The 63,213-nt window shown below is 37.0% G+C and overlaps 3 protein-coding genes and 1 pseudogene across 3 annotated transcripts; all 4 read left to right on the top strand.

The window, feature by feature from the left end:
- Positions 1-15,741: 15,741 nt before the first annotated feature.
- On the top strand, positions 15,742-17,651 carry LOC126591939 (UDP-glycosyltransferase 73C1-like). Its single transcript, XM_050257655.1, has one exon. It carries the CDS (start codon positions 15,779-15,781, stop codon positions 17,324-17,326), a length of 1,548 nt encoding a protein of 515 aa, XP_050113612.1. The 5' UTR covers positions 15,742-15,778; the 3' UTR covers positions 17,327-17,651.
- A 1,722-nt stretch (positions 17,652-19,373) lies between these two features.
- LOC126591940 (uncharacterized) lies at positions 19,374-20,429 on the top strand. The gene is made up of 2 exons (XM_050257658.1): positions 19,374-20,188; positions 20,343-20,429. Exons 1-2 carry the CDS (start codon positions 19,374-19,376, stop codon positions 20,359-20,361), a joined length of 834 nt encoding a protein of 277 aa, XP_050113615.1. The 3' UTR covers positions 20,362-20,429.
- A 1,967-nt stretch (positions 20,430-22,396) lies between these two features.
- On the top strand, positions 22,397-23,425 carry LOC126592182 (uncharacterized mitochondrial protein AtMg00810-like). Its single transcript, XM_050257914.1, has one exon. It carries the CDS (start codon positions 22,397-22,399, stop codon positions 23,423-23,425), a length of 1,029 nt encoding a protein of 342 aa, XP_050113871.1.
- Positions 23,426-41,370: 17,945 nt separating this feature from the next.
- LOC126592635 (UDP-glycosyltransferase 73D1-like) lies at positions 41,371-42,715 on the top strand (annotated as a pseudogene).
- The last annotated feature ends 20,498 nt before the right edge of the window (positions 42,716-63,213 follow it).

Below are 63,213 nucleotides of genomic sequence, written 5' to 3'. Positions count from 1 at the left end.
ATTATTTATACAATGTGTTAAGTAAACTGGTCTCTCATCAAATTGTGTTATTCTTACTGGTTTTGCTAATTTTTGTCTATATTTTTCTGGTACTAACTTTTCTCTTATGACACTTTTTGTACTCCATGTATCTATCATAGCTATCGTTTGTATCTTATGTTCTTTTGCTAATTCTATTTCGCAATTTATGGTAATTAAAGAACTATTTTTTGGTTTTTCTATAGTATGAACAATATTTCCTAATATTTCATTATTTTCTTATGATTTTGCTGAATTAACTTCTAATAACGTATTATTATAACATTTTTCACATAATATTGAATATGTATTATAGTATTTATTTGCAACTAATTTACTACACTTATGACATTTTTTTGGCCAATCTAAATTGATGTATTATATTCTTTTTCATGCTGTTCTTCTATGAATGCACACATATACTCTTCTAGATCACTATTTGTGCTACTCGAATCTTCTGAGTCTGAATCTATCATGCTAATACTCTCTATACTATAAATACTCTCATTATCACTTAAATTATCTAAACTGTATATTGACTGAATATCCTCATCTTCTTCTAACTTAAACAACTCCATCAAATGTACTTTTTCTTTCGACTGTTTACCTAATTTTGGACGTTTAGGTCTAATATGTCCAGCTTCTCCACATGAATAACATTTACAATTACTCTTATCTTTTGGTGCTTTATATTTTCTAATCCAAGATCTACCACTTCTTTTTCTAAATTGTTTTGGAATATATTTTCTTTTCCTATATGTTCTTGAAGGTCTTATGTTGAAATTCTTATGCTGTTTGTAGGGTTTATACGACTTATATTTCTTTCTGTATATTTTCTTATGTTTTTTCTTATGGCAACCATACTGTTGTGGTAAATCTATATTTTTACAACACATGTAAAATTGTTTCCTAATTTGTCTCTTAACTTTTATTTGACTACACTTGTCACATCTCGGGCCCGGGATTGTGACATCCCACATCGCGCAGGGGAGTGATCCTTAAATGTATATTCCCATCCCTACCTAGCACGAGGCTTTTTGGGAGCTCACTGGCTTCGGGTTCCATCAAAACTCTGAAGTTAAGCGAGAAGGAGGCCAGAGCACTCCCATGATGGGTGACCTACTAGGAAGTTGCTCGTGAGTTCCCAAAAACAAAACCGTGAGGGAATGGTAAGCCCAAAACGGACAATATCGTGCTACGGTGGTAGAGTGGGCCCGGGAAGTGATCTGCCCAGGGCGGGGATGTGACAAATGGTATCAGAGCCAATCCCTGGCCGTGGTGTGCCGACGAGGACGTCGAGCCCTTAAGGGGGGTGGATTGTGACATCCCATATCCCCCAGAGGAGTGATCCTTAAATGTATATTCCCATCCCTACCTAGCACGAGGCTTTTTGGGAGCTCATTGGCTTCGGGTTCCATCGGAACTCTGAAGTTAAGCGAGAAGGAGGCCAAAGCACTCCTAGGATGGGTGACCTACTGGGAAGTTGCTCGTGAGTTCCCAAAAACAAAACCGTGAGGGAATGGTAAGCCCAAAGCGGACAATATTGTGCTACGGTGGTAGAGTGGGCCCGGGAAGTGATCTGCCTCGGGCGGGGATGTGACAACACTCTTGTCTGAGTATATCATATACATATTGAATTCTAGGTCCTATAGCAATATCATTTTTCTTCGGATGCTTTTGCCATTCATTTCAAATCTTTTCATCTATTGGTCTTTTTATTTTTGTCATATAAGTATCTAATAAATTAATATCACTAATTCTACCTATTCTTCCTAAATATTTAAAGAAATATGTGGTATACTCAGCTATATATTGTAAATCGCAAATTTGTAATTGTTCTAAATTTCTGATTGCTCTTATTTGTTCTTGTTCGCTTTTGCCATCTAACCTATTATGATCTAAAAACTCTTGTTTAATCAAAGTAACAAAACCATCAATATTAAAATGTGTTTTAGCCGCTTGATGCTGTTTTGGATTTTGAACTTTCCATGACTGGAAATAATAAAAAACTAAACCATCAAAAGTATGCTCAAAGTAATCTAACATATTTTGTGAATTACTAAAATCTAACATTAATGATGCATGTACGCAGCCCTTTTCCCATCTCTCAATCGTTCTTTCCCACTCTTGTAGATCTACATTATCTAAATTTAATATATTACCAGCTATATTAATTTGTTCTAACTTTCTCAAATATGGAATCCTTTTTTTTCTAGGTTTTATCATACTTTCTTCCATATAGTCTACTTTTGCTTTTTCATTATATTGTTCATTTGTTGGTCTAAAAAATTGTTGATTAGTTCTACTTGTGTGTCCTGGATTTTCTACTCCTGATGTAGTACTTTCTTCTGCTGGATTACATTCTGCTTTTAATTATAATAAATTATTATATTCTTTTGATCTTATAATGTGTTCTACTCCTATTTCTAAGATTAAAATTTTCATTTCCTCATTTGAAATTTTATGTAGTCCTAAATCATATGTCTTATATTTTTCCAAATATTGTTCTTCATCTAAATTATCAATATCTTCTATTAGTTTATATACAATATGATCAAAATTTTGTTCAACTAAATTAATATCTAAATTATCAAAAGTCATACGTATGCTCTCATTTTCGATTTCACTCTTATCCTCTTCTATTTTTTCTAGTTGCTTATAATTACTAAACCTAATTGTTGCTTGACCTGTACTAATTTTATGTATTTGTACTTTATCTGGTTGTCTATTTTGTGCTACTTGTAAATTAGACAATGTCCACTGAGTTCCTTCTAAAAAGCTATTATCTACGGGTTTTGCTTCTATCATATTTACATTTTTACGGCCAAATGTTTGGACTAAATTTTGAAACTCTAAATTAAACTTATGATTATATCTATCAGACACTTTACCTATATACATTAAGCTAATACACAAATTTTTATACTCTCCTTTCATATTATAATTTTTTGTTCTTATGCTCACTTTAATATATTTACTAAATTCATTCATCGTCATAACATAATTTGGAATACAACCTATGACTGCTAAGTTTGAACTTAAGTCTACTTCAGCTGTTACTATTGCTGCTTGTTGGTGATTATCCCATCTATCATCATATATGTATACTACAGCTTTTGTACCTACTTGTGCTCTGGTTAATCATGCTATTCCAATTAATATTGTTCCTATATGAATCTGACTAAAATGTGATTTTCTCAAATGAGTAACTGCTTCTTTACTAATCAGATGAAGTGTGACTTCTTTATCAATACAGTTAACTTCATGTTGACTGATGATGCTTACAATTCTACTTCTGTTTTCAAATAAACCTAATTTATACAAGTTATACTTATTTTTCTGTGTTCTCTCAAAACCTCTTCGAATAAATTCTTGTGCTTCTTCTTCATTTGGATAAATATCTTCCGCTCTAACTATTTCTTTTCCTTTTTTCCTAAAGAGTTCCATTTTCGATTATCAAAAGGATTTAGCTTAGATCTTCTATTATTATTTGCACTCAAAGTTAAATTTTCTAATTTATCTAGCAAGGATGGTGGAAGTGATGAAGATGCATTATGTAAAACTTGGTTTGTTTTTGCTATTTGTTCCTTGATCTAATTTTTCAGCCAAACTTAAAACTAATTGAATGATCAAATTATTTTGCCTAATGGGAATATTACTATTGGATACTTGTGTTGAAAAATTTGTTAAACCTACTAGTTCTTTATCTAACTTACTAATTTCTTTCAAAGCTTGAATATATTTTCTGCTAGTTCTAGAATCTGTCATTAAACTAATAATTTATCTATTTTATTATGCAACTTATCTACTTGTTCACTTAACTCTTTTTATACTAATTGAATTTTTTTAACTTCTAATTTTAGCTGCTCAACTATTTCTAATGATCTAAGTTCTTCTTGCTATAAGATCAACAAACTCTTTTACCTCTCTTTTGCTCGGTAACCTTTGAATATTTTTATTATTATCTTCTAACTGAGATGTAATATAATCTAAATTTTGTCTAATTATTTTTATGGAATTTTTCTGAAAATGCTCTAACAACTGGTTTAACAAAAGATTATGCCTATTATTTTCTAATTTTATATTTTCTGCTTGACTAATAATAAGATCTACAATACTATTGGCTTGTGGGTTTTCTTCACTATGCAAAATATGATTGTGCTTTCTCAATGGAAAATAACAAACTAAACTATTTTGGTCTAGAGTTATTTTTCTTTTTTGAGGTTCACTAATTTCTAAATTCAGATAATCTATCATAAACTACAGTCTACATTTCTCTAGAGTTACGGTTAACTGGTTTCTTAAAAACTCTCTTTCTTCTCTCAAGGTCTCTAAAACTTGATTTGTTTTTCATTTTGCTTCTAAAACTTTATGCTGCATTTCTATGTTATTATATTTACGAATAAATAAAGGATGTTCAAGACAGCCAAGATAAAACTTTTGCTTCTTCAAAGTACTGATAATTCTTTTGGATATATATGCTAATCTTCTCTTTATGCTAGTTATAGTTGGATGTCTGGGACAATAAATACCTGGTAATTATGGTTGACAAGGTCTACAGGGACAATAATATCTGTTGTTCATACGTAATAAACAAATATGATATCAGTTGTATCAATGACTTCTATCCTCAAGGTACTTTACTATTATAATTATACTATTAAAATGCTAAACTAGGCTCTGATACCAAATGCGCAACACATGCTTGGTTAAACTGTCGGGTGACTATTATAACAACTAGACATAAAACCTTGCACATGGAACTCGACATGTTTTAGCATGACGGCCACTCACAGTACAAGCATAAGGCCTTAACGGCTGAACTCAGAGGTACGAAGAATTCAGAGGTACTCTGGTTAATATCCAGTTATTTGTGTGGTAAACATTCAACTATAATAGAGTGCTCGAACAAAGTATGATCGTCAGCTTAGCAGGTTAATAATATAACCACAATAGTGTTTCCCTGTTTTGGACTAGAAGTCTAATTAAACAAACACAGTACAGAAGGAAAAAAAAACTTACTTAAGACTTGGAGATTGCTTGAATATGTACACTTGAACTTTTATTGATATATGGAATGTTTACAAGAAAAATAATTACAAAGAAGTGTTTACAAGGATGCTATGAAGGCTACGAATGCTTGAGTGTATGAATGGTGTTTTTCAGATGTTGAGAGAAGTGAGATTTACAATGAATGAAACTCTACTTATATAGACTGAATCAAAATACAATGGTAATGGTATGGACATCTCCTTGGTACTTGTAATTTGTCACTTTGCCTCTATTGTTGCTGAAATTGTTAGCACTGTTTCTGAAATGTGATCATGTGATCTTGCTTGTCTCCTTTTGCATGTGAATTTGCTGCATGATTTGTCTCATAGAGCCTTTATTTTGGTCATCCATGTGATATTTCAGAAATGTTTGCATTGTTTGCATGTGATTTCTCAGAATTGTTTTTCTTCCTTATCCTCTTTCCCATGCCCAATTTGGGTATTATAAAAAGATTTTGTCCTTATAATTAAAGTGAAACTTTTGAAGGTGTTTTGGTTAGTTTTCCATTAAACTAAACCTCTTTCTTTTTACTGAACTGGTAAAATACATAAAATTTTTGTTTAATACAAGGTGCATTGGATTTTTCTTCGTGAGGATTTAAAATTATTCACGCACACACGTACATAAATAACAAAAATTATTATAATATAGTATAGCCACTTTCTTTTCGCTGAACTACTTGACAAAACGTAAAATCATAATGTCCAGTTCAATGAGCTAGAGTTCGAACCCGGATCCTCTTCGGATCCCTATAAATCTGAGCCTAAGGATCCAACAATTTGGATTGTTGAAATTTGATCCAACGGTTACAGATATTTTTAAAAGTTATAATAATTGTAGCCGTTTAATCAAATTTTAACGATCCGAATCGTTGAATCCTTGAACTCAAATTATTGGGATTTGGAGAGGATCCGGGTTCCTAGAGTTCAACGGAAATCAAAACTCTGTGTGTAGAAATGACAGTTGTAGAAACCCCGTTGGTTCGTAAAGGGTTGATATAAACCAAACCCAGTCTACGGTTGAGTGTCATTGCATATGTAATGTATATTATGCTTTAGAATATTTCAAAGTCAATGATAGCAAATAACAACACATCTATAAGATCCATCCGTATCTTACACATGATAGCAATTGACCAAGTCTTTCTTTCTATTGATTATTACTTTAGATGGAGAGAGGCATTTGTCTACTCATTTGCCTAATTGTTGGATCAAATTCTTTGTTCACAAAGTCAATCAAAATGAGTTTACCTACTCATTAATTTGTCTACGCTATTTGTGATATTTAGGATGGACAAAATACCAATGAGTTTGGGTAACCGCTGTTATCTGTCTATTTAAAGTTCACGATTACGGTTATGGGTAACTGTTTAGACGAACAAACAGTTATGGGTATAACCGTTTATCCGTGAAATTTAAATTAGCGGTTATGGTTATTGCCCGCGGTTATAACGGGTATCTATTTATCCATTTAATTTAATATATGTAAAATTAAAAAAAAAATTTAAACCCTAAATTTTCAATCTCTTCGGACTCAGAGTCTTAAACATCTCGTCCCCCGCTCATCTCTCCCTCCTCGCTGCCCTTTCTCTCTCATCTCCATCGCTTATCTATCTCTCCTCTTCAGACTCAGAATTGAGAGAATTCACTCTAGTGGGTTTCTACAGAGGTTGTGAGGCAATGAAAGTTTAGTTTTTTTATAGGGTAAAAGACTGTTTACTACCCTCATATTTTGTGGTTTTCAACATTTAATACATCAAGTTTTTTTCGTCTCATATTCATACCTAAAGTGTAAATTTTGGAACAGTCTCATACATCCGTTAGTCAAACTGTTAAGTCTCCTGTTAACTGTGATGTGGCACCCATGTGGACACTAACTGGGCGCCACGTGTCATCCACGTTTTTTTCTTTTTTCTTTTCTTCTTTCTTCTTCTTCCTTCTTCTTCCTTCTTCTGCAACCTTTTTTTTTCTTCCTCATTCTCCTTCTTCCTTCCTCCTTCTTCCTTCCCCTTCTTCTCATTCTTCCTTCCCCTTCTTCTCATTCTTCCTTCTTCTTCCTCTGAATCTGGGGAATTTTTTTTTTCTTTCTTCCTCCTTCTTCATTCCCCTTCTTCTTCTTCCTCCGAATCTGAGGAAGATGAAGGTTTTTTTTTTTTTTTTTTTTTTTTTTTTTTTGTCCTTCTTCTTCCTCATTCTTCCTTCCCCTTCTTCCTTTGAATCTGGGGAAGATGAAGGGTTTTTTTTTCTTACTCCTTCCTTCCTCCTTCTTCTCCTTCTTCTTCTTCTCCTTCTTCCTTCCCCTTTGTCTCCTTCTTCCTTCTTCCTTCTTCTTCATCTTCCTCAAAAAAAAAAAAAAACCTTCATCTTCCCAAAATTTTGAGGAAGAAGAAGGAAGAAGGAGAAGAAGGGGAAGGAAGAAGGAGGAAGAAAAAAAAAGGTTGCAATCGGAGGATGAAGAAGAAGGAGGAAGAAGGAAGAAGAAAGAAGAAAAAAAAAAAAAACTTCCCCAGATTCGGAGGAAGAAGAAGGAAGAAGGAGAAGAAGGGGAAGGAAGAAGCAGGAAGGAAGAAGGAGAAGGAAGAAGCAGGAAGGAAGAAGGAAGAAGAAGGAAGAAAAAAAAAACGTGGATGACACGTGGCGCCCAGTCATTGTCCACATGGGCGCCACGTCACAATTAACGGCAGATTTAACAGTTTGACTAACGGATGTATAAGACTGTCCCAAAATTTACACTTTAAGTATGAATCTGAGACGAAAAAAACTTGATGTACTAAATGTTGAAAACCACAAAACATGAGGGTAGTAAACAATCTTTTACCCTTTTTTATATTTGTTTGTCCATTGACTTGATCGGAACAATTGGATTGTATAAGTTAGGGCTTAGTGATTCAAACTGGAGTAACATCTTTGTTCGTTTGATTTGTTAGTTTACTGTTATTCATCTGAGGATCATATACTTAATGTCTAATCTCGTCTATGTTCTACAATGCAAAATTAGTAAGCAGGTGATGCGATGAAAGTTAAGCATTCAAATTAAACCCTCTTGTTGTCAAATTGTAGTATAAATGCAAGTAGGGATCGTTCTAAACCGGGGATTAGGAGGGCTTGCTAAAACCTCTAAACTTACTCAAAAACATAAAAACAAAGTTAAAAACGTTTGAATAGACTCAAGGGACTCAAAATAGATTCTAAAGACGCAAAACAACTTAAATACACTCAAAATTGCCTAAAAACACTTACTGGGCAGATTTGACTCTAACACAACTTTGGATGAATTTAGTGTTTTGGTTTGAATCAAAACACTCAAAAACACTAATGAAATAGAAATTTAACACTTTGAAGCAACAAAGTAAAAGGGGGATTTTGGTTCTGATGAATTCAAAACAAACAAACAACTTATAAAATTAGACAGATTGTAAAGCGAATTTAAGAAATGGATGGATTAGCTAGAGGTCCGTTCTTCACACATGACACACTTGTACATGAATTGATTTCCAATTGATTTTCAATAAACTATGATGCTCAACACCCCAGATTATCCGTGATGCACAAATTAACCCTCAGATTTTCCTTTACTCATTGAATTGGATGAATGCATGCGACAACCCAAATCATTCTCTAAAAGTCCCCTATATGAATGCATAATAGAGATACAATTAGAGATCATTACATTTAGTGAAAATCATAAGTGTTGACGAGGCAATTGTAACTATGAATGCATGATACATTTGCCAAGAATTCAATTAACACGATTCTGACAAGCAACCTTCACTACTCATGAATATAAACTTGTAACGATTAGGTGAAACTCATTTATATTCTAGCATCTAATTCATGCATGAAAACTAAGTATGCATCCTTAATAAACATAAAAGAATCAGTTATGAAGAAAATAGATAATTGAATTGCAATCACAACTTATCAAGTCACAATTGGAAGAAATCAATTCATATCTCAAGCATGTTCATGGCTTTAAACTTCCCCTTAACTAAATAGGGGTTTAGCCACTCATAATTGCAACAAAATTAGAAAATAACAAAGTAGACATTGAAAGCAAGAACAAAATACACCTAAAACGCTCTAAAGTTCCAAGCTTGAAATGCCAAGGACCTTTGTTTTCACCACCTTGTTGCAGCGCACGTGTCTAGGATTTGTATGGATATATGGATGGAATGGATCTCACGGCTAAGAGATGAAAGTGTATGGATTGGTGAGATGTAGTATGGCTAGATGAATGGATGGAGGTCACGGCAAGGAAAGGGATGAAAGTGTTTGTGAATGTAGCTTCTTGGATGGATGGATGGAATGGATCTCACGGCTTGGAAAATGGAAATGTATGGAGATGTGTTTGAATGTATGGATGAAATGGAATGGAGCTCACGGCAAGGGACTTGTGTTTGTGAATGAAGCTCTTTTGATGGATCAAGATTGTCCTTAGGAAGGGGAATGGTGGATGTATTTATAGGCTAAAGAGATGACCACTTCAATTCCTTGCATGTGCAGTTTGTATGGGTGTGTGATGTCCATGTTTCCCTTTACATTTGCACACACATGACCTCCATCATTTCAGCCACAAAACAAACACAGGACTTTCAAAGCACACTTGAATTTCTGCCTGTAAAAACTCCCTTCTTGCACTTCTACGATCTTGACTTGTCCGACCTCTTCTTTTTTTAACACCTCTTAAAATGTCTGGCCCCTCCGACTGTCATTTTGACTTGAACTTTGGTGAAGAGGCAGTTCCGCCTTCTTCGGGCAACATATGGCGCCCATCCTCCATATCCCCTACTGGTCCCCTTACCGTTGCGGATTCGGTGATGAAGAATGATATGACAGCTGCGGTGATGGCCAGGAACCTTGTCACTCCCAAAGATAACAGACTACTTGCCAAACGGTCTGATGAGTTGGCTGTTAAGGATTCTCTGGCTCTCAGTGTGCAGTGCGCAGGTTCCGTGTCTAATATGGCCCAACGCCTATTTGCCCGAACTCGTCAAGTTGAATCATTGGCGGCTGAAGTGATGAGTCTCAAGCAGGAGATTAGAGGGCTTAAGCATGAGAATAAATAGTTGCACATGCTCGCACATAACTATGCTACAAACATGAAGAAGAAGATTGACCAGATGCAGGAATCTGATGGTTAGATTTTACTTGATCATCGGAGGTTTGTGGATTTGTTCCAACAGCATTTGCCTTCGTCTTCTAGGGCTGTACCGCGTAATGAAGCTCCAAATGATCAACCTCCGATGCTTCCTCCTTCTGGGGCTCCGCCGACTATTGAGACTTCTCCTAAGCAGCCTTTATGAAGGCTCCCTCTTGTAGTTTTTTTTTGCTTAATGTTCCTTTTTTTTTCATGAAAATGAATGTAAAAATACCTTGCATATCTATCAGTGTTTAAAAAAATAAACCCACACAAAAAACAATTAAACAAGCAACAAATAAAAATGACAATCATGGCAAAATAAAACTGCAGAAAAGGGAATGTTTTTAGAAACGCAAAACTGATTGTGGAGCAATTCAAAAATCTTCCTTATTTGAATACATGGGTTGCCTCCCAAGAAGCGCTTGCTTTAACGTCTTCCAGCCGGACGAAACTTCCTTCTAAACTTGGATAGGGCCCATAGCATGGAATTGATCTTTGAATGGACGGTGATACTTGACGTGATCCGGCAATGGTTTAAATTCTAGTGTAGGTGCTTGAATCATCAAAATCAGCAAGTTAGTATATACTAAAATCGAAGTTGGAGAAGATGGCTTACTTGCTTGCTCCAACACAAACTCAATTACGAACACCAGATCTTTGAAGGTTGCAGAGATATGGGACTTGGCCAGATTTGGTGTTTTAAGAGTTATGACTTGTCCTGTGTCATAAAATCCAACTTCTTTGGGAATTTTCGTCTCAAGTGTATCTTCTTTGATGAATTCTAGACATTCCCCATTCGCTTATTGCTCTTGATTCTTTGGAAAGGTTTCGAAGATGCCTTTCTCACCTTTTTCTTCCTTGGATTGCATGATCCTACAAGGAATAAGGACATTTGGTGAAACGGGGTCAGGACAAATTGAATTTAGGCTTACCTTGGTTGTAGTGGATGGCATAGATGGCATATGGGGCTGCGGCAAGGGTGGTTCTTCCCTTGCCGTGGCCTTGTTATTCTCCTCTTCTTCGAGCAGTAACTGTTCATCCATGTTTTGGCTTGGTTTGGATGTCTTCGGTTCACCTCCAACCTCCATAGCACTTCCCAAAGTGATAGCATCATGGATTTCAAAATCTTTCTTCAAATTTTCAATAGTTGAGTTGGAGAGTTCACTTTGCTCTTGAATTTGTGCCATGAACTCCATAATCTGCCCAATTTGCTTCTCCAATTCTCCCGTCTTCTTGGCTTGATTTTACATCTCTTTGTTTCCATTTTCTACTTCCTGGTTCAAAGAGGTGAGTAACTTATTAAACATATCATTATCTAAAGACGTACCTGAATTGAATTAGGCAGATTGTTGTGGTGGCTGCATAGGTCTTGAATAGAATTCCTCTTTTTGCTGCCAATACCCATCTTGTTGGAATTGTTGAGGTTCTCCCCACATGTAATCTGAATAATCTCTCCAATCCGAATTGTAAGCGTTGGAAAACATGTTGTCCCCTGATTGGCTATGGCCTTGATAACCCCAAGCAACTTCATTCGCAGCGAATTGAGAACATTGATGAGTTGGATATCCTTGCCCATAGGACACACCATCTGTAGGGACATTTTGCATTGTTGTCCTTTCGGCATATTGTGACAATTGAGAAGTAAGTTTTGCCAATTGAGCTTGAATGGTAGCAAAATCCATATCTTACTTCTCTAGTACTTGAAATCAAGGAAACAAAACTAAATCAAATATCATAAGTAAAACTAAAAGACACAAATAGAAACAAAGTCAGTAACTAAAACAAAAAGCATGAAAAATAAACAACGGGGGATTAGCAAAGTTGCTAATCCCCTGCAACGGTGCCAAAATTTGATGCGATGAAAGTTAAACACTCAAATTAAACCCTCTTGTTGTCAAATTGTAGTATAAATGCAAGTAGGGATCGTTCTAAACCGGGGATTATGAGGGCTTGCTAAAACCTCTAAACTTACTCAAAAACATAAAAACAAAGTTAAAAACGTTTGAATAGACTCAAGGGACTCAAAACAGATTCTAAAGACGTAAAACAACTTAAATACACTCAAAATTGCCTAAAAACACTTACTGGGCAGATTTGACTCTAACACAACTTTGGATGAATTTAGTGTTTTGGTTTGAATCAAAGCACTCGAAAACACTAACGAAATAGAAATTTAACACTTTGAAGCAACAAAGTAAAAGGGGGATTTTGGTTCTAACGAATTCGAAACAAACAAATAACTTATAAAATTAGACAGATTGTAAAGCGAATTTAAGAAATGGATGGATTAGCTAGAGGTCCGTTCTTCACACATGACACACTTGTACATGAATTGATTTCCAATTGATTTTCAATAAACTATGATGCTCAACACCCCAGATTAACCGTGATGCACAAATTAACCCTCAGATTTTCCTTTACTCATTGAATTGGATGAATGCATGCGACAACCCAAATCATTATCTAAAAGTCCCCTATATGAATGCATAATAAAGATACAATTAGATATCATTACGTTTAGTGAAAATCATAAGTGTTGACGAGGCAATCGTAACTATGAATGCATGATACGTTTGCCAAGAATTCAATTAACGCGATCGTGACAAGCAACCTTCACTACTCATGAATATAAACTTGTAATGATTAGGTGAAACTCATTTATATTCTAGCATCTAATTCATGCATGAAAACTAAGTATGCATCCTTAATAAACATACAAGAATCAGTTATGAAGAAAATAGATAATTGAATTGCAATCACAACTTATCAAGTCACAATTGGAAGAAATGATTTCATATCTCAAGCATGTTCATGGCTTCAAACTTCCCCCTAACTAAATAGGGGTTTAGCCACTCATAATTGCAACAAAATTAGAAAATAACAAAGTAGACATTGAAAGCAAGAACGAAATACACCTAAAACGCTCCAAAGTTCCAAGCTTGAAACGCCAAGGACCTTTGTTTTCACCACCTTGTTGCAGCGCAAGTGTCTAGGATGTGTATGGATATATGGATGGAATGGATCTCACGGCTAAGAGATGAAAGTGTATGGATTGGTGAGATGTAGTATGGCTAGATGAATGGATGGAGGTCACGGCAAGGAAAGGGATGAAATTGTTTGTGAATGTAGCTTCTTGGATGGATGGATGGAATGGATCTCACGGCATGGAAAATGGAAATGTATGGAGATGTGTTTGAATGTATGGATGAAATGGAATGGAGCTCACGGCAAGGGACTTGTGTTTGTGAATGAAGCTCTTTTGATGGATCAAGATTGTCCTTAGGAAGGGGAATGGTGGATGTATTTATAGGCTAAGGAGAGGACCACTTCAATTCCTTGCATGTGCAGTTTGTATGGGTGTGTGATGTCCATGTTTCCCTTTACATTTGCACACACATGACCTCCATCATTTCAGCCACAAAACAAACACATTTTCTGCCATGTTTCTCCTTTACATTTACACACATATTCTTCATCATTTCAGCCACAAATCACCCATTTTCTGCCCATGTGCCGTGTGTTTCCATGTGATGTGCATTCTTTGCTTTCCCATGTGTGTGTGCTGCCATTTAATCATCATTTCCACATTGTACTAGCTGTTACACTTGCACACACATGTTCTTCATCATTTCAACCACAAAACAAACACATTTTCTGCCCTCCAACCTGTCCATGCAGTGTGCATGTGTGTGTATGTCATCCTTGCATGTGTGTGAGAGCTGTTTGATGTCTCCTCCCTTTGCATGTGCCGTGCCTTCTCTTTCTAGCTGTGCATTTCCACTTGCTCCAAAGCGAAATGAGTGCAATCATAACCCCATTTTCTACTGAGTGTTGATGACAAAGCAAAACACAAAACAAGTGCCTTTACTTTCTCATTTTATTAGCCAAATATTCTTAGCCCTTTTCTGAACCTTTTAGTGTTACAATGCCCATAACTTCTTCTAGAAAAATAATATTAACAATCCGTAAATTGCTCCAGAAAATAGACATCTGTAGTTTTCCAAGAATATAAGGTTCATTCTCTCATTCATCCTGAGCTGTTCGTAACATACTTCCAAAGTCAGCTAATCTGCACAGGCAGTTTTGACGAATTTGTTACTTAATATCTCACTTGTGCTACTTTTCTTTTCTTTGCTTGATAAATCACACAAAACACAAAAACATAGTAAATAGATCAAAAATATAAGAAACTAACTAAGAAAAGACAAGTGAATTTTATGTAAAATATATATAAATATGAGCTTATCAGCAGGGCCTTGTAAGTTCTTATAGGAGTATCAGCGTTTGTTAGAAGCTTTACTTTGTAATCATATGGATTATAATTAAAGACTTGCTTGGGTGTAGTAGAAAAATATTGTTCGTAAACTATTATTTCAATTATTAGAATTGTATGAGGACTTAAATGATTAAAATAGAGAAATGCATGCTAAAATGTACTTATAACAGTGTTTAATTATCAGAAAACGAAAATCATGACAAATTTTTCTTTTGTAATTTTCAAGTTGTAAAAAAAAAAAAAACATGTAGACGGGTGAAAAAATGGGTAAATGGGTAAAAAAAAGGTCCAACGGGTTCAAAAACGAGTAAATGGTTATGGGTATGGTTAATAGTTTATAAACGGTTATGGGTATAAGTATAACCGTTTATGTAATTACCTAATGGGTAAACGGTTATGCCGGTATGAACATAAAAGGTTATGGGTAAATAACCGCGATTACCCGCCCGTCATAACCGTTGCCCATCCCTAATGATACCCTATAAAAATGGCCACTATGGTATTACTCACACACGCACGAGAGGCCTCTTTCTATTTGGTACCCGCTAAGCATCTTAAAATACAAATCGTCTGATTATATCTAAGGGCTACTGCACCAAGAAGCTATTTCACGTAAGTGTGTCTGTGTCCCATTCTAGTGGCTAAACCATCATTTGACCCCTTGAACTATTATTCCAGTTGAAATTGATCTCCTGAATTATTTTTTAGTAAATTAACTCTCTAAACTATTTGAAATAAGTCAATTGACCCTTTTGTCGGTAGATTCCACCCACTATTTCGTCAAATTTAAAGGAAAATTAGTCTTTCCTTTATCAATTCTTACTTGTCAACTATAATCAACAACGTAATTATGATATGTGAAAAACAAATAATATGTAATGACAATGTGAGATGGCCCGTTATGTAAATGTTTGGTTTTTTAAGTTTTCTCATTGTGATATATATTTTTGAATTATTTTGTGTCCATATGTCAAAATTTTATTGGTGGTTATAGCTGACAAATAACAATTAATAATGAAATGACTAATTTGCTGTTGAATTTGACGGAATTGATTCTGTAATCTAACAACAAGAGGTTAATTAATTGGTTTTAAATACTTCAAGGGATTAATTTGTAAAAAGAAAAAATAATTTAGGGATCAATTTCAACTAGCACGTAACTCCAGAAATGCCAAATAAGTTGCAGAGAAAGGGATGGGAGGACAGTGAAAGCTAAAGAATCTATCGTTGTCCACTAAACTTTAATCAAGTCTCAGCCTCAGCCATTAAAATCTGATCGGATAAACCTCAGTAATGTTGTATATATTACTACTCATCGACCTCGCCTTAATTCCTAGCATTGTTATTTGTTCAATTTCCATGGATTCTCATAAAGAAAACCAGCAGATTCACTTTGTTTTGTTTCCTTTCATGGCTCAAGGCCACATGATCCCGATGATCGACATTGCTAGACTTTTGGCTCAGCAAGGCATCGTTATCACCATACTCACTACCCCTCGCAACGCAGCCCGTTATCAAACAGTTATTAGTCGCGCCATCGATTCCGGGCTTCTTATCCGGTTAATTCAACTGAAATTCCCATCTGAAGAAGCTGGATTGCCAGAAGGCTGCGAGAACTTTGACAAGCTACCTTCACACGGCTTGGCAGTCACTTTCTTTGCTGCCACTGCCCTGCTTCAACCGCAAGTGGAGGAAGTGTTTGAAGAGATGACCCCCAAGCCAAATTGCATAATCTCTGACATGTGTCTTCCATGGACAATCGACATTGCTAGCAAGTTTCACATTCCAAGGCTATCTTTCGGCGGAACATGTTGCTTGGCTTTCTTGGTTATTCATAATTTGAGGGTATCCAATATACTTGAAAATGTAACTTCTGACTCGAAGTACATTGTTCTGCCTGAGATGCCAGATCGAATTGTGATCACCAAAGCTCAGCTTCCAGCTGGGGCAGTGACACAAAACGTGAAAGATTATAATGATAGGATGGTAGCAGCTGAGATGGCGTCATACGGGATGATCGTGAATAGTTTCGAGGAATTAGAACCAGCATATGTTAAAGCATACAAGAAGGCAAGAAAGGATAAAGTCTGGTGCATTGGCCCAGTTTCGCTGTGCAACAAAGATGACTTGGATAAGGCACAAAGAGGTAACAAGGCTGCAATTGATGCACATCACTGCTCGGATTGGCTTGATTGTCGTGAATCAGGCTCTGTAGTTTATGTTTGTCTCGGAAGTTTGTGTAACCTTGTGTCTGAACAACTGATGGAGCTTGGATTGGGGTTAGAGGCATCGAATAAGCCGTTCTTTTGGGTTGTAAGGGGCTGTAGCCAAACAGAGGAATTGAAGACATGGATTACAGAAAGCGGATTTGAGGAGAGGACCAAAGACAGGAGCCTGTTGATTTGGGGTTGGGCTCCGCAAACACTGATATTGTCACACCCTGCCATTGGAGGGTTCTTAACACACTGTGGATGGAATTCAGCATTGGAAGGGATATGCGCCGGCCTGCCTTTGATCACATGGCCACTTTTCGGAGATCAGTTTCTCAATGAGAAACTTGTTGAACAGATTCTGAAAATTGCAGTGAGAGTTGGGATTGAAAATCCAATGAAGTGGGGAGAGGAGGAGAAGATTGGGGTGTTGGTGAAAAAGGAAAATGTGAAGGTGGCCGTAGAGAAGTTGATGGATGGAGAAGAAAGCGAAGCGAGAAGAGAGAGAGCCAGAGAGTTGGGAGAGATGGCAAGGAGAGCAGTAGAAGAAGGGGGATCTTCTCACCTAAACATTACACTGCTAATCCAAGATATCATGCAACAAGGAAATAATGGCAGTGAGACAAACTAATTAAGAAGAGAGATTTTAGGATTATGTGTACTGTATTAGGATATTAGGGTTATACGCATGATGGAAGCTTAAGATATTAGTATTATACTTCAATACGCATGTTGGGCCCTTTTAAAAAAAAAAAAATTATTATTATTAAGGGGAGAGGCCGGAAGAGTTCAAAACTATTATAATTAAGGAAACGGAGAAGTTACCTAGGAATATGGATATTAGACCACATGTTGCACCATATTAGGATTATGGATTGTTATATGTGCAAGTGTACCGAGTGTTGTGGATTTAGCATGTTGGTTAATGGAATATATCTTAATTTTCTGCACTCAAATGGTATAGTGTATTGATCTGTAATCATGGTCGAAGAAGTTGGAATGCAGTATCAATGGCGGCTAAAGAAGTGGTATCATGTGGGCATAAACTATACTAAAGAGTGAAAACCTACGTACCAACCCAGCCAAACTTAGGACGGCTGGGACTCATGTCGGATTTTCACAGTTTTTAGTTTGTTGCTACCGAATCTAGGGCTCATGATGCACTCAGTTGTAGTTATTTTTTAATATGCATTGTTTTAGACTTCAGGAGTAGGGGAATAAATTGTTGTTTTTAGGATCAGTTTGGTATTGTCTTTTTTTTTTTCCACCAAAAACTATTGACGGTGATGATGACTTGGCAATCAACTAATGACATGGCAATATTAGACATTAAAGACTGATGACTTGGATGATGACTTGGCATTTAGTCTGTTAATATTGTTGTAACTAATTCAGGTTGTTAGTACTGATTGTTAGAGTTAGTTAGCACAAAGAGGCTATATAAGCCAAGTACTGGTGTAAGAATCGATCAATCAAGTGTATCATTTTCCTTCAGAAATACAAGCTTTCTCAATTCATTTTTCCTTTGATTTTCTCTCTGCTTCTTCCTTTATATTTCCCATTCCCTTTCTATTTTCCAGTTCTGTTATGATGGTATCATCGCCGAGGAACGATCTATGGTGTGTCTTCCGCTGTGTCTATCTGCTTGTTTGGTGATTGGTGATTTGTGCTCGGTGTTCTTCAATGGTGCAATTTTCTGGGCGACCTCAGGTTTTCAGTTTCTATTTCAGAAATTATGTCGATGAACTGTTTGTTAAATTGTCTCAGTAAGAATTTTAGTTGAAAATTGATGATATTCAAGGCCGATGCCATGTTTGTTGAATGAGGATGAAAAGTATTAGAAGTTGAAAGATTACAAAGGTCGAAGCCAATCTTTCTTGTATACAAATTGTTTTGGGTTGATCTTCGTAAAGTTTTCTGGATTTTGCTGCATTTTATAAGGCCAAAGCCGAGGTGCAGTATTGATAAGCATTGTTGATTTCTTCTTTTCTGTTGTAGTGTTGAATTCTTGGTTGCTCTTGAATCTTTTTGGGGTGTTTCTTGATTAGTCAATCATGTCTGATTCTGTGAAAATTGAAGGGTTGTTAGGGATGTTGACTGTGAAACTTCAAGATGACAACTTTGTCAAATGGAGCTACCAATTTCAGTCAGTATTAAGGGGTTATGATTTGTTTGATCATTTTACTGGTGAATCGCCATGTCCACCAAGGTTTGTGATTGATACTGAGGCAGGTGTCACAAATGAAATTACAGTAGCATACAAGAATTGGGTCAAGAAAGATTTGGCGTTGCTCAGTTTATTAATTGCTAGGCTATCGGATGATGCGATGGAATATGTCATTGGATGCAAAACGTCACATGAAGCTTGGACCTGTTTACACGACAGGTTTGCATCCATATCTGTGGTACGGATTAACCAATTGAAAACTGAGTTTTATTCTTCCCAGAAAGGTGGGGAATCTGTTGAGAAGTTTATGCTGAAACTGAAGGGTATAAAAGATCAACTGATTTCAGCTGGAGAGAAAATTACAGACAATGATTATATGATTGCTGTATTATCTGGATTGCCTGTGGAGTTTGAGATGATCAAGACTGTTATTCTTGCTAGGGAAACATCTATGTCTTTAAAAGATTTCCGGGCGCAATTACTTGGAGCTTAAGCAAGTATTGAGACACGAATGCACTCGCTGAGTTCTTCTATGGATGCAATGGTGGTGCAAGGTGAAAGGTCTAATTCACAGAGATTCCAAGGAGGATATGAACATGGTGAAAGTTCTAACTCTAATAGGGATTTTTATCATGGGAGTCAATCTAATGTTACAGGAGGCTCTGGCTATGTTGGTACGGCAAACAGATCTTTTCAACAGAGGAATAATGGGCAAAACAACTACTCCAGAAGGTTCAATAATGGGAATAATAATTCAAAGTCTTACTCTGGAAGTTATGGTAACAGGAATGGGAATTCATATGATGGCAATGGAAGTAGCACTTACTCTGGAAATGGGAAGCAATCTCAGAATGGCAATTTTTGGAATACAAGAACTAACTATTGGAATGGGAATACAAATTACAAATCCTCGGTTTCTCCAGAATGTCAGATTTGTTCAAGAAGGGGGCATACTGCTCCAAATTGCTACTACAGAGCTGACAACATTAATACACAAACTCCTGGTGGTTTTATAGTCTGTCAGATATGTGGAAAACGAGGTCACATTGCATTGGAGTGTTATCACAGAAACAATTTCTCCTATCAGGGTGCTCCCCCATCATCTTCATTAACTGCAATGACTGCACAAGGACATATTGGTCAGCAAAATGCATCTGCATCATCAACAACTCATGATTTCTCAGCAGCTGATACTTGGATTGTGGACACAAGGGCCACACATCACATGACTGCCAATATGAATGCAATGAATCAAGCTACACCTTACACTGGAAATGAAAAGATTGTTGTGGGAAATGGTGAAAGTTTGGCTGTAAAGCATATGGGGTCCTCTATTATTCCTATATCATCGAATCATTCATTAAAATTGCATAATGTGTTGCATGTTCCAATGATTACTGTCAATTTGCTCTCAGTTAAGAAATTATGTAGAGACAATGCTTGTTGGTTTATATGTGATGATCTTACCTTCTTTATACAGGATAAGGCCACAAGGGTGATTCTATACCAAGGAAAGAGTGATGATGGGGAGTTATTCAAGATTCCAGTGAGCACTTTTTCAGGATCATTTACTGCGCAGTTAAGTAATTGTGCTGCTTTTTTGGGGAAGACAGTTCAACAGTCAGTTTGGCACCAGAGACTTGGACATCTATCTCAAGAGATCTTAAATGCAATGTTGACAGATTCAAAAATATCAGTTAGTACAAAGTCTAATGATTGTATTTCCATGTGTTCTTCTTGTATACAAGGCAAAATGTGTAGGCAACCATTTCCAATAAGACAAACTAGAGCTAGTAGTCTTTTTGATAAAGTCCACACTGATGTATGGGGTCCATCTCCAACAAAGTCTATAGAAGGGTATAGATACTATATGAATTTTGTAGATGAATATTCAAGATTCATGTGGATTTTTCCCATGGTGAATAAATCAGAAGCTTTCCATATTTTTGCCAAGTTTTATGCCTTTGTGTTAAATCAATTTGGGATAACTATAAAATGTTTACAATCTGACGGAGGTGGGGAGTATATGAGCAAACTGTTTAGTGATTTCTTGGGGTATAAAGGCATCAAACACATGGTTTCATGTCCTTATACTCCTCAGCAGAATGGTCTTGCTGAAAGGAAGCATAGACACGTGGTGGAAACTGCATTAACATTAATGGCTGAAGCAAATTTGGAACCTAAGTTTTGGTATCATGCTTGTGCACATTCTACTATGTTGATTAATAGAATGCCATGCAGAGTTCTTGAAATGCAATCTCCATATCAGTGTGTGTTTGGCAGAGTACCAAAATTGTCTCATTTTAAAGTGTTTGGCACTGCTGTCTATCCGTATCTTAGACCATTTAATGACAATAAGTTACAGCTCAGATCTTCTCAATGTCCTTTTCTAGGTTATTCAAATGGTTACAAAGGCGTAGTTTGTTATAATTTACAAACTAGCAAACTGGTTATATCAAGACATGTTATACATGATGAATCAGTTTTTCCATATCAAAAGTCATTGGCAAAGCATAAAGAAAAGGTTTCAGATTTACAGAAGCCTAGACAGGTTCCAATATTGGTCCAACTTCCAGTTATGGAAGATCATAATTCAGCATTCTTGTCACATTCTACCTCAACTCAAGACAGTCAACAGAGTCTGGGGCATATTAATGCAGGTCAGTCTATATCTGAGATTGGGACTCCAAGCTCTTCAAGTTTATCACATTCAGCAACATTGGACACTTCTCATCATCATCACTCTATTCCAATTTCTTCCACATCACCCTTGTTGCCTGTCCATCACAGCTCACAATTGGAGGTAATTCTTCCTATCTCAGCACATGATAATACAAATTCTGCGAATTCTACATCTGTGTTAAATTTAGCTTCTCAGCATCCTATGGTAACAAGGTTGAAAAGTGGAACAATTCCAAGGAGAAATTATGCAGCATATTTGGCCACATTTCCTGAGCTACATACACTCCACTTAACAGATGAACCATTTTATAGAGGGTTCTCTTTTGTTACTCAAGTCACTGATATTGCAGAACCATCAAGTTTCAGGAAAGCTTCGTGCATACCACACTGGCAGCAAGCAATGCAAGAAGAATATGATTCTTTGAGAGCACAAGGAACTTGGGAATTAGTTTCTCCACCTAATGACAGATCCATAGTAGGGAGTAAGTGGGTGTACAAACTGAAAAAGAATGCAGATGGGAGTATATCCATATATAAGGCTAGATTGGTTGCCCAAGGGTTTTCACAGGAGCATGGCGTGGATTATTCAGAGACTTTTAGTCCTGTTGTCAGACATACAACAGTGCGAATTATTTTGTCTCTTGCTGCAATGAATCATTGGGAATTAAAACAATTGGACATAAAAAATGCATTCCTTCATGGTGATTTACAGGATGAGGTTTATATGAAACAACCACAAGGCTTTATTGATCCTTCACATCCCAATCTTGTTTGCAGGTTACTCAAGTCTCTATATGGGCTTAAACAGGCCCAAGAGCCTGGAATTCAAAATTCACTAGTTATCTAGTTGCAATGGGGTTCATTGCATCATTATCAGATACCAGTTTATTCACAAAGAAGGATGGTGATGATCTTGTGATTTTATTACTCTATGTTGATGACATTATCCTCACAGGTTCCAACACTTCCAAGATTAATACAGCAATCCAAGAATTGTCTGAAGTATTTGATTTGAAAGATCTTGGCAGACTCACATTCTTTCTCGGGTTACAGATTCACTATAAGGATAATGGAGATATCTTTGTGAATCAAACAAAGTATATCAAGGACCTTATACACAAAGTAGGTTTAGAGTCATGTAAACCTGCTACAACTCCCTGCAAGCCTCATAATTCGATGCTTGTGACAGAAGGTAAACCATTGGCTGATCCTAGTATCTACAGAAGTATTGTGGGGTCTCTTCAATATTTGACATTCACAAGGCCAGATATAGCCTTTGCAGTGAATTTGGTATGTCAATTCATGACTTCACCAACTGATGTTCATTTAACAATAGTGAAACGAATTCTGAGATACTTGCACGGTACAATTCAAGCTGGTATTTGCTATTTTGCAACTGCAGCAGTAAGTTTGAATGCATTTTCAGATGCAGATTGGGCTGCAGATCTTAACACCAGACGATCAGTGACAGGTTATGTAGTTTTCCTTGGACATAATCTTATTTCTTGGCAGTCAAAGAAGCAAACTTCAGTTTCCCGAAGCTCCACAGAAGCTGAGTATAAAGCATTAGCTCATACAGCTGCAGATATTACATGGGTGCGCCATATTTTAAAAGATTTAAATGTTTTTCTTCCTCATCCACCTGTGATCTATTGTGATAACATGTCTGCGATATCATTGAGTGCCAATCCTGTATTTCATTCGAGAATCAAACATTTGGACACAGATTATCATTTTGTCCGAGAAAGAGTACAACAAGGTGATCTGGAGGTGGTGTATATTCCTACAGATGATCAAGCAGCTGACATTCTAACAAAGGGATTGCACAGTCCTGCGTTTGTTAAGCATTGTTACAATCTGCAACTAGGAAATCCTAGTTGAGATTGAGGGGGGATATTGACGGTGATGATGACTTGGCAATCAACTAATGACATGGCAATATTAGACATTAAAGACTGATGACTTGGATGATGACTTGGCATTTAGTCTGTTAATATTGTTGTAACTAATTCAGGTTGTTAGGACTGATTGTTAGAGTTAGTTAGCACAAAGAGGCTATATAAGCCAAGTACTGGTGTAAGAATCGATCAATCAAGTGTATCATTTTCCTTCAGAAATACAAGCTTTCTCAATTCATTTTTCCTTTGATTTTCTCTCTACTTCTTCCTTTATATTTCCCATTCCCTTTCTATTTTCCAGTTCTGTTATGAAAAACTGCTTCACTTTAAAGTTAGGTAGTAAAAAAATGTTTGGTAAAAATAAAATATACTGCTTATTTTAAAAGCAATGATCTCCAAACAACAGATTTTAAAAGCATCTTGTAGGTTGCTTTTAAAATCTGCTATAATAAAAAGCGGAGTTGAGCCTTTAAAATGTTTTGAATTCATGTAAGAAGCTCATTAATTTTAAACTATTACATTATTTATCTTTCTAGACACTGCTTTTCATGCTCACAACACTTTTAAAAATACAGTTTATCAAACGCTCAACTGCTTTATTTTGGAGCTAGTTATTCATAAAGCACAATAGAAGCAATTTATTAGAAAAACACACCAATTCCAAACTGGTCCTTAGTTAGATCAAACAAGTTTTTTCTATTAAAATTTAAGAAAGGTTTCCTTGTTGTTGGCATAATTTGCTGAACAATTATGAAGGCCATAGAGAGAGGGAAGGTGCAGCATAGAGAGAAGAAGAGAGAGATGTGTAATTGTGAGGTGTGTGTTATTCCACCCATTGTGCCTTTATTTATAGTAGTAGGGAAGGTTAATTCATTACCCTTTAGGATTACAACATTTAATAGGTAATATACTTATAATAGGAATATGAGAGATATTCCAAGATATATTTGGATTTACACAATCACATTCCTAATCTAATAGGACTGCAACACTCCCTTTTGATTGTGTAAATACTCAAGTAAATGGTGTGTTAGGTCTTCAGTTATGAAGCAAGTACAGTTGATGAAGTTGTCGGCACAATGAGCAAATGCGAGTCTCAAATCAACGGAAGAATGCATAAAAAGTAAAACTCACAAAACCTCGCTATGGTAAAACCCAAGGTGGGAGAAAAACTCATAGACTAAGGAGAAAAGTGAGAAGTTGCATTAAGTCAAAACTATACGTCTTTTGGACGCAAGTAGAAGAGAGCTCACAAGGGTATGATCATCCCATGATAGGTGCCTAGTTAAAACTTAGTTAGGTAGCAAAAACCTAGTGGGAAAAATGCTCCTAATCGTAGGGAAAAAGAGTACATTAAGATCAAGTGAGTATACTTCTGGATACTCCCCCTGAGTTTGACATAACTTCCAAATGAGAACTACAAGCATTGCATATGAATAGTTAGGCATACCAATTCTTCGGACAAGCTTTTGGAAGGTTGACTTCGGCAGTGATGTCGTGTAGAGGTCGACAAGGTTGTCTAGGATCAGCTTGCATGACTACAATCTCCTGATGCTTTGTTGATGTAGATGTGGACGCAATATGTCTTGGCGTTGACTTTGTTGATGTATCATGGCTTGGTCGGGTTGATACATGCGGCATAGTCTTCATGGATCGTCGTTGGGACTCAACAATGGATGAAAATAGCAAGTACTTCGAATATACTCAACAAGAACTCCTAACCATGTCTCACTTGTGGCGCAGTGAAGTGAGGTGAATCTTGGAAAGATTTGAAGATTTCACAACTAAGGTCATATTGTGGACCTCCAAGATATTGCGATATCACTAATGGTAAAGACATAGCCATTTGGGGATTTTGCCTTGTGCAGGTTTGATAAGTAACCTGCGTCAGCATAACAAACAAGGCAAGCATCATTTTAAGGATCAGGGGGGTTGGATCCGCTGAGATGTGTTGGGATGAGCCCTCATAGTACCTTCAAGGTATGTCTTTAATACCAATTCAGTGGTTGCGTGTAGGCGTGTTGTTGCATCTTTACCAAGATCAACAGCGAAGGAGATGTCCTGTCTAAATACAATGAGCTAAGTATAACGAAGCGCAAAGTTGAACTTTAGATATGGAATTTTGGATTCCATAACATCTTCAAGGGTCTCATTTGCATATAACGTATGGACGATCAAAGGTATACTCAAAGGTGACACATTCAGGGTGTAGTTCGACTGGTTGACCAAAATACCATTAGAACAATGCTTCAACTTTAGGTCAAGGCATAAACGAGTTTTCCCAAGATCTTTCATCTCAAATTTCATCTACAGGTGTGAGGTAGTGTTCTCAAGCTCTTCCGGAGTCTTAGTGAGATTCGTGTTAACAACATAAATTGTAACTCTAGCAATTCGGAATAAGACTTCATAGTTTAACACGTAAGGGCATAATTCATCCCTGACTGATCAAATAATCACTTAGACAGGTATATCACATCCGTCGGATTGTAAGTGAACGCCTTAAACAAGTTAAGAGGATGTTTCGTGGGTTGGAACTATTTGAACCAGTCCATGTAATTCTTCGAGAACTTACATGTAAATTTCCGTATTAATATCTCAATGGAGAAAACACTAATCTCATTTCATCATGCTGTTATCAATTACAAGACGTTTTGAGAGAAACCTTGCACCGTAAGGCGTGCATCATATCGCACTATTTCATTCATCTCATAACGCTTCCTTTCCCACTTGTAACACAATAAGGTTACCTTGGGCAGCGTAGGAATGACAGGTCCAAACACACTTTGGTAAGGAATTTTAACCTGGATTGTAATTTCGGTTGTCCAATCAATTCTACGTTGTCACTTAATCAACGGAACACGGTTTGATATTGTTGCTTTTCATTTATGTCAGTAGCTACCATATAAGTGAAAACATCATTGATGATAATCTCATTTGAATTCCATTTAGCTCATCCAAACTAGTATACTAGACCAAGAACTTTAAGTCTCAAGATAAATTCGGATTAATCCCATGAGATGGAAATGATTTGAGACAGTGATCGAGTTTAGATTCATTGTTCTGCCGTGTCTTCCTCTTCTAGGAAAGTGAATCCTATGAACCGAATGATTTGTTATCCTCTAGGCCAAGACAGATTGATTGGCTATCCACCAGTGTACATGACCGTCTAACGGGGGCATCCAAACCGTCTAATAGGGGCGGAACACCCTCCAGGGATGTTGACTTAACGTCCATTAAGTACGTCTATCTTTGCAGTTGGTATATGATCTCGTCACTTTAGCTAGATCAGAGGAATGCGTTTCGAGCAACATTCTGAAATCTAGAATTCATCGCACTTGTTTATCACACTTGTGCAGTATAAGGATCGAGATGAGACATAGTGGGCAACGTCCACGCAAATTCGTGCCATGCTCTAGGAATATTGACGTTCTTATCTCCCCTTAACGGCGGGAAGACTGTCTCATTACAGTGACAACCCACAAATAAGCGGTAAAGAGATTGCATGCAAGGGCTCGAAGAGCTCTAGTGTGAAGGAGAATCATGATCGACAAAAGATACACATCCTTCTTTGAGGACCCATGGTGGTATGTTGCGGCAACGTAACTTGGCCATGGAATGCACACCCAAATGCGTAAATACGAAAATTGTCAAGTTTGTATCTAGTAACCAACTATAACGTCATATAGATTAGGTAGCAATGGGCCTCAAGGCAGACCAACATAACTACATACAAGGATTGCATAACCCTAGGCAGAAATCGAAAACTTGGTACGTTACCAAATTTCGATCAATCATTTAAATTGCGCTTTATGATCACTGGGCGAGGCTATTTAGGGTGAATCATAGGAATTCGATGTTCAATTATAAACCCAAAACAACATGCAATACTTCATTGAAAACCGTCGATATAAACTTTCCGGCATTATCCAGACTCCCAGACTTTATGGGATAAGTAGGGTGGTGAACCCTTAATCGGCCAAGAGGTTTAGCAGTAATGTGTGTGGACAAACATGTGACCAGTTTGTCGATTCATCAACCAAAACTATAAGTATTTATATGGTCCGCGTTTTGGTTGGATTAGTCCACATATATTCCCTTGAATCTACCGTGAAAAGAGAGTCGTTTCGTATCTTTGCAAGGAATGATATAGAAATCAATTTCCTTAATAAGCAGGCTTGCAGAGTGTGCTTGTAGGCACAAGATCCTTACTTCGGGTAAGGAGATATGTCGTAGCATTATTAGTTGACCTAAGTGTCCCAAAAAGTCGTGCCCAAGCAAGTAAATTGCTCAAGCACCAGGCTCCAAGCTGGCCACATGTGGTGTATTCCCAGTTGGGAGACAACTTATTGGCCTTAAATCAAAGCTTCATGCTCATTTTTGGAGGTGGTGCAAAGATATTTCACTCTATTTTCTTTAGTGATTTCATTTATGATAATTGTCATCTCGAATATCCTTAAAAACTCAGCATCAGGGAGAACTTAAGGTCCCTAAAATGGTGATTTAGTACCATTTATACAATGAGGAGCGTGTCAATGCTCTTAATCAGGTAGGATAGACCTAAAGTCATTGTTAGAGATGTGATTTAGGTGTAAAGTTAGTGTGCGTAGTATGCATTCATCCAGATAACTAACTTTCCCACATTCCTACCTAATCACATGTTTAATTGAATAGGTCGCATGTATTAAGAAACATGATTCAATTAACTAATATTCAAGGACAATATCAATAAGATTATCCATAAGTAAAACATACACCAAATGTGAATCCAATAACATGGAAAAATGTTCACAAAGTAAATTGTTTACTAAGGGGATTTGGCCAACAAGGCCATCCATATCAAAATTAGTCTCACATATTGACTACGAGAATGGTACTCCTTAACAACATTGGTAGGGGCACGAACAGGTGCATAACTAATGATCTATTCCATCAAGATGGAAGTAGATTCTGCAGGGTTAATGTGTAGGAATACTATCCCTTATTCTTGAAGTTTTAGGTCTTAAGTACCAAAGATCATGCTTCGGGCATGATGCCACACCTTGGCAGGCCCTAATTCTACCATATGTTTGTGGTAGTAATCAAATCCGAGAATTTGGTAAACTTTCGCTTTCTACACTTGTTGCTTCAGGAGCGAGTTAGAAACAAGGAAGGATGAGAAAAGTATTCTCTAGTCAAAATTCGATTGGATTTATAAACTTCAGAATTGTACTCATTCATGGACGTAATCATGGTGTGCTTTAGGCAATATCTTTCATGATTAGACGGTCCGTAAGAGGGAGCCAAAGAGCCATGAAATCCTTGTTCAGGAGGTAATTCTGTTTGTAATGCTTCGAGTATAAGTCTTCGAATGAAGATCATGGTGGAGGCTTATTCAGCTCTTCCATACCATTGTTAGCATCAATGGTTTCTCAACTTCTTGATAGTCAAGTGGAGATTCACATCTTGTAGAAATGTCCAAATCAGGAAAATTGAATTTGTGACGGTTCGACAATCCACTGAATTAGAGGGAACAAGATTATGATTGATGCTATAGGAATGAAACATCCATATGCATCAAAGTTAGAACATTTGAGTTCTAAGACATGGTTTTCAGGAAAAATGTCAGGTTTTCATGGGTGTATTGTTTTATGAAAACTTCATGTTTCAAAGGCACTAAATTTGAAACTATAGGTTCAATTTAGTTTATGAACATTTAGTTCATAAAAGAGAGGTTCTTGCAAGAACACAGAATGCAATAGACAACTAAATGTAGTGGATTTGAGTTTCTTCGGGAACTTAAGTGTGAGAGTTTCAGGACTACGAAAGTGAGTCAACGGTTCAAAGAAGAGAAATAAATTATTGAATCGTTAATGTCCAAAAGTGATCTTCAGGTCAATAACTTTGGATTATTATCAGATTAATGAACTGCAGGTCACTTTTGATTAATTCAATAAATCGGGACCATTCGGGGTCCATCGTAGAAGCAAAATAATGACATGGGGGTCTTATTAACTTCAATTGGCGGCGGGCCAAGTGAAAAGTGAATTATAGCTTAATAAGGTTAACTAAAAACATCCCAAAAATATTTGGGTATGGTTAAGAAGCACGGGATGCCAAAATATGGCATTGGGTCGAAAAAAAAAGGAACACAGCCCAGCATGTAATTGCTAATTGTAATGGGTCAAGGCCTTTCAGCAACAATTGCAAGCCTTTGAGCTTCTAAAAGGTAGGCAGAGTTGCGAAAAAACTCAGCACGTTAGCTGGCTGCTAGAACGGTATGAGGGCTGAAACCCATGAACCAAGGACCTAAGCAGCAGGCTTGGTCCAATTCGAGTAGTAAGCCTATAAAGGCTGTCTAGTTGCTTACCCAAGCTTCAGGCTTGGTGCGTTTCAGCCACAATTTTTTTTTTCCAACAATCTTAGGGTTTAAAAACCCTAATTGCTTCTAATTTCTTTCGATTCTTTGACTCAAAAATTCCACATAGCAAAAATTGTGTAATGCATGAAACAAATATATATTGACAAATATATGAACATATACAATATATATCGGAAGGAAAATATAAACATAGGGGGGGTTCATGCATCATGGAGAATGTTTTCAAGCTTCAAGGTCGTTTCAAATATCTTACTTTATTTTAAGCATACCTGATTGGCAGAAAATTACAAAAAGCCTTTGAACTTGTAGGAGATCCTTCTTGAAAAATCGGAATTGCATCTCCAATGCGTTGTATCATGTGCAACATAGAAAAATTAAATTGAATCCATAACATGTAGATCAATTCAATAAAATAGTAAAGTAATCATAAAAAGAACTATTAAAACGTAATACTCCCCTGATTGAAGATCAAACTCTCTTTAGCGCAGCGTCAAGAGCGCGCTGATAACGTGTTGTAGGCATAATTTACTGAACAATTATGGAGGCCATAGAGAGAGGGAAGGTGCGGCATAGAGAGAAGAAGAGAGAGATGTGTAATTGTGAGGTGTGCGTTATTCCACCTATTGTGCCTTTATTTATAGTAGTAGGGAAGGTTAATTCCTTAACCTATATGATTACAACATTTAATAGGTAATCTACTCCTAATAGGAATATGAGAGATATTCCAAGATATACTAGGATTTACACAATCACATTCCTAATCTAATAGGACTACAACATTCCTTAATTTATTGGGGGTGGCAAATGACAATAAAACCACTATTTTTTTTAATATTTATCTTTACTGATAAGTGAAAAGCCTTATATTTGTGTTGCTTATATGACAAGTTGGACATTTAACGATTACAATTGGCCCATTGTGGGGTTCCGTTGATGTCCCTCATTTCCTAGTGCAGACACTGCAATGTTGTTATGGTATTACACATGGGATTTAAATAAATGACCCTACTTAATGAGTAAATTATTATTATTATTATTAAGCAACCGATATTATCTACATAAAGGGTAGAAGATGAGCTTAGTCTCACAATAGGCTAACAATAATGTTGTTCAAATTTGCCTTTGGCGCGAATCGAATCTAAGACCTCTCATTTACAAGTGAAGAAGAATATCACTAGACTGTAGTACTAAGTGGCAAAATATTATTATATAAAAAAAAAAACAAACACTGCTAGAATGTGCTTGAAAAATCGAATGGAACAATACCCTTTATCCATGCCATAAAGAAAGAGATTCTGGCTACTTGGAGAATTTCTTCAGTAATTAATACAAGTCATATGACATATTATTTTCGCAAATTCCTCATGTTACTAGTATCCAGGTACGGAAGCTAATATGGCAGTTAATGCCACATAGTACTACAGTTTAGTGACATTCCTCTTCACTTGTAAGCGAGAGGTCTTAGGTTCGATTCTCGTCAAAAGAGAATTTAAACCATATTATTGCTATCTCATTGTGAGGTTAAGCCCACTTCCTTCCCATTAGTGTAGATAATATTGTTTGTTCAAAAAACAAAAAATATGGCAGTTGATGTCTTGCCTAATATTGGTCATTTTTATGATCAACCTTATATTTGCTTTAATAATTTTTACAACTCGATTGATCTTAGATTGAATATTGACATGTACATGACAACATGTATGTGGATCTTCTTTGTAATTTATTTCAGCTCTTTAAACAAGAACGGAACAGAAGTGTTGTTTGGCGTAAAAACGTACAAGAAGTCTATTAGGTTGTGTGAAGGGGTTAGGCAGACTTTGGAGTAGGTGCTGGGTTTTTCATCTCAGAGTTAGGATGATGCAAAAGTTAGGTTTGTGTTACTTATTTTGTTTGTTTTTGTATTTGAGTTTGGATTTGACTTCTGGTTGGATTCCTTATTTAGTGGAGAGATTTTGTTAATTACCTATTGATTAGGATTTGGAATTACTTTCTATTAGGATTTTTATGTAAACCTAAGTCCTATGCTCTATAAAAAGGACCTTAGGGTTAGTTTATTTTGTGTGGTAATTTGATTAGAGTCAATTTGTGAGTTTATGAGTTAGAGAGTAATTTGGGAGAATCTTCTTTATTTGTTTTTGGATTCTCTACTCGTTTTGTTTTAGGGTTTGTAATTTGTGCGATTTAGGTTGTGAGAGTTCAAACACTTTTTTGTAATCTTCGTTTGTTAGTTACTCGCCATACTTCGCCCATGAATGTACGCTTTACACCAAATCACGTTAAATCTTTTGTATTCTTATTTTGAGATTGTTGTTTTTTCGCTTTTGTTTACGACATTGATATTTGGTACTTTATTAGAATTTACTTCCGTTTACGCATAGAAGTACAACAGTGGAAACAACCTTTTCTTGTATTATTAATTAGACAGATAGAGGAGGGTAGAGCCAAGCGAATTGTAGCTTCTCTAGCTTACTAATCGCTATGTTTTCTTCTTCACTACAACTTAGAGGACGATTTCTAATAGTACACTTTGCTACCACCTATAGCAAGCCGACTTCCCCAATTAAGTTGATGAAATTGTTAAACACTTGATAGACACTAGTTTGGGTAGCGAGGGCCTAACTTTTATCATCTATTTTTAGGTGCTGCCTGCTTTTAGGTTCTACCCTCTTCTCAATTCATACAATATTTTAGGAAACTGTTATTAGCACTCTAAAAATCTCATTTTACACTTCTCACAAATATATTTTTCTTTCTAATTATAAAAACTTTGGAGTGCCAAATGAGATTTTTGGAGTGCTAATAACAATTCCATATTATTATTGTTTCTCTATTCCTTCAATAATTTCCAGGCATGGCTTCTCACCAGGAAATACAGTGTCACCCATAAGGTTTCTACACCTTACCATCCTCAAACGAATGGCCAAGCTGAGGTTTCCAACCGAGAGATCAAGCAAATACTGGAGAAGACCGTTGGGCCAACAAGGAAGGATTGGAGCTTACGGTTAGATGATGCACTTTGGGCGTATCGTACGGCGTACAAAACCCCCATTGGGATGTCCCCCTTTCGACTTGTCTATGGCAAGGCGTGCCATCTTCCCGTTGAATTGGAGCACAAAGCACTTTGGACCATCAAGAAGTTTAACATGAACCTTGATGAAGCGGGAAGTCAAAGGAGATTGCAATTGAATGAGCTTGATGAGATACGGCACGAGGCGTACGATAATGCAAGCATTTACAAGCAAAAGACCAAAGCTTTCCATGACAAGTTTTTGTGTGTTTGTTTGTGTCTTAGGGTACATTCCAACACAATGATGAGGATTCGGTTTGTAATTGCATGACTGTTAAAGAGAGTTATAAACATGGATGAAAGTTTGATTTACTCTTTGTGTATGCTTGGTTGTGGTTATAACTTATGAATTCACATGTAATCATAAAGAAAAAAAATTAGTTTTTGTAACGTGCTTGAAGGAAGGAACTCAAACAAACGCTACAACCTTGTGAGACTTGAGCCTAAACGTTTATTTGGAGAGTTAAAATCTGTGCATTCTTGTTTTCTAAAGTCGTTGCATGATCTTATTATTCTTTGCTTGGTTACTACTTAGAAGGCGTTTCATCATTTAGTTCCAAATGCTAGAACTTATGCCAAATTCATTCAAAACATGTTAGTGAATTGCATAACACATATTCAAGATGAAGTTAGTAGTTACCACCATAGCCAAAAAGCCGTCATTCCATGCATGTGTTTTTGTAGGTTTAACCCCGTTGAGCCTTGTTTAGCCTATGTTGTTTGTTACCCCACATTATCCTTACCTAGCCTAGATTAGGATTATCCATACCCTTGTTCTTAGAACGTAGTTAAGCATGACTCAAGATGAATTCCTTTGATCGTGGTAGTGCAGAAACATAAGTGTGGGGGAAGGAAATTTTGTGTGCCAAAAGAAATAGAAGGGCACGGGTTAGAAAAAAAAAAAAGAAAAGAAAAATTCGTGCAAAATAGAAAGAAAAAAAAGAAAAAGTTGTGAAAAGTATGAAAATGAGTTGGAAGAGCATAAAAATGAGCTCTAAGTTGTTGGTTGTTGAAGAAAGGGTCCAAAAAGTTGCAATTGACCCTAAGTATGCATGCATATTCCCCTTTGTGTTTAAAGTTGTTTTCTGCACGCTAAAGTGAATTCTAAGTGTCAATTTCATTGCTTTGCTTACTATTGTTTTAAGAACGTTTGTTTATCCTTTTCCCTTCTTTGTTAGCCAATACCCCAAGCCCCGTTTCAACCTTTCACTTTAATCTTGAGTGTTATGTGGTTCAATTTGTGGAGTTTAAAATTGGTATGAGCATATGGTGTCACTGGTTCTCGCATCTAAGTAGCAGCATTCCATTCATGAGATCATATTGATTAACATGCTTGTTAACTCCGAAAAGTGCTTTCTTTGTTATACATATATGTGAGCGTTCGTTTTCATATTTACATCAATCTTCTCACATATAACTAGTGTAGGGTGTGTAGTTAGAAAATCTGAGTGAAAATAGAGTGCATATCTAGTAAGGGATTGAGGAAATTCTCTAAGGCATGTTACTACATTCAAAACATCGTTTTAATTGGTTATTTGTGAACTAATGAGTAGTGACTATGATTAAGTATGTGCTTAAGCGTAAAGATGGCTAAAATCTGTGAGAATGATGATTTTTAACATGTCATGTGCATTGGAAATCCCTGAGGCGATTGTTGGAAGGTTTAGGTTGTGTTTTACTCATTTTGCGTCGTTTGTTTACTTTGTTTCATTTTGTTTTGCTCGAGGACTAGCAAAAGCTAAGTGTGGGGGAATTTGATAGGAGCATATTTATGCGCCTTAGTTTAGCTTGTTCTTGTGCGTTTATAGTGTTTTTCCTTAGTAAAGTAGTCTTTTAAGCTAGTTTTATGTGTTTTCAGGTTTTAAGGGCAAAGTATGCAAAGGGAAGCATTTTGGAGCCTTTTGGAGCAAATTAGAGCTTGGAATGGACATCATATGCTTGGAGCTAAGAGGATGAACGAAATTGAAGACTTGAAGATGATGTTTCCTACTTGAACACGATTTCCTAGTCGAAGTAGGAAAGTCCCTAATTGAAGATGAAATCCTAGTTGAATTAGGATTCCTAGTTGAAATAGGTTTCCTATTGGAATTGGGATTCCTAAAAGATGAAGATTCCTACTCAAACAAGGTTTCCTACTTGAAGTAGGAAAGTTAAATCCAAATGGCATCAAGTTTCAGCAACAAAGAAGTTTTCCAAGTCCAAGAAGGAGAAGAATTCCAAGTCAAGGGAGGATTGAGACATGTTTTCCTAATGCTAGAAGGACTCCTAAGTGTTGTAGGACACAAATGACAAGTTTCTAGAGTGTTCCCCTCCTTGCCGTGAGTTTCCTACATTTCCTATCAGTTTTGGGGCTTTCTAGAAGCCCTATCCCTAATCCCTACATTGGTGCCGCACCCTAGCTTCTAGATGCCCTAGTTCCTTGCCTTGCAAGGCATTCTAGAAGCCTTATCCTTCCTCCCCCTATTCAGCCGCACCTTGGTGAACCTTTTCCCTTGTGGATTCTGATTTCTAAGTCTAATTCCTTGTGGATTTGGGTTATTCAAATCCATATCTGATTCCCCTAGGGTTTTAAGTGCCTATATATACTCATATTAACCCCTAGATCAGATCACCACCTCTCATACACAATCATTCACGCCAGAAATTAACCCTTGATTTCTGCCGCACCTTCCCATCACCAAAATCCATAATTTCTGCCCAAATTCATCCCTAGTCGTAACCCTCATCAACCCTAAACACCATCACCCATTCCTCATCCATTCTCCACCACCTAAGGCCCTAAACTTGTCCCTAGACCCTTTGCCGCACCAAGGAGGAGGAGAAGGAAGCTTGGAAGTTCATGCAATTCAAGTTCGCGTCGCTGAAATTTCTAGGTGTTTCTTTTCCTTTGATTTCAATGTTTAAATTCAATTCTCTTTGTTTTGTGTGTATGAGGAACTAAACCCCCCCTTGGCTAGGGGGGGATTCGAAATACATATTTATGCTTGCGATATGATTTGATTACTTCTAATTGCGCTTCATAAGTTGTGAATTCAATTTACTTATCTATGTGAATTACATTGATTTGTGTGTGTTGGTTGAGAGTGCACGCTTAATTATCATGCATAAATTGAATGCTAGGATATAAGGAAATTTCAACTAATCGTTATGGACTTATATTCACAAGTAGTAAAGGTTGATGATCTCAATCGCGTTAAGTAAATTCTTGGCATAAGTTTCATGCAATCATAGTAACAAGTGCTTCGTCAATGCTTATGGTTTTCATAGAACTTAATGATTCTTGCTTGTATCTCTATTATGCAATCATGTAGGGGACTTGTGGGGAATGCTTTGGGTTGTCGTATGCAATCATCCAATTCAATAACGTTAGGAAAATCTGAAGGTTAATTTAAGCGGACCTAATTAACTTGGGGCGTTGAGAATTCATGGGTTATTGAAAAGCAATTGGAAATCGTTTTGAATGCAAGTATAACATGTGTGGAGATGAACCCCTTAGCTAGCTTCCCATCCATTCATTTAAGCCAAATTCGTTTTAAAATCTGCTCTAGTTTACAAAGTTTTGTTTTGTTTTTAAATTCGTCCAAAATCAATCCCCCTTTTCTTTGTTGAGTCATATTAGTTAGAAGTCAAGTTAGTTTGTGTGTTTTAAGTGTTTTGAGTCAAGTTAAAACCTAATTTCGTCCAAGTTTGTGTCTAGTGTTCAAAACTGCCCAGATTGTGTTTTTAAGGCAGTTTTGAGTGTTTTGGTGCTGTTTTGAGTCTTTTGGTTTGTTTTAGTGTTTTAAAGTTTAGTTTTGCATTCTTTGAGTCTAGTTTAGTGTTTTAAACTTGTTTTTACGTATTTGAGTCAGTTTTCAAGTGATTTTGCAATCCCTCCTAATCCCCGGCCTAGAACGATCCCTACTTACATACTTTGCTACAATTGATAAAAAGAGGGTTAATTTGAGTGCTAGTTAATTTCATATCAATTTTTGCAACCGTGCTGCCGCCAAAATGTGTTAGTGTTCTGTATTCGAATTAGCTTTGATTTTCTATATTGAAAACTGAAAATAAATGAGAAACTGATTAAGATGATGAACGAAGAGACAATATATAGTGCGTTGCTCCTTAGATTTGATTACTTAACAAATAGGAATGAGCAAGACGACAGTTGCAAACCCGCTCACGTCTACAACATGACTCAACTCCTGTGCACATCATGTGTACAACTTAAGACACACAACTACTATAAAAGCTGTCATTCATCTAGTCTATGAACTAGTTCTAATCTTAGTCGTCCATTACAAACAAGAACATAAGAACAACTAAACCCATAAATTCAAGATTTAAACAAGTGTAATATGCACAAATCCTTATATCTTTTATACAATTATTGGGTTTTGAGTGTTAGAATGTTTCATCTCTCAATCTATAGCTCTCTAATTTATTTTATTGAGTAAACTGTCGGTTTACCCCCTGAACTTTCACCTCACTTTCGATTTCCCCCCTGAACTTTTCCATTGGAAAATTAAGGACTCAAACTAATTTTTTTAGCCAATTTGCCCCCTACCGTTAGTTTTTCATATATTCCATCCATATTTCCGTTAAGTGAGACCATGTGCACAACATGTGAGGGTAGTTAAGTTATTTCACTCTTAAAAATGATTAAAAAACTGAAAATAATAAAAAAAGCAAAACTTTCCCTCTATTTTTTCCTGCTAATTCCTATCCTCGATTTTATTTTTCCCTCTCATTCCTATGCATGAGAAATGACATATGGTGTTATTGTCTACCATTTTTATTTTCTCTAACAAATTAATAATTTGACAAATGCTAATGATGCTATTGTCTCCAAAGCAGTGCATTAATATAAGAAACCCTAGTCTTTTTTATGGACATGTTTCTTATATTAATGCACTGCTTTGGAGACAATAACACCATGAGCATTTGTCAAATTATTAATTTGTTAGAGAAAATAAAAATGGTAGTACATGCTTCAAAAAAAAGATTAACTTAGCTACTTATGAAGACAATAACACCATATGTTATTTCTCATGCATAGGAATGAGAGGGAAAATTAAAATTGAGGATAGGAATTAGTGGGAAAAAATAGAGGGAAAATTATTATTATTATTTATTTTCAGTTTTTAATCATTTTTAAATTGAAATGACTTAACTATCCTCACATGTTATACATATGGTCTCACTTAACGAAAATATGGATGGAATATATGAAAAACTAACGGTAGGGGGCAAATTGGCTAAAAAAATTAGTTTGAGTCCTTAATTTTCCAATAGAAAAGTTCAGGGGGGAAATCGAAAGTGAGGTGAAAGTTCAGGGGGTAAACCGACAGTTTACCCTATTTTATTTTGACTTTTACTCTTGGCATCGTTTATGTATTTAGTTGTGATCTCTAGATCACATAAACTGAAGAAAGCATATTTATACATCAAAGAAAGTATGACTAACTCTGTTGAAGAATTTTGGGCTCCAGGTTGCAAACCTATGAGTACACCACTAATTCCAAGTGACTATGAGAAAAGAGGATGATAGTAGAACTGCTGATCAAGCTCAATACATAAAGGTTGTTGGGAGCACGTTATACCTTAGTGCAACTTGACCAGACATAATGTATTATGCCTGTTTGCTAGCAAGGCCCTGCATTGTCCCTCAAATAAGCACTATGGAATAGCAAAAGGAGTTCTCAATTATATTCAAGGAACTTTGGATTTTGGCTTTGAATACAAGAAAGGAAAAGGAGCAATTATGATAGGATTTTGTGACAGTGATTGGAGTGGTTCAGAAGAGGTCGTGAAAAACACTTCTAACAATGCTTGTACTTTTTGTAGTGGTGTTTTCTTTTGGGTTTCAGTTAAGCAGCAATGTGTAGCCTTATTCATTGTTGAAGTTGAGTCCTGAGTACATCAGTGCTTTAGAAGCTAACACACAAGCCAGTTGGTTAAGAATTGTCCTATAAGACTTTGGTGAAGTTCAAACTGATGCTACACTAAATTGTGATAAAACTTCAATCATGCATCACTAAGAATCCCATTTTCATTAGAAACCCAAGCATATAAATAGAAGGTATCATTTCATTAAGAAAGCACTGCAACAACGAGTGATTGATTTTTAGTTCATTGTCCCACAAATGAAAAGTTGCTGATATCTTTACAAAGGCATGAGCAAAAGATCAGTTTAATCATCTCAGAGATCTCCTTGGTTTGAAATCAGTTCACAATTTAAGGGGGCGTTGAAGCATAAATTGTAAACTGATTTGTTGAAGACTCGGTATTAATCCTAGCTTACATTGTTGGATTAATTAGAATAGGTTTTAATCCTAGCTTACACAAAATCACAGATTCAAATTCCAAATTCTAACAATAGCATGCTTAGTTTTCCTGTCAATTTGTTGAACAAGTTTGCATCAAATCTTTGTTTAATACAAGGTGCATAATTAGGTTATCTTATACAAGTTTTAAGTTGTTGACCCACAAAACTATCAATCGCTAATTAACGTAGGGACGTGAGCAAGAGTCTTTAAACTACACCTCTTTCTTTTTACTGAACTGGTAAAATACTTTAAATTTTTGTTTAATACAAAGAGCATTGGATTTTTCTTCGCGAGGATTTAAAATTATTCATGCACAGACGTACATAAATAACAAAAATTATTATAATATAGAAGAGCCTCTTTCTCTTCACTGAACTACTTGACAAAACGTAACATGATAATGTCCACTTCAATGAGATAGAGTTCAATGGGAATCAAAGCTCTGTGGGTAGAAATGCCAGTTGTAGAAACCCCGTTGGTTCGTAAAGGGTTGATAGAAACCAAACCCAGTCTTGGGTTTTTTGTTTTTTTGTCAAATAATAACTTTTATTAAATTCTTTGCATAAGTAATGTATATTATGCTTTAGAATATTTCAAAGTCAATGATAGCAAATAACAAGACATCTATAAGATCCATCCGCTTCTTACACATGATAGCAATTGACCCAATCTTTAGAGGAATGTTATTCATACTATATTTTTATATCATATTTCTACATTATTTTAAGTGGCATCTGATGTGGACAAACACATCATTTGAAAATTTTTCAAAACCCAAGAAAAGGAAGGAGAAAAACTTATCGTATACCACAATCATCATTTAATTAACTAGTTTTTCTTAATTATTAATTTATTAAATAATGAACTAAATTTAAAATTCTGATTAATTCAAATATTGTGAATGTCTACATCAAATACCACCTAAGATGGTATGAATAGCATTATTATTGTTACTTTGATTGAGAGAGGAATTTGTCTACTCAATTGCCTAATTGTTGGATCAAATTCTTTGTTCACAAAGCCAATCAAAATGAGTTTACCTACTCATTAATTTGTCTACACTATTGGTGATACACTATAAACATGGCCCATGGCCACGATGGTATTACTCACACACGCATGGGAGGCCTCTTTCTATTTGGCCTCATCTGATTGTTTATGATGCTTGTATGCGGACGATTGTAAAAAATTACAAGATATACAGAGTCTATCTAAGGAGATTTCAATTTTTTTTTTTGGTTTTTTTTTTTTTTTTTTTTTGAAGATAAGGACTAGTTGTTCACTTCACATTGAACTCAACTATCTATTTTTTAATCTTCATTAATAGATCATCATTGCAAAACATTAATCCAATCCAAAATCACTAACCATTTGATTCTCATGATAAAATTTCAATATTTCTTAGAACATAATGTTCGTCAATTTCTTTGAATTCAATTAGATGTTTTATAAATTTCTTATTTAGCTAATATTTTACAAAGATGATCTATGAAGTGCAATTTAAAAAATAAACATTTTGGACAGTTGAAGTTTGATTTGAAGTAGGTTCTACAACTAGTTCCCATTTTACCCAAAAAAAAATATATCCAAAAAAGGGCCTTTATTCGACGTGGCTGTCGATGGGAATATTATATTGTCCTTGTGGAGTCTGGACAACCAATCGAACCACCCCCCCCCAAAAAACAAAAAAACAAAAAAAAAAAAAAAAAAAACCAAAAACTCACTTTCAAATTCGTCCAAATGGTGTATCAGATCTGGGCTTGGTATCATTTGTTTTTTTAATTCCTTCTTGTCTATATGTTGACATTCCGAATTATAATAGTCTAAACAAAACAATGTCAATATATCCCGATTATAGAATCGTCCAAATGGGTCCTAGAGTGTTTTACACGTAACTGAAAAAAACAAAAACATAAAAAAAAAAAAAAACAAACTAGGGATATTGAATCGTGTCATCTAAATGGGTTCTAAGTTTTTAACACGTAATCAAAAGAAACAAAAATCTAGAAAAAAATGCACTAGAAGCATTACAATAGTATCATCTAAATGGACCCTAAAGTATTTTACACCTAAAAAAACAAAAACAAAGAAAAGAATACACGAACTAGAGACACGCAGGGAATGAAATTGCATGAGAATATGACTCAATCACCCCCGTATAATATTCAAAGTCAAGCTCACATTATGAGACATTTTGCAAAATATTGAACCAGTTTTTGGAAATGCAAATGTATCATTTATATGTTTAATCTTAGTAGCTGATAAGCGTTGCAAACCACTATTTTCTTTTTCCTACTATGGCTTCCCTAGCCAGGCAAAAGCAGCCTCACTTTGTCCTAATCTCCCTCATGGCACAAGGCCATATGATGCCCATGGTAGACATGGCTAGACTTATTGCAGAGCGTGGGGTGATGGTTAGCTTGGTCACCACTCCATACAATGCCTCGAGATTCGACACGACAATTTCTAGAGCAAAAGAATCTGGACTTCCAATTGATCTTGTGCAAATACCATTTCCATGCCAAGAAGTCGGACTTCCAATTGGGTGTGAGAATCTTGACAGTTTACCCTCAAGAGACCCGCTCAGAAAATTTTATAAGGCTCTAAGTTTGCTACAAGAACCGGTCGAAAACTATCTTCGCAAGCAAAAGCTTCATCCCAGCTGCATAATCTCGGACAAGGCCCACTGGTGGACTTCGAAAACAGCTCAGAAGTTCAATGTTCCTAGGATTGTTTTCCATGGGATGTGCTGCTTCTCACTGTTGAGCTCTCACAATGTGAAAGCCTACAATGCTCACAATTCTGTCACCTCTGACCTTGAACCTTTTGTGGTGCCAGGGCTGCCCCATAGGATTGAGATCACTAAGGCTCAGCTGCCTGGAACATTTGTTACCCAGACCGATTAAGATGACTTTCGGGACAAAATACAAGAAGCAGAATTAACATCCTATGCGGTTGTAGTGAATAGCTTTGATGAACTGGAGCATGGGTGTGCTGAGGAGTTGAGCAAGGTACTTGAGAAAAAAGTTGGGTGCATTGGGCCGGTTTCCTTGTGCAACAAGAACAATATGGACAGGTTTTCTAGAGGCAACAAAGCCTCAATTGATGAGAGGCAATGCTTGGAATGGCTCGAATCTATGAAACCAAGGTCAGTTATCTATGCGTGTCTTGGTAGCCATTGTAGGCTAGTTCCATCACAACTGATTGAGCTTGCCCTTGGTTTAGAAGTTTCAAGGCAGCCATTTATTTGGGTAGTCAAAACAAGTGAGAAGCATTTAGAATAAGAGAAGTGGTTAGTGGAGGAAAGATTTGAGGAAAGGATCAAAGGGAGAGGTCTTCTGATCAAGGGTTGGGCTCCACAAGTTCTTATACTCTCCAATCCTGCAATTGCAGGATTCTTTACTCACTGTGGTTGGAACTCAACAATAGAAGGAGTGATCACTCATATATTTCATGCATTTATACCATCCATTTCTAAAGTCTTTGTGATGTTTTTGTGTTAAAATGGTTGCATTTTACCTTACCTTGTGTTAGTGTGCAGTTAAATTTTCTTTAAGATCAATTTCAAGCAAAAAGGAGAAAATGAAATAATAAAAACAAACAAAAGAATTGGAAGTGGAGCTTGTCTCCACGGGTGGTGTTTGAAAAAGAAATCAGAAAGCAAAGTGGGAGAGTGAGGATGAAGGGAGGAGCACACAGAAGTGGGAAAGAAAGAGAAGAAAAAAATAAAATAAAATAAAAGTGTGGAGGGAACACACGGCATTTCCGGAAAGAGGAAAGAAAAGATGGTAGAAAAGAGGAGAACATGGGGTGCCCACTATGAAGTGGAGTTTGGTTGGTCTTCCACTTGTAGCTTTGGTTGGTTTTGACAATTATTGCCTTTTGTTGAAGGCAATAACTAAAGGGCAGAGAGCAAATGAAGAAAAGGACAGAGGGGAGGACGGACAGAATGGAGCAGCAGAGGAGTATTCATTGCAGCAGAAAATAAAGGTGTGCAGCTCTGATGAGACTTACAGAGTAGAGAGTTGCAGAGAGCAACATAGCAGAAAAGGAGGAGAAGATCAGAGAGCTTGTTTTGTAAAAAGGGTTGTTTTCCTTCTTTGATTCTTCATGGATAATTTCTTATGTATTCAAATAATTATGTGTAACTAATTTCTTTTCGCTAGAGTGAGGTCATGAGCCGCAACATGATTACGTAGATTTCTCTTTCAATTGCTTAAGTGTTGTTACATGCTTGCTTTGATATTTTCAATCTCTAAATTAAACTATCTATGTGTCTTGATGATTGATCACCATTAGGATGCTTAGAAAAGTCATTGGATGCAATTTTGAACAAATGTCACGTTAAAATTGGTTATGCTTCTTGTGATTGAGGATTGTAATTTCTCCTAAGGTAAATATCATACTCTTAGGGATTACATGGTTTAACAAAAGGATTTTCATCAAGATTAATGAATCATTCATGTTTATATTTAATCCAAATGTCATGGATAAATTGCATGTAGTGGTATGCGTTTTAACTTGAATGTCACAAGTAAAACATACACAAGGAAAACTCAACCTTCAAAGCATATGTGTTTTCGATTACTTAAGCAATTGGAGGAGCTACGTAGAAGTGTTGTTGGTAAAGGTTGAACTCTAGCATATTGTCAATCTATTTTTCTTCAATCATTTATTTTATCTTGAATTTCCTCATTTTGCTTGTTTTGTTTAGTTGAATCATTATTTCTATAAGCCATTTCCCTTTTTAAATGTTTGTTTAAGTCACGTACAATAGTATTTAGTTTTGTTGAATTAGTGTAGTTCTTAGAGTTAACTAAGTTAAATACACAAAAGCTCATAAATTGTTTATACCAGTCCCTGAGGAGATCGACCTTGCTTGAGCCATTCTATACTACAACACTTGTTCTCTTGCAAGAATTTTCTATGGTTTAACCCTTTGTTTTACAAGTGGTAAAATCGCCATCAAGAAATTGGTGCCGTTGCTGGGGACTGTGCCAACAATTCCTGAGCTTTTGTGTTTATTTTTCTTATGCTTATGTTTATGTCTTATTTTTCTTAATAATTAAATTAAAAAAAACAGCAATTAATTTAGTTGAGTTTCGATCTTTGATTAAGTGCAGTGGATGTGTGGTGTGAGATTTTTGTCTTTGTTTAACTAACTAGTGGTTGCCAATTTGCATAAACCGTGTTTTTGATTCATCTAGGTTTACTTACTTTCTTTTCCTTTTTGTTGTTTAGTTAGTTTCTATTAAGTTTTATTTTATTTTACTTTTATTTTTATTGTGGCTTAATATTTCTATTGTTTGTTCAGGTGTAGTATATGGTGATTGGAACAAAGTCCAAGAATCAAGTACTTATTCCTTACGACCCTGAACCAGAGAGAAGTGCAAGGAAGTTAGCTAGAGAAAAATATTTAGCACAAGATTCCAACATTGGTGATACTTTTCTTAAGGATTTGTTATGTGATCCTGAGAGCAACACATCTATTTTCCAACCTTTGGCACCAGTTGTACACATGGCCCTAGCCTTACTTGCAGCAGGTCAACCTTTAAGGAATTCATTGGTAGTGAGAGTCAATGCAGTGCCAAGGTGCATTATATATCCAGCTGTGGAAGATGGGACAACCTTTGAAATCAAACCTCACATCCTCAACATATTGCCATCCTTTCATGGGTTGCCAAACAGTGATCCCAACATGCATTTGGCTGATTTTATTAAGGCATGTGACAACACCATAATCAGAGGTTTCTCTTCTAAAGCTATCAAGTTACGCTTGTTTCCGTTCTCTTTGAAGGACAAAGCCAAGGCGTGGCTGCATTCTCTGCCTTGCCAATAGCATTACAACATGGTCTTAATGCCACCACCAAGAGTCAAGTGAATGCATCTGCTGGAGGGTCAATAATGTCAAAATCAGCAAGGGAAGCATTTGAGTTATTTGATATGATGGCTTCTGAATCCCAACAATGGACAGAAGAACAAACACAAAAGAGGAGAGTTTTTGAGATTTCTCAGAGTTCTCCTAATGTTTATGCTCAAATTGCTAAAATGGAGAAGAATTTTAATGCCAAGTTTGCGGCCTTAATGCAAGTCTCTTCCATGCCCAATGCCCAAGAAGCTTGCATCATTTGTAGTGAGACAACTCATGACATCACTCAATGCCCTAACAAGGATAGCTACCCTGAGCTTGTGCAAAAGCATGTGAATATGGTGAATAATTTCATTAGACCCAGAAGTGACCCTTATTCAAATACATATAATCCTGGGTGGAAGAACCATCCCAATCTTAGTTGGGGTGGCAACCAACAGCCACGTCAATACCAACAATCTTACCAATCAACTAGTGAGACTAAGAAACCATCTCTTGAAGATCAAATGTCATAGCTAGCTCAACATATGTCCGCTTACTCTAATAGCACCAACAATACACAAACTAGCATTCAGAATCTCACGACATCAATGGGAAATTTGGAGACTCAAGTTGGACAGCTTGCTACCATGTTCAATGAAAGAGAGAAAGGAAAGTTCCAGAGCAATCTGAGCAAAATCCAAGAGGGATGGAACATTGCAAAGTAATACGAACATTGAGAATTGGCAAGAGCTATGACAACAGAGAAGTGGCAAGAGCTATGACAACAGAGAAATGGCAAGTGCTATGACAACAGAGAAGTGGTGCACCATGAAGCCAAAGTCTTGGTCAAAGGCTATTTCTGTAGCAGGTATTCCAGATCCTAGTGCAAGTGACAAAGTGCAATCTCGACCCAACTTTGATGCAAACAAGGAAAAAGGCCTTGGTAGTTTATTTGCACCTTCTGACAAGCCACCATACAAGCCACCTTTGCCATTTCCACAACGACAGCAACAACGTTCCAAGGATCAACAATGCATTGAATTTATGAAGACGTTGGCTAAGGTTCAAATTAATTTGCCTCTATTAGATGCTATTAAATAGATCCCATCATATGCCAAATTTCTAAAGGAGCTATGTTCTAAAAAGAAAAAGTTCTTGGAATACGAGAAGGTAATTTTAACTGAGCAATGCAGTGTTGTCCTCTTACATAAGCTACCACCCAAGAAGAAAGATTCGGGGAGTTTCACTATCTCTTGTAGTATTGGTAGTCTTGATTTTCATAAAGTATTGATTGATTTAGGAGCAAGTGTTAACCTTATGCCTTATTCAGTTTTTCAAAAATTAGGTGAAGGAGGACTCAAGCCGACATATGTGAGTCTTCAATTGACAGATAGGTCCGTGACCTATCCTTTGGGTATTTTGGAAGATGTGATTATTAAAGTGGATAAATTCTATCTCCCAACTGATTTCATTGTACTTGACATGGAGGAAGACAAGGAAGTGCCTCTCATTTTAGGCTGACCGTTCATGGCCACCGCCCGGACACTTATTGATGTTGAAGCAGGTACTTTAACCTTAAGAGTGCAAGGAGAGTCAGTTGTATTCAAACTCTTTGAAGCTATCAAGCGTCCTCTTGAACTTGAAGAGTGTTTTCGTGTTGATGTTTTGGATGGGATTGTGCATGCAAACTTTGCCTCACGATCATCTAATGATGAGCTGTTAACTTGCCTCACCAACCATGATGCTATTTTATCTATGGAAGAAAATGTGGTGGATGTCATTGCTGCATTGGATAGTGCACCAATTCATAATCCAAAGTGGCGACATGTTTATGAAAGCCTTGGAGTGCCTAAGCAGCTCCTTCTTCCTTCAAGTGAGCAAGCTCCGAAGTTAGAGCTTAAGCTACTGCCGAGCCACCTCAAGTATGCTCATCTCAGGGTGAACGAGACCTTGCCTATTATTATTGCTGTTGATCTTAATGACACGGAGGAAGACAAATTACTAAGTGTCATTCGTAAGTATCAAGATGCTCTGGGGTGGACACTTGCTGACATAAAGGGTATTAGTCCAGCTTTGTGCATGCATAGGATTTTTATGGAGGCTGGGACTAAACCAACTGTTGAAGCTCAAAGACGTCTAAGTCCAATCATGAAGGAAGTTGTAAGAGTTGAGGTGATGAAGTTACTCGATGCAGGTATCATTTATCTAATCTCGGATAGCAAATGGGTGAGCCTGACTCAGGTGGTTCCAAAGAAAACTGGTATTATTGTGGTGAAGAATGATAACAACAAGCTTGTGCCTACAAGGATGAGCACCGGATGGCGAATGTGTGTTCAGTATAGAAAACCCAATAACAGCACTAGAAATGATCATTTTCTGCTGCCATTCATTGATCAGATGCTCAGAGACTAGCTGGTCATTCTTTCTATTGTTTCTTAGATGGTTATTCAGGGTACAACCAAATTCCAATTGCCCCTGAGGATCAAGAGAAGACAACGTTTACATGCCCTTTTGGTACATTTGCATACAGACGAATGCCATTTATATTGTGCAATGCCCCTGCCACTTTCCAACGATGCATGATGAGTATTTTTTCTAGAATGGTTGAAAATATTGTTGAGGTTTTTATGGATGACTTTTTTGTTTTTCGTAATTCTTTCGATATATGTTTGGATAACTTGTCTTTGGTTTTGGAAAGATGCAGGGAGACTAATCTTGTGTTAAATTGGGAGAAATGCTATTTTATGGTTAAGCATGGCATTGTGCTAGGACATCTAATTTTAAGAAAAGGAATAGAGGTCGACAAGGCAAAGATTGAGGTGATCGCCAAATTACCACCACCAACTTCTGTGAAGAATGTGAGATCTTTCTTGGGACATGCTGGTTTTTATCGAAGATTCATCAAGGATTTTTCCAAAATTAGTCGTCCTCTTTGTAATTTACTTGCTAAAGATGCTTGTTTTGATTTTAATGCAGATTGTCATGATGCTTTCAACAAATTGAAGGATCTTCTCACATCAGCCCCAATTATAACAGCTCCAGATTGGACCTTTCCTTTTGAGCTCATGCGCGATACTTCCGATTATGTTGTGGGTGCTGTCCTTGGTCAGCGACGTGACAAGCTCCCCCATGTTATATATTATGCCAGCTGCACTTTGAATGATGCTCAGCTGAATTATGCCACTACGGAAAAAGAATTACTTGCAGTGGTATTTGCTCTTGAAAAGTTTCGATCGTACTTAATTGGTGCTAAAGTCATTGTGTATTCTGATCATTCTGCTCTCAAGTACTTATTGTCTAAAAAAGAGGCCAAACTACGATTGATTCGATGGGTCCTTCTCTTGCAAGAGTTTGATTTGGAGATCCTAGATAAAAAGGGATGTGAGAATGTTGTGGCGGATCATCTCTCAAGATTAGTAAATGCAAGCACTGATGAGGCAGATTCATTGCCCCTGTAAGAGAGCTTTCCAGACGAGCAACTTCTAGCGGTTACTCATAAGTACCATGGTACTCTGACATCGCAAATTATTTGGCATCTGGAGAAATACCATTAGAGTTCAGCTACCAACAAAGAAAGAAGTTCCTCTCCACTGTAAAATACTACTTTTGGGATGAGCCATACCTTTTCAAGCATTGCCAAGATCAAATCATTCGTCGGTGTGTCCCCTTAGAAGAACAAGAAAGCATTTTGAAATTAACTCACCACTATGCATGTGGTGGTCATTTTGGACCAAGAAGGACAGCGGCCAAGATCTTACAGAGTGGTTTCTTTTGGCCATCTTTATTCAAAGATGCATACCTATGCTGCTAGGCTTGTGATAATTGTCAAAGAGTTGGAAATCTTTCTCAGAGAAATGAGATGCCCCAACAAAGTATTTGGGTGATTGAACTATTTGATGTTTGGGGTATAGACTTCATGGGACCTTTCCCTTCTTCACATGGCAATCTTTACATCTTGGTGGCGGTTGATTATGTCTCTAAGTGGGTGGAGGCAATAGCTTCTCCAACATGCAAAAGTTATGTGGTGTTAGGTTTCTTGCATAATACTATTTTTCCCCGATTTGGAGTACCTCGTGCTATCATCAGTGACGAAAGTAATGCTTTTGCAGTCTCTACCACAACTTATTGCAAAGTTTCTTAATCCCACATGTTACTCACACATTTTTTATGCATAATGGGACGTGTTGAAACAAGTTTGGGGATGATTTGGAATTCTACCATGGAACAAAAATGCATCTTTACTGCTGCTCTCCTCGCCTACACAAATTGGTGTGTTCTTTCCTTTTCTTTATGTGTCTTTATTTCATTTTGTATTTCTTTCCTTCCATTTTTTATGTCTTATTGTTCAAAATTCCTTTCATTATCATTGGGCACAATGCTATAATTAAGTTTGGGGGTGGAAATATATTTCGTTAGTTTACTTCTTTTAAAAAAAAAATTTTTTTTTTTTTTGCATTTTTGTTATTGTTTGTAGCTACTTCTCAATTTAATGATGAGATTTGATCTTAATTTCCTTCTTACTTTCAAGAAGTCTAAGTTCTTTTCGTTGTCTTTGTGTTAACTGTGATTTCCAGCAATCAACTTGAAAAATAAATGTGCCTAGTCTTGTCAATGTGAAACTTGAGCATGATTTAGCGTTTCATATGTGAATCATGTGAGATTATGTAAACCTTGTGAGTTTTTGAGCCTATACATGATTGAACCATTATGCATCAATCTCATTCCTTCTTGTGCATATAATCTCACTGTACATGTATCTCTAGAACTTGCTTTATACTTCTCGATTCATTAATCAATCAATTCATGTAATAACTTGGAAGTAATATAGGCCATCTTTGGATCGTTTGAGCCTTTCGTGCCTACCTTATATGCTATGTTTATCCATAGTAGCCCATTAAGCCTTTAACTAAGCTATTTCTTTGTTAGACATATCTCTTTACCTTGCTCCGATATTGGAGTTGAGCCCATACACAGAAATCGATTCCTTATTGTTTTGAGAAAGTATTACATGGGTTGTGCTCTTGGGGGTTTCATTTATGTAGAAAGATGGATGGAGCATGTGTATTACAATGAAATGTGAATTTGATGGGTGATGTAGCTTTTGCAGATTTATGCATAGCTTTGCAGATTTGTTTCTTTCATAAATAAAAAAAAAAAAAAAATTGGAGAGTGTTGATTTGTTGAAAATGTGTCTGCGAAGTATAAATTTCCTTTTGAAGTTGAATTTGGGGAGTAACAGGTGCTCAAGGTTTTATTATTTTGCTTTCAATTTGAGGTGGTGTGATATTGAGGTGTTGGAAAACTACTAAAGTGTACTTTCTCAAAAAATTTGATTTCCATATCCTGTCTTTCATTAGCCTATCACCTTTAGCCCCATTACAACCGTAATAAAGTCCTACTGATCCAAGGTATTACTTAAATATTGATAGCGAGTTAGGTGGACAAGCAAGCATATGGCGGCATGTACAATGAGATCACTTGAGTGAAACACATTAACCAAAACTTATGAGTGAATGAGCGTATGTCTTGTGAGAAGTTCACATGTTTGCATATGATGATTTAAAGGAGCTTGGAATTGCATTGACATGGCTAGCTCACACATGACATTTCAACGTTTTGTTTGAAGGAAATTTGGTTAACTATTGGATGATGTTTTGAGCTCTTGTTGCTTAGTTCTTGGCTGTTTGTTTCATGGTTAGCACTTATCTCTGAAATCGAAATTGAGAAGTTGGCTACTAAGTTGTTGAATCTAGTCTTAGTTGAGTGGTTTTGTTTTGTGTTTTGTTTTGCTAGAAGACTAGCAAAAATGTAAGTTTGGTGGTATTTGATCACTCATATATTTCATACATTTATACCATCCATTTCTAAAGTCTTTGTGATGTTTTTGTGTTAAAATGGTTGCATTTTACCTTACCTTGTGTTAGTGTGCAGTTAAATTTGCTTTAGGATCAATTTCAAGCAAAAAGGAGAAAAGGAAATAATAAAAACAAACAAAAGAATTGGAAGTGGAGCTTGTCTCCACGGGTGGTGTTTGAAAAAGAAATCAGAAAGCAAAGTGGGAGAGTGAGGATGAAGGGAGGAGCACACGGAAGTGGGAAAGAAAGAGAAGAAAAAAATAAAATAAAATAAAAGTGTGGAGGGAACACACGGCATTTCCGGAAAGAGGAAAGAAAAGATGGTAGAAAAGAGGAGAACATGGGGTGCCCACTATGAAGTGGAGTTTGTTTGGTCTTCCACTTGTAGCTTTGGTTGGTTTTGACAATTATTGCCTTTTGTTGAAGGCAATAACTAAAGGGCAGAGAGCAAATGAAGAAAATGACAGAAGGGAGGATGGACAGAATGGAGCAGCAGAGGAGTATTCATTGCAGCATAAAATAAAGGTGTGCAGCTCTGATGAGACTTACAGAGTAGAGAGTTGCAGAGAGCAACATAGCAGAAAAGGAGGAGAAGATCGGAGAGCTTGTTTTGTAAAAAGGGTTGTTTTCCTTCTTGGAATCTTCATGGATAATTTCTTACGTATTCAAATAATTATGTGTAACTAATTTCTTTTCGCTAGAGTGAGGCCATGAGCCGCAACATGATTACGTAGATTTCTCTTTCAATTGCTTAAGTGTTGTTACATGCTTGCTTTGATATTTTCAATCTCTAAATTAAACTATCTATGTGTCTTGATGATTGATCACCATTAGGATGCTTAGAAAAGTCATTGGATGCAATTTTGAACGAATGTCACGTTAAAATTGGTTATGCTTCTTGTGATTGAGGATTGTAATTTCTCTTAAGGTAAATATCATACTCTTAGGGATTACATGGTTTAACAAAAGGATTTTCATCAAGATTAATGAATCATTCATGTTTATATTTAATCCAAATGTCATGGATAAATTGCATGTAGTGGTATGCATTTTAACTTGAATATCACAAGTAAAACATACACAAGGAAAACCCAACCTTCAAAGCATATGTGTTTTCGATTACTTAAGCAATTGGAAGAGCTACGTAGAAGTGTTGTTGGTAAAGGTTGAACTCTAGCATATTGTCAATCTATTTTTCTTCAATCATTTATTTTATCTTGAATTTCCTCATTTTGCTTGTTTTGTTTAGTTGAATTATTATTTCTATAAGCCATTTCCCTTTTTAAATGTTTGTTTAAGTCACGTACAATAGTATTTAGTTTTGTTGAATTAGTGTAGTTCTTAGAGTTAACTAAGTTAAATACACAAAAGCTCATAAATTGTTTATACCAGTCCCTGAGGAGATCGACCTTGCTTGAGCCATTCTATACTACAACACTTGTTCTCTTGCAAGAATTTTCTATGGATTAACCCTTTGTTTTACAAGTGGTAAAATCGCTATCAAGGAGTATGTTCCAGTGTACCAATGATTACATGGCCTTTATTCGCCGAGCAGTTCTTTAATGAAAAAATGATTTTAGAAGTTTTGAGGATCGGGGCTCGGGTTGGTATAGAGGCCCCGGTTAGGTAGGGGGATGAAGAGAAAGTTGGGTGTTGGTGAAGAAATAAGGAGTGAAGAAGGCAATAGAATCACTGATGGATGATAACGAAGAAGGCAAAAGGCGAAGAACGAGAGCAAGAGAAGTTGGTGAGATGAGTAGAATGGCTATGGAAGAAGGAGGATCATCTTACTCAGACATGTCATATCTAATTCAAGATGTTATGAAACAATCTACTTAAGGAAAAGATTGGAAGTGATGTACTGGACGTGATGTATAGGCTCAAGTTACTTCTTCAACTCACAATCACATGTGTGAGTTGCAACTGCCAGTTTTCTATTTGTTCCTTAATTTGCTCCTTAATTGCTGGTCTTGTGTTTCATTGTAACTTGTAACTAGGATTAGCTCTCCTTGAAACTTGTAATTAGAGTTAACTAGTTTATTCTTTGGTTCTTTATGTGGCTTGATACCAGGCTTTGTCCATTGGTCTTTAAGCCACTATCGAGCTCTCTATAAGAGTTTCTCCCTTGTACTTTGTTTCTCATGATGAAATATACAAATAGTTGAAACTAAAAAGTTCAATATGGTATCAGAGCAGGAACCATAGGGTCCTGTCTTTGTTGGTTTTTTTTAGTTCATTTTTCCTTCTGTTCATCATTCGTTGAGATGGCAGAAGACAATCCATTCAATTATGAGGCTACAAGTTCCTCAACCTCAACACCAACCAACGTGATACATGGTGAGATCAATCCAAACCAACAACTGTGCTCAGTATTGTTGAACGAGTTCAATTATTTGCCTTGGTCACGAGCCGTCTCTCTTGCCCTAGGAGGAAGATCGAAGCTAAGGTACGTAAATGGAACCATCAAGCCTCCAGAATCCACCTCACTCTCTTTTGATGCATGGCACTCAAATGATCAGCTCGTAATGTCTTGGATTCTTAACTCGATGGAGCCCAAGTTGTCGGAGCTCTTCAGCTACTCAGGATCTTCACACCTACTATGGGAATCTATCAAGGAAATGTATGGCATCCAAAACAATGTTGCATGTGTATTTGAACTGAAGAAGAGCCTTGCTGGCCTAAAGCAAGGTGACCAATCCTTTGTTCAGCATCTTGGAAGCATGAAATCTATGAGGAATGAGCTTGCTCTATACTATCCACACATAACCGAATTCGTTATGCTCTTAAAGAGGGCTGATGAAGATAAAGTGTTTCAACTATTGGCAAGCTTGGGAGCTGAGTATGAAGATCTTTGTAGTCATTTGCTAATGACTCTAGAGTTACCATCATTCATCATCGTGTGTCATGCAGTTCAAAGGAAGAACTTGAAGAAAGGTAATGCATATTGAGCCCAAGTCTAGCTCTAAGGCTAGGGCTTTCACTAGTAACCACAAAATCTCTGGTGAAAGAGTTTTTAATGGGAAGAAGGCTGACTGGAAGTGCACATATTGCAACTCTAAGGGGCACATATGGGAAAAATGTTGGATCTTACACCCTGAGTTAAAACCTAAGTTTGACAAGGAAGGGAAAATGATCAAAGATGGGAAAGGGTTTGCTCCAAAAGCCATCCGTGCAAATAGTTGTTCAGCTGATGAGATGGCAAACTTCACTTCAAATCCGATTTCCTTGATTAATGAATTTGCTGCCTTTCTCCAAAGAAAGAACGGGACCACTGAGAATGAAAAGATGATCACTGAAAACCCCACTGCCATGCTTGGAAAATTTGTTGGCTTCTTGGCATGTTCAGATACCACAACACACAGCAAAATCCCAGGTATTATCAGTGCACTCTTCACTGCTCTCAATGCACATCTCACACATGATTTTTGGATTGTAGACTCAGGTGCCACTGATCATATAACTAATAAAACATCTTGTCTACATAAGTTTCAAAAATTAACTAATCCTACTCACGTATCTGTAGCAAATGGTAAAAGGGAACCTGTTTTAGGAAAAGGAAAAATTAGGTTAATGGGTAATGATGTAGAGTCCACTACACTTTACATTCCTTCATTTCCATTCCAGCTTTTGTCCATATGAAAAATCATGCACACTTTGGATTGCCTTGCCATATTTTCTCCTCATAACGTTGTGTTTCAGGATCGAGTCACTCAGAAGAAGATTGGTGAAGGGTTATTCTTAAATGGTCTATACTACCTCTTAAAGAAGTTCAATCTTGTTAAGGATCCCATTGCTAACCTAAGTCATGCCCAGGAGTACCAACTTTGGAACCAACACCTCGCTCATCCCTCAAAACCAGTGATGTCTAAGTTATTTCCAAATTTTTGTAAAAGCACACATGAGTGTGAGACTTGTCAAATGTCAAAATCTACTAGGTTGCCTTTTGTATCCTCTCGGTCTAGAACCAGTAAGCTTTTTGAAGTTGTTCACTTAGATATTTGGGGACCTTCTTGTGTTGAGTCATTCGATAGGTACAAGTATTGTCACTTTTATTGATTATTATTCTAGGGTTACCTGGTTGTATCTTTTAAAGTTTAAAAGTGATTTTTTGAAGCTTTCAAAGACTTTCACAAACTAATAACCAATCAATTCTCCTCTAAATTATATATCTTAAGGTCAAATAATGGCACCGAGTATACATCCAATAACATGTCCAATTACTTGAGCAATCATGGTATCTTGCATCAAACTAGTTGTGTTGGTACACCACAACAAAACAGTGTAGCTGAGAGAAAGAATAGGGATTTGTTGGAGAAAACAAGGTCTCTTATGTTTCAGATACAAGTTCCCAAGAGATTCTTGTCCTAAGCACTTCTCACTGCAACCTACATCATTAATAGACTTCCAACTCATGTGTTGAATGCCAAGTCACCTTTTGAATCATGAAAGGAAGAACCGTGGATTTGACCCATCTCAAAATCTTTGGATGTACTTGTTATGTTCACATCCAAGCTACTTATCGTGATAAACTAGAACCTATAGCTGTTAAATGTGCATTTATGGGGCACTCTAGTTCTCAAAAGGGATACAAATGTTATAACTCATACGCTAGGAAGCTTGTTATCTTTAAGAATATTTGGTTTGATGAATCACTCATTTCTTTCACAAGGATTCTGAGAATAATGCTTAGAGGGAGAGTCTAATGGACAATTTTCCACTGCCTACTCCTGGAGAAATTCATGCAAACCCCCCAAACCCTATCATTAATTCCAACATTGATGAGGTGGTCAGTGAGGAAGTACCTAGTGCTCCAGCACCACAACGACAAGCTGCAACTCCACAATCAGTAGTAGCACCAAGAAGGAACCCTACTCGAGATCGACATCCCCCGTTAAGGTTACAAGAGTACGTTATGTACTCTGCAAGGTACCATATCTCTGAAGCTATTACTTAACCAAAAATTGTCATCCTCCCATGCATTATTTCTCAACCAATTGTCAAACAATCTTGAGCCAAGAAGTTTTCAAGAAGTCGTGTGTACACCTGTGTGGCAAAAAGCCATGCATGAAGAGCTTAAAACATTGGATGAAAATCAAACTTGGAGTGTGGTTGATCTTCCCAAAGGAAAGAAGGTTGTAGGGAGTAGATGGATATACAAGATAAAATTCAATTCCAATGGTACCATTGAGAGACACAAGGCTCGGTTGGTAGCCTATTGTTTCACACAAACCTATGGTATTGATTACAAGGAGACTTTTGCCCCGGTTGCCAAAATGAACACAGTGAGGGTGTTGCTATTAATGGTAGTTAATCATGAGTGGCCCTTGTTTTAAATGGATGTAAAAAATGCTTTCCTCCATGGTGATCTTGAAGAAGAGGTGTACATGAACCTACCTCATGGTCACCCATGAGAAGATGAACCCAACAAAGTTTGCAAGCTCCACACGGCTATATATGGACTTAAACAATCCCCTCGGGCTTGGTATTCCAAACTGAGCTCAGTTTTTGAAGTTGCAGGGTTAAAAAAAAGTCATGATGACTCTTCCTTATTTGTTCGCAGTGGTGTCCTAGGCAAGCTAGTTGTGCTTATATATGTTGATGATCTTATAATTACGGGGGACAATGTGAATGAAATCAATGCTCTTAAGTGCTCCATACACCAACAATTTGCCATTAAAGACTTAGGAGTCTTGAAATACTTCCTTGGCATTGAGATGGCCACTTCTTCCAAGAGGTTATTTTTAAATCAAAGGAAGTATGTAGTTGATATTCTTGATAAAGCACACATGCTTAAGTGTAAACCTGCTCTCACTCCTCTTGTTAGCAAACTTCAGTTGGATGCCAAAGGTAAGCCTCTCTCCAATCCTGGTGTTTATCAGCGCATGGTTGGAAAACTTATTTACCTCACAATTACTCGACCTAACATTGCTTACTCAGTGAGCCTTGTCAACCAATTTATGCACTCTCCTACATCAGTTCATTGGGAGATTGTCAAAAGAATACTTAGATATCTCAAAAGTTTAGTCGGTAGAGGCATACTCATGAAGAAAAATGGGTCCAATTACATCATGGCCTACACTGATGCTAATTGGGCTGGTAATGCCCTTGATCGGAAGTCCATCATGGGTTTTTGTACTTTTTTTGGAGGTAATCTTGTCATCTAGAAGATTAAGAAACAAACCGTGGTTGCAAGATCCAATGCTAAAGCTGAATATAGGGCTATGGCAGTAGCAGCTTGTGCATTCATATGGTTGAAAAGTCTTTTATTTGATCTTGGCTTCACCAGCAAGGAACCAATGTTGTTGTTTTGTGACAACCAGGCCGCCATGCATATTGCTTCTAATCCTGTATTTCATGAAAGGACGAAGCACATTGAAGTTGATTGTCATTACATTCGTACACAAGTTCAATCCAACGTCATCAACACTATGTACACTAGAAGCCATGATCAACTTGTTGATCTCTTCACGAAAGCTCTAGACTCTACACAATTTCAACGGTTGTTGTGCAAGCTTGGATCAATTAACCCTCTTGATCCAGCTTGAGGGGAGTATTGGAAGTGATGTACTAGACGTGATGTATAGGCTCAAGTTGCTTCTTCAACTCATAATCACATGTGTGAGTTACAGCCGCCACTTTTCTATTTGTTCCTTAATTGCTGGTCTTGTGTTTCATTGTAACTTGTAACTAGGATTAGCTCTTCTTGAAACTTGTAATTAGGGTTAGCTAGTTTATTCTTTGATTCTTTATGTGGCTTGATACCAGGCTTTGTCCATTGGGCTTTAAGCCATTCTCGAGCTCTCTATAAGAGCTTCTCCCTTGCACTTTGTTTCTCATGATGAAATATACAAATAGTTGAAACTAAAAAGTTCAATAAAAAGGTTAAAGCTTTATTTAATTTCAGTACTGATGGATCTTACTCCAAATGCATGGCATCTGTCACAGCTATATAAAGCAGTTAATCTATTTTCTTAATTGGGTGCATATGTCAGTTAAGTTGTGCAGGTAATAAATAAAACTAATGAAATTATTGCAGGTAAAGATGATATCAAATTCAATCGTGAATACTAGTTTTCCTCCATTTTAATATGTACTTTTGATATCAATTTATTGTTGTATTCCTTAGTGTAAATGTATATTTGTACAAAGAAATGCACTTTCTTCCACTTTCTACTTTTCCATATTAAATTGGTACTGTATCTTCTTCAACATTAATCAAATGCATATAGAATAAAGAACCCCTTCAGCCCATTATAGCCGTTAATCGCATCTATTCGGCATCAAGTAGAGTGTAAGTTTGTATTCCTACTCTTGTGTCCTAAGCAATTCCTTAAAAACTGAGGTCACAAACCTAACGGAATTGGCATTGGGTTCCAAAAGTTTATCCCTTTTTTGGTACAATGAGGAGTCAAGGTCAATACACGCATAATAAAACAACCTATAATGTTTGAGCAGTGTTTCGATAACCACAATAAGATAAACATACATGTACTAATCATAGAGCACTACAAACTATTACAATGGTATACCCTATCATTCTCTCACTCACAAATGAAGATGTATACCACTAGGTTGTAGCGCTTAGTCATACAAGTTTGAAAATGGACTTGGGATATGATGTAGCTTACACTTGCACAATCATCATCCTCCAGGTTGTCTCAGCAAAACGTACGAAGAGCTCCCAATGGATTTGTGAGTTGCTACATCCATTGGTCATTTTCTTTTAAATGGATTTGTGAGTTGCTGCATCCATTGGTCATTTTTTTCCAAATGAATTTGTGAGAATCATGTTGCATTTGTAAGGAAGGTCCTGGAATAGCTTGTCACAAGTGATAAGAGCATATTTATGCGACTTAGCTTGTTTTCTTGTATTTTCATAGCTAGTTTCTACTTATTAGAGTGTTTTAAGCTATTTTCATGTGTTTTCAGGTTCAAATGGAAAAGTTGGCAAGAAAGTGCATTTTGGAGCATTTTAAAGCAATTTTGGGCTAGAATGGATTGCATGCATGTGGAGCATAAGGAATGGAAGTTTTTGAATATCAAATGAGGATAGGAATGTGCTAAAGAGATGGAGAAATCAAGTCTTGGAAGATGAGTAATTAGCTATAAGGAAGGAGCATTATCCAAAAACTTAATTGATTTCTAGAAGCCCTTTCTAGAAGCATCCCTTCTAGAAAGCTTATCCCTGCCCTAAATTCATACCTTTTGTCGCAACCTTGGAGGAGAGAAGACTTTGCCGTGACTTCCATTGGAGAAGGGGGGTTGTGCCGCAAGCCACCTGCAACCATTGGAGACTTTCAGAGTTATTTCTTCCCTTGTTTCGTTTCCATGTTTATTTTACTTTGCTTTTCAATTATTATGAACATGAGGAACTAATTCATTTTTAGTTAGAGGTGAATTCGAAGCCATGGGCATATGTTTTATATGAATTGATTACCTTCAATTATTGTTTCGTAAAACATGAATGTGATTTACTTATCTACGTTATTGAGAACTTATTCTTGTGTGTTCATTAGGGATGTATACTTAGTTTGCATGCAGGGATTTGATGCTAAAATATTAGGGAATGTCACCTAATCATTATGAACTTATATTTATAAGTAGTGGAGATTGCTAGTCACAATCGTGTTAAGTAAATTTTTGGCAGGAGTATCATGCAGTTCATAGTTATGAATGTCTTGTCAATGCTTATGATTTTCATAGAACTTAATGGTCTTTGATATGTATCTCTATCATGTTGTTCATATAGGGAACTTGAGAAGAATAATTTGGTTGCAATGCGCTGTCCATCCAATTCAATGAACTTAGGAGAATCTGAAAGTTAATTAGTGCATTCACAATTAATTTGGGGCATTGTCATTCATGGAACTCCGCCTATGTCTTACATGGCCGGTCCCAAGCCCGGATAAAGGAGGAGGGGGAGGGCGTCAGGTAGTCGACAGCCGGCACTCCATGATCACGTCGAATCCTTATGAAAATGAATCCAGAACAAAATCGCGCTAAAGCTAGGGCGTCACCCGTAAGTGGCGCGCTGTGTGGCCTGAGCACAGTGATAAGTGAGCAAGGGTCGCTGTATCTCCATCGGCACCCGGATGCAGTGTTAAATGAGCAAGGGGGCCATAGAAACTTCTTTTCGAACGACTCCACTCAAAGTTGTTTGGGAGCATATGCTCCTATCAACTTTACCCGGGACACACAAAAGAAGTACTTTGATCCTATTAGACGGGGGAGGGTGAAGAAGCTAGGACAGAAGGGTAGAGTTCAAGAGAGCAAAATGCGTTTAGGAACGTGGAATATAGGAACCTTAACGGGAAAATCTATGGAAGTAGTGGAAGTTATGGTGAGGAGAAGGATAAATATTATGTGCCTACAAGAAACTAAGTGGGTTGGTAGTAAGGCAAAGGATCTAGAAAACTCAGGGTTTAAACTTTGGTATTCGGGCACAAATAGAACGAGAAACGGTGTTGGCATCATCGTGGACAAGACCTTGGTACAAGATGTTGTAGATGTCAAGAGGGTAGGAGATAGAATCATGGCAATCAAGATTGTAATAGGACAAGAACTTATCAATGTGATTAGTGCGTACGCACCTCAAGTAGGGTTGGATACGAGTTCGAAGGAGAAATTTTGGGAAGATCTTGGAGACTTGGTGCAAGGAATTGCTCAGACGGAGAAGTTATTTATAGGAGGAGATTTAAATGGACACGTGGGCAGGGAGACAGGCAACTATGGAGGTTTTCATGGTGGCCATGGTTTTGGGGAGAGAAACGAGGATGGGGAAGCTATCTTGGATTTTGCAATGGCATATGATCTCTTCTTAGCCAACACCTTCTTTAAGAAGAGAGAAGAACATGTGATCACCTACAAGAGTGGGTCGTCAAAAACACAAATAGATTTTCTTCTAATGAGGAAAGGGGATCGTATAACTTGTAAGGATTGCAAAGTTATACCAGGAGAGAGCGTGGCTAATCAACATCGCTTGTTGGTGATGGATGTACATATCAAAAGAGTAAGACAAAAGAACAAGACTTGGAAGTGCCCAAGGACTAGATGGTGGAATCTAAAAGAAGAAAAACAAGCCATTTTCAAAGAGAAGGTAATCACCCAATGTGTGTGGGATAGAGAGGGGGAAGCTAGCCAAATGTGGGATTCCATGGCTAGTTGTATCCGAAAAGTAGCAAAGAGGTATTAGGAGAGTCCAAGGGCTTTGCCCCACACCAAAAGGAATCTTGGTGGTGGAATGAGGAGGTACAAACAAAGGTGAAGGCTAAGAAGGAATGTTGTAAAGCCTTATACAAGGAGAGGACTGATGAAAATGGTGAAAGGTATAGAAAAGCGAAGCAAGAGGCGAAGAAAGCTGTCAGAGAAGCTAAGTTAGCGGCTTACGACGATATGTATAAACGACTAGATACCAAAGAAGGAGAGTTGGATATCTATAAACTATCTAGAGCAAGGGAAAAGAAGACAAGGGACCTAAACCAAGTGAGGTGCATCAAGGATGAGGATGGAAAGGTTCTTGCTACAGAGAACGCGGTTAAAGACAGATGGAGAGGTTATTTTCATAATCTTTTCAATGAAGGACATGAAATGAGTGCTTCTTTAGGGGAGTTGAGTAACTCAGAAGAGTGTAGAAACTACTCTTTTTATCGTCGAATCCGGAAGGAATAAGTGGTTGTAGCTTTGAAGAAGATGAAGCATAAAAAAGCAATAGGCCCAGACGATATACCAATCGAAGTGTGGAAACTTTTGGGAGAGACAGGTATAACATGGCTCACTGACCTTTTCAATAGGATTTTGAAAACGAAGAAGATGCCAAATGAGTGGCGAATGAGCACTTTGGTGCCTATCTACAAGAATAAGGGCGACGTACAAAATTGCATGAACTATAGGGGTATTAAGCTAATGAGTCATACAATGAAGCTCTGGGAGAGAGTCATTGAGCATAGATTGAGGCAAGAGACACGGGTTTCGGACAACCAATTCGGGTTCATGCCAGGGCGCTCAACCATGGAGGCAATCTATCTCTTACGAAGATTGATGGAAAGATATAGAGATGGGAAAAATGATTTACACATGGTCTTTATAGATTTGGAAAAAGCGTATGATAGGGTCCCAAGAGACATTCTTTGGAGGATTTTAGAGAAGAAAGGAGTACGAGTAGCATATATCCAAGCTATAAAGGATATGTATGAAGGAGCAAAGACTGCCGTAAGAACTCATGAAGGACAAACCGAAAGCTTTCCCATAACTGTAGGATTACATCAAGGCTCATCCTTAAGTCCTTACCTTTTTGCGTTGGTAATGGATGAGTTAACACGACATATTCAAGATGATATTCCTTGGTGTATGCTTTTCGCAAACGATATAGTGTTGATAGATGAAACTCAGGAAGGGGTAAATGCAAAGCTTAACCTTTGGAGAGAAGTGTTGGAATCTAAAGGTCTTCGCCTAAGCCGATCAAAGACAGAATATATGGAGTGCAAGTTCAGTGCAAATGGAGGCCAAAACGAGTTAGGGGTGAGGATCGGAGATCAAGAAATACCAAAGAGCGACCGTTTTCGTTACCTAGGATCTATCTTGCAAAAGAACGGAGAATTAGATGGAGATCTCAACCATAGAATACAAGCTGGATAGATGAAGTGGAAGAGTGCATCCGGCGTGTTGTGTGACCGCCGTATGCCACTGAAGCTCAAGGGAAAATTTTATAGGACGGCAATAAGGCCGGCGATGCTGTATGGCACAGAATGTTGGGCGGTGAAACATCAACACGTACACAAAATGGGTGTAGCGGAGATGAGGATGCTTCGTTGGATGTGTGGGCACACGAGAAAGGATAAGATTAGGAATGAGGATATCCGGGGTAAAGTAGGAGTAGCCGAAATTGAAGGAAAGATGAGAGAAAATCGGTTACGGTGGTTTGGACATGTGCAAAGAAGGCCTACTGACGTTCCGATTAGAAGATGCGACTATGGGACAGAGGTTCAGGGCCGAAGGGGTAGAGGAAGACCTAGGAAAACTTTGGAAGAGACTCTAAGAAAAGACTTAGAGTACTTAGATCTAACGAAGGACATGACACAGGATCGAGCACAATGGCGTTCTAAGATTCATATAGCCGATCCCACTCAGTGACTTGGATTTTCCAAGTCTCTAACCGAGAAGTTTTCCTCACTCGGAAAATTAAGGGAACACTACCCCAACCTACATGCACCACTCAGAAAGCTTCAACATACAAGCTTTAACAAAAGAAAATTCAAAGAACTTAGCGAAGAAGGCTTTGGTGTATTTAACACAATACGTTGAAATGAAGGAAAGCTTATTTATTGATATCC

This window comes from Malus sylvestris, chromosome 12 (assembly GCF_916048215.2).
Source record: "Malus sylvestris chromosome 12, drMalSylv7.2, whole genome shotgun sequence".
In the NCBI taxonomy this organism is placed as follows: Eukaryota; Viridiplantae; Streptophyta; class Magnoliopsida; order Rosales; family Rosaceae; genus Malus; species Malus sylvestris.
This window is presented reverse-complemented; position numbering and strand designations above follow the sequence as displayed.

Coding starts and splice junctions, on each gene's coding strand:
- LOC126591939 (XM_050257655.1), top strand. CDS start 15,779: ATGTTGTATATATTACTACTCATCGACCTCGCCTTAATTCCTAGCATT.
- LOC126591940 (XM_050257658.1), top strand. CDS start 19,374: ATGCACTCGCTGAGTTCTTCTATGGATGCAATGGTGGTGCAAGGTGAA.
- LOC126592182 (XM_050257914.1), top strand. CDS start 22,397: ATGGGGTTCATTGCATCATTATCAGATACCAGTTTATTCACAAAGAAG.